At 33.9% G+C, this 59,001-nt stretch overlaps 5 protein-coding genes across 9 annotated transcripts; 3 read left to right on the top strand and 2 right to left on the bottom strand.

Moving 5' to 3' along the window:
* Nucleotides 1-13,693: 13,693 nt before the first annotated feature.
* LOC108337407 (transcription factor PIF4) lies at nt 13,694-18,510 on the bottom strand. Of its 2 annotated transcripts, none has more exons than XM_017573925.2 (9): nt 18,021-18,510; nt 17,621-17,768; nt 16,661-17,534; nt 16,246-16,335; nt 16,086-16,151; nt 15,687-15,752; nt 15,265-15,585; nt 14,923-15,061; nt 13,694-13,996 (listed from the first exon to the last, which is right to left on the bottom strand). In XM_017573925.2, the coding sequence occupies exons 2-9, from the start codon at nt 17,689-17,691 to the stop codon at nt 13,977-13,979; spliced, it is 1,647 nt and encodes a 548-aa protein (XP_017429414.1). In that variant the 5' UTR covers nt 17,692-17,768; nt 18,021-18,510; the 3' UTR covers nt 13,694-13,976. The 2 variants fall into 2 exon arrangements, with proteins under 2 accessions (XP_017429414.1, XP_017429416.1); XM_017573927.2 differs by having other exon boundaries at nt 18,171-18,510.
* A 9,400-nt stretch (nt 18,511-27,910) lies between these two features.
* Nucleotides 27,911-31,441, bottom strand: LOC108338619 (reticulon-like protein B8). Of its 2 annotated transcripts, none has more exons than XM_017575610.2 (6): nt 31,316-31,441; nt 30,101-30,285; nt 29,831-30,011; nt 29,586-29,727; nt 28,734-28,803; nt 27,911-28,232 (listed from the first exon to the last, which is right to left on the bottom strand). In XM_017575610.2, exons 2-6 carry the CDS (start codon nt 30,273-30,275, stop codon nt 28,063-28,065), a joined length of 738 nt encoding a protein of 245 aa, XP_017431099.1. In that variant the 5' UTR covers nt 30,276-30,285; nt 31,316-31,441; the 3' UTR covers nt 27,911-28,062. The 2 variants fall into 2 exon arrangements, with proteins under 2 accessions (XP_017431099.1, XP_017431100.1); XM_017575611.2 differs by having other exon boundaries at nt 30,101-30,280.
* Nucleotides 31,442-37,886: 6,445 nt separating this feature from the next.
* Nucleotides 37,887-39,695, top strand: LOC108337051 (oxygen-evolving enhancer protein 2, chloroplastic). The gene is made up of 4 exons (XM_017573489.2): nt 37,887-38,260; nt 38,643-38,875; nt 39,160-39,210; nt 39,293-39,695. The coding sequence occupies exons 1-4, from the start codon at nt 38,020-38,022 to the stop codon at nt 39,551-39,553; spliced, it is 786 nt and encodes a 261-aa protein (XP_017428978.1). The 5' UTR covers nt 37,887-38,019; the 3' UTR covers nt 39,554-39,695.
* A 1,704-nt stretch (nt 39,696-41,399) lies between these two features.
* Nucleotides 41,400-46,357, top strand: LOC108338463 (WD repeat-containing protein 26 homolog). Of its 2 annotated transcripts, none has more exons than XM_017575360.2 (5): nt 41,400-41,560; nt 42,207-43,089; nt 44,369-44,470; nt 44,713-45,342; nt 45,876-46,012. In XM_017575360.2, exons 2-5 carry the CDS (start codon nt 42,313-42,315, stop codon nt 45,900-45,902), a joined length of 1,536 nt encoding a protein of 511 aa, XP_017430849.1. In that variant the 5' UTR covers nt 41,400-41,560; nt 42,207-42,312; the 3' UTR covers nt 45,903-46,012. The 2 variants fall into 2 exon arrangements, with proteins under 2 accessions (XP_017430849.1, XP_017430848.1); XM_017575359.2 differs by having other exon boundaries at nt 41,402-41,560; nt 45,993-46,357.
* A 1,557-nt stretch (nt 46,358-47,914) lies between these two features.
* Nucleotides 47,915-57,518, top strand: LOC108338210 (DExH-box ATP-dependent RNA helicase DExH6). Of its 2 annotated transcripts, none has more exons than XM_017574963.2 (14): nt 47,915-48,203; nt 48,488-48,578; nt 48,727-49,039; nt 50,202-50,276; nt 50,520-50,564; nt 50,958-51,048; nt 51,142-51,200; nt 51,597-51,746; nt 53,238-53,290; nt 53,626-53,659; nt 53,784-53,873; nt 53,952-54,956; nt 55,678-56,757; nt 56,847-57,518. In XM_017574963.2, exons 1-14 carry the CDS (start codon nt 48,083-48,085, stop codon nt 57,096-57,098), a joined length of 3,459 nt encoding a protein of 1,152 aa, XP_017430452.1. In that variant the 5' UTR covers nt 47,915-48,082; the 3' UTR covers nt 57,099-57,518. The 2 variants fall into 2 exon arrangements, with proteins under 2 accessions (XP_017430452.1, XP_052736241.1); XM_052880281.1 differs by having other exon boundaries at nt 47,917-48,203; nt 50,517-50,564.
* Nucleotides 57,519-59,001: the final 1,483 nt, after the last annotated feature.

Below are 59,001 nucleotides of genomic sequence, written 5' to 3'. Positions count from 1 at the left end.
TACCATGACCAGTAAAACACAATGACAGAATTTAACGGTGCAGAAAATACTAAACAGTAAAATATAACAGATAAAATAAAAACACGTAATCGAAAAAGGAATTCACCGAAGATTCAACACTTGAAATAAAACGTTTGGTACAGATGAAAATGAAATAGCAAACTATAAAAACCTCTACTGAACCATACCCTTCAGAAATAAAATTCTACAACATTTGTGCACTGTGAAAATGAAAACCGAGAAGGCTACTGGAAGAGAAAGAGTCGTGAGCTTCTTCCAGGCCTCCAAGGCCGTGACCTTCCTTCTGCTGCTCTACCCCTTTTATTAGCCCAATAATTTTGTCTTACTCCCGTCAACAGTTTTCCCGTGTTGTTATCTCCCAACAAATTTCCTGAATTTCCTCTTGACGTTGTAAAACATGAATAAGGTTGGGCCCCCTTAGTCTTGTCTTCTTCTTCAATTCTATGGACATTCCAGAGAAGCACTCTTTGCTGACGGCTTCTTCTGCTGTTGGAGATTGAGTTTGTGGTGGGCTCCTTCTCTTTCATTTCCAGCAACCACCGTGAAACCTAAGTGCTGTTTCAAAACGTTCCAGCAGCTCTCCCAAACATTCTCTTCCATCATGAAGCTCCAAGGCTTGTTGGATATGCATCACTGCTGGACCACCGTGAGATGTTGGAGTTGCTTGTTGGTGGAGGGCGCGGATTGGTGCTGCTCCTGCATATTTTGCTTCTTCTTCCACCAAAGAAAGGTGTGGCATGGTGGACCAACTACTTCTTCTCCCAAATGAAGATCTTGCTGCAACGTTGATTTATGCACACGTCCCAGCTCTCCCTCTCGGTAGCTGCAGCTCAACCATTCTCCATTTTTATTTTCTCCAAGCCTCCATGTGCTATGCTGGATGCTGTGCAAATTAATTTTCCATGGGGTCGTGTGTAACCTACTGCAAGCCATTTAAAAGAAAGAACAAAACCATTCCACTCACGGTGATAGAATTCACTTTCAAAAGTGTATAAACACCTTTCTTCAAAACCGCATGACATCTTCCAAATAATAAGAGAGCATAGGGTCCTTGAGGTTGTTTTCTCATGTTGCAGCCAAGAAAGAATGTGATGAAAAGATGATGCTGGCCAAATTGGACGTGAGCTTCTCCATGTAGTGGCCCCTTTTTGACTTGCCAAATGCCTTCTTAGAGTGAAAACCGTGAAGTGGTGTCCCTTTTTTTAATCAAGCTTCATCTTTCAATTCAATAAAATATAACATGTAACATGAAGTGTGACTTTGGCCGTGTGATGTGCTCCATGTAGCCTTCCTTCAACAAGTGGCCCCTACCTTTTATTATGTTGTCTCCCACTAAAAGAAAGAAGACTCTCCATTTGTTTGTTAAATTTGTCACCAAGGCCACAAAATAAATTAGCATACCAACATGTATTTCTTCCAAAAGAAGGTGATGGCCGTGAGTTCTCAATAAGTGTGGCCACCTCCATTATTTCATTTCAATTCTACTATGTGCTTGGTGGCCGTGAAGTATTTGTTACCATGAAGCTCCTTTTCCAAATTAATAAATGTAACAACACTTCATTCTTTGTGCTTCTCTTCAACATATTGTCCCAAAATATTTCCAATATTTCCCTGCAATTATTAATGCAAATAATCAACTCAGATAATTCAAATTAATTAAAATAAGAATTTCTGATCGAATTAAACACAATTAGGAAAAATAGAAAAATACTGGACAATTAAGCACAATTCCCCGATTAATTCTAGTACAATAAACTAAGTGAAGTGAAGTAAATAATGATTCATCAAGCTCCCCCTGCAAAAGTAATCAGATAACCTGATGTTGACTTCCTTGAATCAACATCTCCAGCCATATCTGAGTCTGAATATCCGATTAGCTTTAGGTCTCAATTGCCAAAACACAAGCTTCTTTTGGCAGATCCTCTTAGATACCTTAGTATCCACTTAACAGCTTCCCAATGCTCTTTTCTTGGATTTGACAGGAATCTGCTCACAACTCCTACAGCATAGCCAATATCTGGTCTTGTACAAACCATTGCATACATAAGGCTACCCACGGCAGAAGAGTAGGGTACCTTGCTCATTTCTTCTTTTTCTTCTTCATTCTTTGGACATTGCGACTTGCTAAGTTTGAAATGTCCAGCAATTGGAACACGAGCAGATTTGGCATTGTGCATGTTGAATCTTTTGAGAATCTTCTCAGTGTAATCTTCTTGAGATACCCATAGCATTCTTCTAGAACGATCTCTAGAGATTTTCATTCCAAGTATCTTCTTTACTGCACCCAGGTCTTTCATGGCAAAAGACTTGCTCAATGCCTTCTTGAGAGCAGCTATTTTAATTTTATCCTTCCCTACAATCAACATATCATCAACATACAAAAGAAGTATGATGGACTCACCATTTTCATAATGCTTCACAAACACGCAATGGTCTGTGGAGGTCTTCTTGAAATTATGTTGGATCATGAAGGAATCGAATTTCTTGTACCATTGTCTTGGAGCTTGCTTCAGACCATAGAGACTTTTCTTCAGACGACACACCAAGTGTTCTTTGCCTGGTTCTTCAAAACCCTCTGGTTGCTTCATGTAAATTTCTTCCTCTAGATCTCCACGTAAGAATGCTGTTTTGACGTCCAGTTGTTGAATCTCCAGGTCTAGTGTTGCTGCCAGACCGAGAATTGCTCTAATGGATGTCATCTTCACCACTGGTGAGAATATTTCATCAAAGTCTATTCCTTTCTTCTGGTTGCACCCCTTCACGACAACTCGTGCTTTGTACCTTGGGCTTGGGTTGTTCTCTTCATTCTTGAGCTTGAACACCCATTTGTTCTGCAATGCTCTCCTTTCTTTTGGTAATTCTACCAAATCGTAAGTCTCATTTTCTTTTAAGGATTGCATCTCTTCTTCCATGGCTTGCAACCATTTGTCTTTGTCTTCCGTCTCCATTGCTTCTACAAAGCTTTGAGGTTCACCTTCATCAGTAAAATTAACATATTCATCTGAAAAATACCTTCTTGACGGTTGCTTCTGCCTTGTTGATCGCCTCAATTGGGTTTGTTGCGGAGCATCCTCAATTGGTTGATCTTCTTCCGTCAAATTAGGTTGATCAGCTTCTTCAGCCATTTCATCAAGTTGTAACTCTGGTTCAGCTTGATGAGTCTCTCCCCCTAGGTTGTTCATCACAATAGGGCTTTGATCACTTATCAACTTAAGTGTTGGTTTCTCCACTTTCTTGATGTCTTGGATTGTCTGATCTTCAAAGAACACCACATCTCTGCTTCGAACAATCTTTCTGTTTGCAGGATCCCATAATCTGAAACCAAATTCATCTCTTGGAGAACCAAGGTATATGCACTCTTTCGCCTTAGCATCGAGCTTTGCTCTTTCATCTTTCGGAATGTGAACTGATGCCTTACATTCGAAGACTTTCAAGTTGCGATATGAGGCCTTTTTACCGGACCATACTTCTTCTGGTATCTTACCGTTTAATGGTCTTGAAGGTGATAAGTTGATCAAATCAGCTACTGTCACCACTGCCTCCCCCCAGAATGACTTGGGAAGTTTTGCATGAGACAACATGCTCCTGACCTTCTCGGCAATCATTCTGTTGAATCTTTCAGCTACACCATTCATTTGAGGTGTCTTGGGAGGTACTTTCTCATGTCTGATCCCATGAGTCTTGCAATAGTGCTCGAATGGACCTCTATACTCTCCACCATTATCGCTTCTCAGACATTTCAACTTTCTACCAGTTTCACGTTCAACTGAGGCGTGAAACTCCTTGAAGATTCGTAGAACTTCATCTTTTCTCTTCAATGGATAGACCCACAATTTTCTGGAGTGGTCATCAATGAAGGTAACAAAATATTGAGCACCACCAAGGGACTTTTCAGATGTTGAACAAACATCTGAGTGTACAAGATCCAAAATATGCTCTTTTCTTCTTCCACTTTCAGATCTACGGAAGGACACTCTATGTTGTTTACCTGCTAGGCAGTCTTCACATACTTCAAGTGGTTGTCCTTTTATACTCTGGAGATGATCTTTTGCGAGGATCTCTAATCCCTTCTCGCTCATGTGGCCCAGTCTTTTGTGCCACAACTCCTTACTTTCTTCTTGAGCAACATTCGTCTCTCCTTTGTATATTTTTCCTTGCATGCAGTACAAGGAGCCTTCCTTCTTACCTCGAGCAACAATCATGCTTCCTTGACAGAGTTTCCATCTTCCATCGCTGAATTGGTTGTTCATTCCAGCATCATCTAGCTTACCGACTGAGATAAGGTTTAGACGTATCTCTGGTACATGTCTTACCTCCTTCAGCACAAGTTTGTTTCCATTTTGTGTCGTCAAAGTCACTTCTCCTATGCCCACAATTTTGCTAGTGACATGATTACCCATCTTCACTGTTCCAAAGTCTCCTTTTTGATAGGATGAGAAGAATCCCTCATGAGGAGTAACATGGAAAGATGCTCCGGTATCTACTATCCAAGTGCAGTCATCAAAAGCAATATTTAGATAGTTTACCTCAGTGATAAGGAACACATTCTCATCATTTGATAACACCGTTGTTGTAGTCTTTTCCTCCAACTTCTTTTTGGGATCTACCACATCAGGGTGTACAGTTCTATTCTTCTGATCTCTCTTCAGGAATCTACATTCTGGCTTCTTGTGACCATCTTTTCCACAATAAAAGCATGTCAGACCTTTGGAACGAGACTTGAATCTTCCTCGTGACTTTTCACGTTTTACTTTGCTTCTGTTTTCACTCCTTCCTCTATTCTCAACAACATTGGCTTTTGAGTGACTACTCGATCCCCTTTCTTTCCTTCTGGATTCTTCATTCAGTAAACTGTCTGTGATGTTATCCAGACTGAGCTTTCCATCTGGTGCTGAGTTACTCAGAGTGACCACCAACGTGTCCCAACTCTCCGGTAGAGAACTAAGGAGTAAAAGAGCTTGTAACTCGTCATCAATCTTCATATCCGCCTTCATTAGTTGGTTCACAATACCTTTGAAGGTGTTGAGATGCTCGATCATATTCTGGTTGTCAGTGTACTCCAACTTTACGAGTCGTCTGACAAGGTGAGCTTTATTTCTGGGAGTCTTCTTTTGAATCAAAGATTCAAGCTTTGTCCATAACTCATATGCATCGGTATAAGTCGATACATGCTCAAACAAGCTTTTGTCGATGTATTTCCCAATCATAGCCATTGTTTTACGATTCAGAATCTCCCAATCTTTTTCAGCCTTCCCTTCCGGAATTTCCGGATTTGTGATCGGCTCATACAAATCCTTGCAATATAGATGATCTTCCATCATCGGCTTCCAGTAGGAGTAATTATCCGCAGTTAAGTTGAACATGTCTCCTTCCATCTTGAGTTTCACAGGACCGTGACTTTTCGAACCGGTAGCTCTGATACCACTGTTGGGAAACAGCGGTATTTGTTCCCTCCTCTGTGAACCCCAAAATGGGCACTATGCGGAAGCGTAAAAAATGAAAGCATAAGAAAAGAGAAAATTAACACTGGAAATTTTAACGTGGAAAATCCTCTCGGAAAAAACCACGGGACCAAGTCCAGAAAAATATCTCCACTATGAAAGTAGGATTACAGTGTTTCTCTCACTCTCTGAGGATATCTCAATAAATCTCACCCTCTCGGATGGTATACAAAACTCTTACTTTCACACTCACAGTATCTTCTATTGTACTGTGTCTACACCTCTCGGTATTTCTCTCACACACAAAAAACTCTATTTCTCTCCTTCACCGTGGCTCTCTTTTCTTCACGGTGGTATTCTCCTTCTCTGTGTTGGTGTGTGGCTTCACTTCTTGCTTCTCAATTTATGGAAGAAGAAAGTGAAAGAGTCCAAGGAACATAGTTGGTGAGCTGCACTCATGTTCCGTGAAACAAGGAGAAATGAGAGACATTTTCTCCAACTTTCGGTGCACTATTATTTGTTCAGCAAGTGGTGGGTCCATTTTATTTGTTTATTCAACAGATTAAACCTAATTTAATTTAATGATCATCATGTCATTGTCACACTAACTACTTGTTGAATTCTGTTTAAGTTTTATTCACTTCTAAATGACGGACGGGATTGAGTCGTTTCTGTCAATCTCCTCGTTTCAATTCTATAAATTTGTCTATTTTTTCTCGTATTTTTCTAATGGAATACCTGCGAGGCCGAACGGTCGAAACGAATACATGGGAGGCCAAATGGCCAAATGCATGTGAGGCCGAACGACCGAATCGAATGCATGACAGGCTGAATGGCCAAATTAATGGGAGGCCGAATGGACGAATGTATGCGGGGCCAAATGGCTGAACACCTATGAGGCCGAACGGTTGAACCTGAGGCCGAACGATCAAATATCTTATTAGTATGGCCGAACGACAAATGCCTCTGGAGGTCGAGTCCCTGAGGCTAGAATTGGCCGACAAGTTGAAGCCTTTGGAGGCCGAATTGTGGGCTGAATACTGGCGAAGCTTGAAAATTTGGTTCCAAACTTGGCTAGGTGCCTGCAAGGCCAGATTATGGAATTACCTAAGACCAAGGTTGGGTAATGACCGAACGTACTAGGTCATTCACGAGCTTGGGCCTAATGACCGAACGTACTAGGCCGAGAGGTCGAGCGAGTAAGGCCCTTATAGGCCGAATGCGTGGGGCCTCTGGTCACCGAATGATTAAAGAGGAGAGGCTGCGAAGCCGAATCGCCTTGCCCGAACGGCTGAGGCCTTAAGGTGTACACGCCGAGGCCGAACGGCTTAGGCCTTAGGAGGCCCAGTTGAGATCGAACGTCCGGAGACCGAAGGATGGATGTCGAACGGTTGATGCCACATTTGGTGAAGTACCATCAAGGGGCACGATGTCGAATAGCCGGCTCTGAGGCCGAACGACCGAGATTTCGGGGGCCGAATGACCGAGAACTGAGGCGGTACGCCCAGTGGTTGAGGCCAACTGGCAAAACGATCGATGTCGAATGCTGGAAGCTGAGGCCGAATGGCCAGCCTGCTGGCCCCACGGCCAAGCAGATGAATCCGAATGGAAACCCATAAAAGCTGAGGCCTAACAGTCGGACGAGCTAGGCGGGGGAGCCGAATTGTTGGGGAAACGAGGCCGCGAAACCGAATGGTCTCGACCGAACGGTTGAGGATACGCGGCCGAACGATGGAGACTGAGTTGTTGTGTTGATGAAGCCGAGTGCAAAGGGTTGAACGATGGAAGTTGACGTTCTTTTAAGGTGCCCCTCATTGCTCATTGGTTCCCTGTGTTTACAATGGGGAATACCCACTCGGCCCCACGGTGGGCGCCAAATGTTTCGGTCGGATCTGGTCTGACCCTGTTAAAACACTCAAGAGTTTGTCGAAGACCGGGCGGACGTTGCTGGCACTAGAAGGAGGGCGGACGATTACCTCCGGTTTAGGGCTGGACACGCTGGGAAGGGCCGGACGGGCTCTCTCGTCTTCGAATCTTGCTTGTAGTATTCGTTATCTCCTAGTTCTCCAAGTCGGGCGGTCGGGTACCTGTCAAAGGCACTCTGACGCTTAAGTCAGTAACATGACCAAGTGGTCTGTAATGCATGTGTATATTGCATTGTAAGCAATCTGTCCAAAAATCATACCTGGAACCTTTATTTATACTGATCGTAATGGGCTTTTACCTTTTGTGGGCCTGATAACGGCCCAATCATACCTTAATATTCATTAAGGGCTTTAATGTGTCATTAGTACTTAACCGTGTAGTCGACCTAGTGAGGGTCGGTTGGGACGTCCGGTTAGAAGGGTGGTCGGCCAGGGATGTCAACCTGGGTGGGCGACCACTCGGTTCTGCTGATCGGTCACATTGGACGCTCGGTCTTTGATGGCCGACCTGTGGAGACGTTCGATTTATGAACGGGCGACCTTGGAGGAACGCTCGGTCTGTGTAAGCTCGGACAACGTTAGCTTGAACGCCCGGTCATGATTGTGACCTGGGTGGGCGACATTGAGTTAACCGCTCGCTCGGTCTATGTGTCGGGAGGACCGGACGGTACAATATAATTATAATTTTTTTCATTTGATTTGTTTATTCATAAATAAAAAATAGTTCAATTTTTTTAATATGCATTATCTTAAACATATTTTTTTAGAGTTTCACTATTTGACCGATTCACTTATTTTTATTTCTATTATGTGAATATTAATTATTATAGTTAACATCATTGTTTTTATTTATAATGATAATTATATGTTTCATGATTAAGAATATTTAAGATTTTTTTTCTAATGACTCTTTTTAATATTTCAGTGGGATTAACGTGACATTGAATAAAAAAACAGTAGAACTAAGAGAATGTCGTTTGTCTTATTAAACAAGCTTTGTTGCTTTTGGCCGCGACTTTAAAGTGACTAAGTGCACTTTTCAAACACATTGGTAAGATCTTGAAGTACTTGGCTATATGTATCACCCATACTAGGAAGTTTTAATTTATTAGGGTTAACTTCTTGTGAATATTATTATCCACACCCTATAAAAATCTGAAACATGTCTTTAACTACGTGAATTCTAGCTATACAATACAAAAGTTCAACGTCTCATGCTCGTTTTTCATCTTCATCAACCGGAAATAAAGATCATTAATATGATTAAACCTAATTTAATTTAATGATCATCATGTCATTGTCACACTAATTACTTGTTGAATTCTGTTTAAGTTTTATTCACTTCTAAATGACGGACGGGATTGAGTCGTTTCTGTCAATCTCCTCGTTTCAATTCTATAAATTTGTCTATTTTTTCTCGTATTTTTCTAATGGAAGTTTTTCATTTGAAATTTATTTTCACTCCTCGCTTGTCCTCTTTCTTCCAGCATCATCATGTTATAAATCATCTTCTTCCGTTATGACCCTGTCAAGGATTGAGGTTCGTGTTTCCATGCATCATTCTTCTAAATCCAGTTATTGCTAATCAAGATCAAGTATTTCACAATCCTGGACCCATATGCTTCTCAGTTCTTGCTAATCGTTTAACCGACAGTTCAAAACAGAGCAAAAATAAGTCCAATAATAGGTTTCCAACATCACAACAAAACAAATTGTCCATACATCATACGTATTCAGATCACAAATTTCACATGCAAGTAATGATGTTACAAAAAACTGTTGGAAACAGCGGTACTTGTTCCCTCCTCTGTGAATCCCAAAATGGGCACTGTGCGGAAGCGTAAAATAAAAGTGTAAGAAAAGAGAAAATTAACACTGGAAATTTTAACGTGGAAAATCCTCTCGGAAAAAAACCACGGGACCTAGTCCAGAAAATTATCTCCACTATGAAAGTAGGATTACAGTGTTTCTCTCACTCTCTGAGGATCTCTCAATAAATCTCACCCTCTCGGATGGTATACAAGACTCTCACTTTTCACTCACACTCACAATATCTAGTGCACTATGTCTTCACCAGCGGTATCTCTCTCTTTCTTTCTTTCCTCACCGTGGCTCTCCTTTTCTTCACGGTGTATTTCCCTTCTTCGCTGCTTCCATTCTGCTACTTCTTCATTCACTTTTATAAGTGAATTTTTCACATAAAATAGAAAGAGGACAAGATGCTAGAAACATGCAAGCTGAAAACATGGAAACATGTTTTCTGTGAAGTGGGAAAACATTGACCCTTAATTTAGGGTGTGGGTCCCATTATTTGTTTTATTCCAACAAAAACAAAGAACAACATGCAAACAGTTTAAAATGTAGCTTCCCTTACCTTGTTTAAGTTGAACAGATTTTATCCTTTTGAAGACGCTCTAAGATTCAAAGATCCTAAAAATGTCCCTACAAACACAAAAGGAGTTAGGATTGACCCAATTATTATGTTAGGTTCACATTCAAGAAGAAAAGTTTTAGACAGTTTTAGACTCATACGTAAATGAAGAAGAATACTTATAGAGAATCAACTCTTATGCACAATGAAGAATAAACGGAAAAAAAAAGAAAAATGGGAGGAGGATCAAAGGATTTTTGTATCACTTACTTGGGTTAAAAAAAATGGGATTTTCTATTTCAATTAGGAAAAAAATGGACTTTGCATTGTTTAGAAAAAATAAACATATTTTATTCCATTATATTAGCATATTTCATAGGTTTTACGACACATATATCAATTATTTGTGTTGGTTTCGTAAAATTGTTTGATATTAAAATTAAAATTATTGTTATTTTCGTATTCACACATTTACGTAAATTGGTTTGATTTGGTTAAACTTATAAAATCTATTAAAATTTGTATGAATTATAAGAAATTAAAAAGAAGTATGGATCAGAAAAATTAAAGTCTCGCTTAATTTTGAATTCCATTATATATATATATACTATCTTTTTGTTTTATTTCATAAAGATATTTTAAGTTTACAAATTTATTGTATATGTGAAATAACAGGAGAATGCAAATTTTTTTTAAAGCATCTTCATGAAAGAAAAAAATTATCGACGTGAAACTTATAAACAATCCTTGTTACTTGTCAAAATAAATAGAACTAAAATAATTTTCTTAATTGAAGTAAAAAAAATCTTAAATACTCGAATTCTTTGAAATAAATATAACATTTTGACAACTAAAGGAATTTAAAACTATCAATAGAGTTATTTAGTATATTCTTAACTTTGTAAATATATTTACCTCCAATAAGATGGTTACATTAGGATATATATCTACCAAAAACTAAATATCATTGGCCTTAAGCTATAAGTCCACAGTTAAGAACTTTTTGTTTTTCAACAATCATGTTTAATGTTTTTTTTTAAATAAGTTAGGCTTCCAAATAGAAGAAACATTAAAACAAAAAGATAAATATACTTAAAGAGAACAATTATAATAAGAAAGATAAATTTGAATAGGATATTTTAAAGAATGATATTGGTAAGGAAAAAAGTAGTATGATAGTCTTTTAAAAATTTTAGGCCAAATTTAAAATTATTTAATTTTAAACTATTGAATTATTTTATAAATTTCTAAAATTTCATTTTTTTTCTCAATCAAAACAACATACTTTTTCATAAAATGTTTCAATTTTTTTAAAATAAATTATTATTCCACTAAACTTAAAAGAGACAAAAAAAAAAGAAAGTAAACTGGGAAATGAAAAAAATAAGTAAATGAATAAATAAGATATAGGTACACATTCCAAGCTCTTTCACCCTTTTTTTTAGTTAGAAGATAATGACAAAACTACACAAATAACTGTCATAGAATTTTCTACTAATTAATGACCCTAAGAAATTTATAGAAGTCATGGGATGGTTATTTTAAATAATGTATTTCAATTTTTCTAGAGACAATTTTTTATTAATTTTATTGACCAAAATGAACATTAATTGTTCTAATACTGGTTTGACCTATATTTAAAAACTCATCCTTCATCACTATTGCTCCAACAAAGCAAAACTATATAAACAAAGAGAAAGAAAGTCATTGATTAGAGTCTTTAATTATATTTAATCCTTTACATAGCTATTAATTAATTACAGTTAGATAATTTAGCTATGTCATATGACAATATGAATATTCCATTGTTTGACTTCAAAGTTCATCTTGTGGGTACAATTATTATAAACACCACAATGAAAATAACCTTTGTCACCAAATAAATAATGGGAAAAAAAGTAGTTTTAGTGAGTTGAAATCAATCTTTTCCCAACATGAAACTTGAAAAAAGAAAAGACCCCAAAAAGAAGAAAATAGTGCACAAAACGCCAAGTTGAATGAATGAATGAATGGATAAATTAATGATTCACCTATCTTTTGTGTTCTAGTTACTACACTTCCTCTCATGTGGGTCTCATTTTTGCCTTCTATCTTTGTCATTTTCAATGTATGTGTTTCACACATTCACAATCAATTTGATTGATTAAAAAAATATCATGATTTTTATTGATGATATTATCTTAAAGTTTGATACTGTTTGAGAAAAAAAAATAGTACATTTTGGTAGAGAAAGTTGATGGTGATGGATGTGAGAATGGAATGAATGAAAGGAAGAATATGATAAAGACATATCAAAGTGGACTTTGATGTCATTCTACATAAGTACAAACACACTGTGACAAAAATGAAAAATAATTGGAATTTAACAATCATATATTAATAATGTAAAATAATTTTATACTACTATCTACTTATAGTTTATTGCTACTAATGCTATATCGCTTTTTAAAATAATTGTAAAATTACTAAATTTATAAAAATATATAGTAATCTATTGTTAAATTACTTCTATTTTTCAAAATTGAAGAACATATTATTATTATACAGAATTCAGTGGAGTTTCCTGTTTCAAAAGAAACTTATACTTTAACTTTGGATGGATTAAGGAATGTCATGTCATGAACTCAAAGATTCCTAAGTTGGGATTGTAAAAATAATAATAATGATGTATTTGTAAGAAACTATAGACCTTTTCCGTTAATAAATTTTAAATGTAAAAAAATAATAATGAAAATTATTTTCGTTATTTGTGGTTTTAATTATTAGTATATGAGTATCAAATAATTCTTCCTTTCAAAAGATTTTAAAATTCTGTCTTTTTATAATGTTTTTTAATGTTTCTTACTTAAATATTTTTTACTAATTCTTTTTTAAGTTTTTAGTCTGTATATAATGAGTACTGTTTTCTCCATCACTAAAACTGAAGAAGTGAAGAGTTTAGTTTTAAAATTTCAAAATCTATAATCTTTATTTTATACATTAATTATTTACAAATCTTTTTTAAAATAGTTATAAGCCAATTTGATGTGACTAATTAAATTGTTCAGTTATTTAACAGGGTTGAATAAATTATAAATTTGTTTATATTTAAGAAAGAATGAGGTATTAATGAGAAAATAATCCGCCACTAACTGTTTAATTAATATATAGTATGTATGATATGTTGAATTTAAATAATATTAATTGTCGGATTAGATTAATTTTTATAAAGAAAGATTATATTGTATCATACATTAATTATTTGTCCTCGCTTTTATAATTTGTTTAAGAGTATACACTTATTATAATTTTCATAAAGATGAATATTCTTTTTGTAAAGAAATATCTTTAAGTTTTTTTCAAGTATTTTTTTTTTGGAGATTTATATTCATTTCCAGAAACTATTTCATATCCATAATAGTAAGTCATTATTATTTTTTAGATATTTTCATATGCAATTTTTAGATATTTTCATATACATTCTATAACAACAATCATGCTTTTGGTTAAAATTGAATATATAATCTTACCTATAAATAATTTTGGTTTTGGTTATTCTGCTAAAGTTAGTAATAGTTGAAAATTTGATGAATGCTACACCCTTTTCGCAAGAGAAAAAAATATTAACAAGTTATGAGTATTATTAGTAAACAATACACTAACAAAATTAACTACCTACTATTAAATTATATTTAATAAAAGTATGAAATGCTTATATGAAACTAATTTAATTGGTATCTCAGTGATTCAAATGAAATAGTTATATAATGCATTGCTGTTTAAAACTTTAAAAAACTATTGTAATTAATAAAATTATGTTTTAATAATGATTAGCAAACTTTCTAATATATTTAATGTTGATTAAAAAAACTAAATATTTAATGAAATGAAAGTAACAATATTATAGCATTAATATATGGTAAAATAATAATTGTTATTGTAAGTTGAGATAGAAGTATTAGCACACCAATTTAGATAATTTACTTTAATCTCAATCTACAAACAATAGAAAATTACAGAAGCTGATGAATCCTAACCCTAGGAGCTAATTTCATGCCTAGCTAGCTCACAATAAACTGATATAATTTATCAGAATTTAAACATAATTAATTAGTTAATTAATTAACTTTAAATTCTTGCATCATTTCAAACTACATAAAATGGAACACATTTTTATACTTCTAGGATTCATGTACTCCAATAGCTAATTTCCTTAATCTGGTCATTTTTAGGTATTGTTCAGTGAAAGGTGGAAGAACCTGGAAAGTGATAAAAAAAAGGAAGTAATGAGGAATGGAAAAGGAAAACAACACAGAAACGAATATGTTTAAATTATATTTTCCAAAAAATGTTTATATAAAAGTAAAACAAATTTAAAAAGTATTCTTATGTTAAAATTAACTTTGCACTTTTTATAATTTTTATTTAATTTTACAAAAGCTAAGCAGTGTAATTAGTTTTAGTTTATACGAAATATGTTAGAATGTATTTTACTCAATTAACTATAATATATCCGGTGGTAGTTTTACATTTTTAATCTTAGTTTTCGTGAATTTTAAAAGTATTTGTCATTGTACATCAATAGTGACATGTCATGTATTTGATTAAGTCAAGAAAATGACTACTATGAGAGGTCATGTAACATGACATTATATTTGATATACATAAAGATATTTAACATTATTATAACTTATGAAAAACAATTTTTTTCTTTATATTAAAAAAGGTTTTAGAAATCATGAAGAATAATTTTTTTTTTAAATACTAAAATTAAATTTAATTTTATATGCGTTTGGTCCATTAATTTTAAAATAAAATAAAAAAATCTAAAGTGAAGCATAAGCCCTTATTTATTTTATTTAAATGAAAGGAAAACCTTCAAGATAAAACATAAAGTAGAGAAAAAAAAACTTACATAAAAATTAGTTATTTTTTATTTTTAATAATAACTTTTCATATGACACTAATAAATGTGTTTTCAAATGTCATCATTTTTTTAAGATGTGAAATGATTAATACAATGATTTATCATGAAATTTTGATAAAAAAAAAGTTTTAATCACATTATTTTATTTATTTATATAAAATTAAATTACTTAATTTTGTAAGAATTCATAAAATAGAATTTATTAAATCTTGATTGAAGAAAGATCCAAAAAAGTTAGGTGTAAGTAGTGTGCCTTACCAGTTTTGCCACTAATAGCATCATCAACATTAGCTACATTAGCTGTTCCACTCATGGGTCCGCTGCTATTATTGCTTCCTGCAATCATTGTTTCACTGTGTTGCATTGCTTGGGAACCATATCTCAACGCGTTCATTGGCTGCAAGAAAACACCATCAACATGCTAACATAAAAAATTAACTACAACCAATGTAAAACCGTGAGAACATGTGCAGAAACAGTCTTATAAACTGCTGCGAATTTATGCAGTTTTGACAAAACTTCACGTAATATATGCATGTATTAAAAAACCAGATGACAGGTTTTACAAAGAACAAAGTAAAAAATGGAATTTTGATTGACCTGAGAGGCACTATTCATGAGATGGTAGCCCATGTAACGTGCATATTGTTCTGAAAGGCATTGGTTTTGCATCTGATTTTGGTAATTGAAGGCACCCAGAACTGGATTTTGGCACAGTAAATTGTGGTTTGGCATATGAGGCTGAGGCTGAGGCTGAGGCTGAGGCTGAGTGACAGACATGGCTTGACCCACTTTTGGTAATTGCATTGGGTTGTGAATGGAAGGCAAAGAAGGTCCACCAATTCCCATTCCCATCTGTGACATATAGTGCTGAATTCCTGGAAACATAACTGGTGTCATGCCAGCCCCCATGCACATTACCTGTCACCAACAACAACTTTTCTTACACATTAATACTCTCTACACTACACCAGTAGTAGTAGTACCAGAATATTATCATCATGTATATTTATATATTGTACCTGAAGCTGAAACTGAAGTGATTTTAAGTATTCGATTGCCTCTTCTAACATTGATGCTTTGTCTGTCTGCACGTACAACCGTTACTTTTTCACCATCCATGATTGAATCTAATGAAAAGTAGAATTATTCGAAACAAACAAAGTGTGTGGTGTGTGGTGTGTACTGTACTGTGCTAGTGAAGTACCTATTTTAACCTGACTAAACAGTTGCAAGTCACTATTAATATGTATATATTAATTGAATTTATTGTTGTTTTATTAAATTTTGTTTGTGCTGACTATCTGTTCAAGTGTCGGGTTGCACATTGATGGTCATCTATCATTTCTCGAGGAGATGCATGCATCTCTACCAAAAAAAGTTAAAATAGTGACAAGTCAACAAGCATTATGATAACGAACCTTGTTACTGTTTGGTATCAGTTGCTGCAATGCTCTCATCTTGTCGTTAATCCTATCTCTTCTTCTCTGTATAAAGAAACAAAAGCTGGTAATAAGAGTTAAGTTCACACAACTCAAGTTTTAAATTCGAAAATTACAAGAAAAATATTCATGCTCTCACCCTTTCGGATAGATTATGCACTTCAGCTGCACGGCTTCTTCTGGAACGCTGAGATAACTTGTTTCCATCTGCTGATTTAAGTTCTGTGGCCTATTGCACACGGAGACACAACACAGCTCAACTATCAACTACGATAAAGTTTTGTTCCTTTCTAAGTAATAAAGTCAGTTATATGAATAGTTCAATTATGGACTAAGTGGGTGTTTTACATGCTAATTAGTGATTTAATATTTACGTCAAAACGTAGTAAAAGCAACCAATAGTGTCTTCTGATATATGCATGTGTGTGTGGATGATGATCAAACACACAGTAAATCTTCAGATACCATATCAGTTAAAAAGAAAAAAATTTAAGGAAGAAAGCAAGCATGCATTATGAAGGAAAATATGGAAAGAGAAAGAGGAAGAGTATGACCTCACTTTGCTCCTCTAGTGCTTCTTGTTCAGTCCCTTTTCTCTTTTGGTCATGTTCTCTTGTTGATTGAGAACAAGTTCTTCCTATACCAGTACTACCTGAGCCACCGGAAGATGAAGCCACAGTTGGTTCAATTATCTCTGATTTTCCTCTCTCACTTCTAGGAAATCGTCTATGGATACAATCTATAGCTTCAGGCTCAGCCGATAAAGTAGCATTATTAGTGGTGGCCCAAACGCCACTGCTTGAAACCCGGTTTACATCTTGGTCCTGAGGGATGTGATTGCTGCCACAGTGACTTGAACCAACCGTGATCACTGAGTGCTCTCTAGCTTCACTTTGTGAAAGGTTAACTGCAGTTTTTTGAGATGGTGAAGAGACATTACGGGGTGCTGAAAAGTGAGGAAAATTTAGCACCTTCCGTGATGCACCAAAGTCATTGATTTTCTGAGATGAATCAGGAACATGAAATCCTGGAGCAGACATGAGATTCTCTTGGAGTCCCTGAGCACAGGAGGATTTCATGATAGATGGTAGGGGTTGTGAAGGTGAAGGAGGATGATGGGGGGCACCAGGGGAGAAAATATTAGCAAACTTTTCCTCTTCCAATTCTCTGATTGGCTTGTAATAAGATTCAACTTCACAAGGTGGCGGTAGCTCAGATAAAAGGTTTGAACAAAACTCTTGTTCTAAAGGGTCATCAAGAGGGTATTGGATCCATGGAGCTGCCTCTTCTTGATCCAAGTTGTTTAATTGAGTAGTTTTCTGCAGCTGTCTCAAGTTAGATGAATTCCCAGGTAGCTTCCTATTTGTTTGGCTGTGCATAACTACTTGCCCATTTTGCCATAGGAGTTCTACAAGTTCATGGTCCAGCCTGTATAAATTGACCAAATAGAGAATAGCAATCAAGGAAAAGTTAACAGGGACAGTATCATGGTTTGACAGAGATAGGTAACACACCCTGTGGGCTTTCTCTGGTTGGTGAGACATGTATCACTCTCAAAATCCCAACCTGGGATAGTGTTCTTCATGGTTCCTACCACTTGAACAAGAGAGAGGGAACTTTTGGCTTCGAACAAACTTTACAAGCAAAGTAAAATAAGATAATCTGCATAGTTCAGCCAATTCAGTAATCAAATCTCAAAGTGAAAGACGATAAAATAATACTAAAAAGAAAGAAAAGCCAAAGTTTGGAACTTGACATGCCAAGAGGAGAAAAACCACAGAAAGAACCAAAGCGAATGTCCAAAGACAGACCCGGAATGGAAAAATTACTTTCCCATTACGGTTGAAAGTATACGCACAAAAGAACAGAAAAAGAACAAAATAATCAAATACAGTCAAGAACTAGAAAAAATACCAAACATTGATTCACCAAAATGGGAAAAACTTGTGACTGTCAGTTAGAAAGCTAGTAGATTATGTAAGCGCATACACGTAAACAAAGAGACGCAAATTACAAAAACTAAGAAGTACTGATTGCAATATGAAGAAAAGGGAAGAACCCCACCCGAGTTAAGGTAAAAAGACTTGTTTTTTTTTTGTCTTTTGGTTAAGGCAAAAGCTGGTTTTTGTAACTGGTTGAATATATAGAAGCTATAAGTTGATGCTAGTTGGAAAGTGATGAAACTCCGTGTTGTGCTTAAGGAGTTTGGCGAGAGAGGTTGTAGCACAGTTTTTATCAAGAAGAGGGACAGTGACATGTCGAAGTACAAAGAGAGAAAGCAAATATCCCATGAGAAAAATGGTACTTAATGCTTGCCATGAGCGAGAAAAACATGGATGCACATCTGTCATGGAGTGAATGAAAACGGGACCAGTTCAAAAGGAGGTGTGCAAGTTAAGGTTTTTGGTGTTGAATATGTGAAACTCGAACAAGGAAATCCAATTCTCCATGCACACGGTGGATGCTATCTGAGAGATGATTGTGGTGGTGACACGTGGCAGGGACAAGGTGTATATAATTGGAGACTGATAAGGCTCTGCATTGTCCCAAAAAGAAAGGAAAAAGATGTGGCACTCGTTTCATTCTCATCTTGACAGCTACTCATCAAAGCCATCACCTCTCTTCATTTTTTTCACTTCTTTTGTTTCAAATTTGGTCCATGAATAATACTTCCCAACTCATAAATTTTCATCACTTCAAACGAGTGAAAGGATAGAATCTGAGTCTCTCACTTGATCTTGGCCGACAAGGAAAAGTCAAAGAGTTCTTAAATTATTATTCTCACGGGAAAGGCCGGATAATTCTTCGAGTCCAACTGGTCAGGTTCCGAGCAGTTTTTACCTCAATTGATTAATTTTTAAGTGGTTTTTATCTTAACTGACTGATCTTCAAGTGAAGTGTTGTTTGAAAAAGTTGTTTGGATTGTAAAAGGTATTTCAATGCTAAAGTTACTAAATGACAAAACGAAAAAGCATTAGCCGCTACGACGCATGTGTTGTAAATATATATGAAAGTAATGCTTTGGACTATTATTTATAATAGTTGTTATGAGTGTTTACTTTTTTGTTACCCTAATCTCGACAAATCATACCTTAACGAGTAATAGTTGGTTGATTTGTAATTATCATTCGTGTGAATTTAACTTTTATTTTGTAATCGATTAGTCATGTCATTCGATCAAGGTGGTTGGCCAAAGGTTGTTGATCATGGGTGCTCTATCAAGATTTTGACCAAAAGATGGTCGATCAAAGGTGGTAAGACCAAAGTAGTTGGTCAAAGGATGATAGCTTAGAATGATTAATCAAGAGTGGTCGGTCCAGAATAGTCGACCTAGAATGGTCAACCAATGTTGATCTGCCTAGATAGATTGACTAAGGTGGTCGATCCAAAGTGGTCGGCCAATGATCGATTCACATACACTACACATTTAAAATATTAGTTTATCTAAACAAATATTATTTCGTGTACAAGAATTATATAAGAGAATAATTTATTAAAAGTATGCAATCTTTAAAATTTTTGAATCCAAGATTAAGTATTTATGGAAAATGATTTGGTGTCATATAAATGCAAAAAATATTGTAACCCACAAAATAAATCTATGTAAAATTCATAATCATAACCAACCACTACAAAAAAAATTATTAGTGGTTTATTGTTATAGTTTCGCCTTAATCTCAATTTGCATCGTTCTACCTCTTTCTCTAAAGCTTTACGACTCCAGAACCTTCTCTTTCTGAATCGTAGGGCTTTAGGGTTTTTGTCACTCATTATTGTCACCACTGTTGCCTCCTCTCAAATCGGTTGTAATTTTGTTGTCCTCCTTTAATGTTCCTTTGCTCGTGTCTATTAACATAGGTAGTTTAAAGTTGAGAAAGGAAGAAAATCACCAATTCAAGATTGGTGTGAGTTGAAAGCATGCATGAGAAGAAACTTTGTTCCCCTTCATTTAAGATAAACCAAGAGCTAATGTGTGAGATAAGAGAATGCATTAAGAAAGGAAAAACATTCATTAAAAAGAAGGGTGAGTTCTCGTTTAGAGAAGATGAGTTTAAAGCAAAACTTGAAAGGCTCATGAATGCAAAGAGAAAAGGAGAGATTAAAAGAAGGATGGATGAACAATTAAGAAAGTTAGAAAATAAAGAAAAAGAGAAAGAAGCTAAGAGAGAGAAATATAAAAGAAAAGAAAAGAAGACAAGAAAAGAGAGAAAGTTCAAAGAGGAGAAAGATAAAAAAGAGAGAAAGGACAAGAAAAGAAAAGAATACGAAGAGAAGGGAGAGAAGAGAGATAAAGAAGATATTGAAAGAAAAGAAAAGGAGAAAAAAGAAAACATGTTCAAGAAGGCAAGGCTTCTGCAGTCATCTTTCGTTATCCCCAGTTTAGTTGAAACAAAGATAATAAAGAGAATTTTTCATTCCTTAAATTCTTTTTTATTCATTAATTGTCCTTTCTTTATTCCAAACTTTTCTCTTGAAAATATTTTAACTCAACCTCCATCCTCCATTGTTTTAAACCCCTCAACAAATATTTCCAAGTCACATCATCTTTAGTTAGTGTTACCTCCTAGGTTACAATTAATTCAAGATGGATTCCAAAGCTTTTATGAAATGACCCTTCTAATTTTTCTCAAAGATATAATACAAAATACAAAGAGGATCTCTTTTAATGTTTTCTTTATATATATATATATATATATATATATATCTTGTCCGTGGAACAAAAATTAATTGAGACTATGTTTGATGCTTATTTTAGAAAGATATTTGATCCAGGAGGTAAAAAACATTTGAAGTTGTAGGTCCTAATACACCTTTTTGATATGAGGACAAATCCTTTCACAAGGTAGGGAATGATGACAATCACCCTAAGGGCTTACAACACGGGTTCATAGCTAGGCCCAACTTTAGTTTTCTTGTTATTTTAAATATATAAATAATGTGGGGGAATGAATTGTATAGTCTTTTCTTTTACATTTTGGGCCTTGTATTTTTAGACCATGCTTCATGTTGGGCAAGTTATACTACCAACCGAGTTCTCATGTTGTCCGTCGAGCTCTCATGCTACCTTTGAGCTCTCATGCTATCAGTCGAGCTCCCATGCTACCTACCGAATTGCTTATACTGTTAGTCGAACTTCCACGTTGACTGTCGAGTTATCATATTATATATTCGAGCTTTCACGCTGATTGACGAGTTGTCATATTGTCAGTCAAGCTTCTGTGATACTTACCGAGCCGTATGCTAAGATGTCGAACTTCTATGTATACTATGATGCTGATCTATGTTGTTGATCTTCTATGATTGTCGAGCTACCAGGCTGTATGCATGATGTCGGTCCATCATTTCAGAACACCTCGTATTGAATACATTAAGCACATGGTGTAAAAGCATGAAATGTATGAGATTATACATGTCTCCTGATCCCGTATTTGGAGTGTGAAAATAGAAGTATGTGAGGAAATTCATTTTATCAAGATCTTGGAGTTCTTGGTTCTTACAAATGGAGACCTCCATTACTTGTAAAAAATACTCTTAAAGGTTAATAAAATGCTTTTGAGATCATCCTAAAAATTAATCTTTGAGAGTCACCTAACTAGAGCTATATGAGAGCTTCCTCTAGCTCCCTTCCTCTAAAATTGGCCTAACCTTTGTAAAGATTGTTTATCATAGACTACTCCAAACACCAACACCGAACCATCTCATTCTCTTCTTCCGTTGATCCGTGTTCAGCCGTGTATTCATGGAGCACATGGAATCATCTGTCTTCACCTGAGATCTCTGGAAACTTATTCAAGAAATTTCTTCATATTTAGAAGCATGTGGGATCGTCTCCTCGAGCCCTATTTTGTGCTTTCTTAGTAAAATTTGAGCCATTTTAGATTTAACATCATGATTTGTAAATTCCAATTCCAATCCCATTAAATTTCAATTCCAATTCCAATCTCATAAAGAAAAATATTTTTTGTAAACAATTTATCTCTGGTTGACTGATCTAAAAGGCTGATTCGGGTAAATGTGTAAGTAAATGGTGCCTAGCAAGAAGCCATAATGAGTGTTCCTTCAATCTTACCATTTTAAAGGGATGTTTCATCCTCAATATGGATCCTCTATTAAGGTAATGGTAGTAAAAAGGTTGCAGGTCTGATGTCTTCCTCGTCTCTGTAACTTTGAGTTGTCACAACCATATTCATAGGGGGCAGATTGATGTCATTTGTCTTGTGCTTGGTATAAACTCCTAACAGTAGTTTTGTTTTACAAGTGCCTAATTTTCATGTTTATTGTACTGATTATAGAAGCTGCAAAGAAGGAAGAACTCCAAGGTCACTTCATCATAAATTGTAATGATGGTAATGTTCCTCCCATTTTTCCTCCCAAACTTAGTGGCATTGCGTATGGAAAATCCAGTGATGATGCTTCAAATGCTAATGATAATAATAGATAATTTGGTTTCAAAATAATTATAAAATAAATAGATAATTTAGTTTCCTCATGAGTATTTTGTTGACAATTTCATCTTTAAATAAAGATAAATAAATAAAAAAAGTTATTAAGTTTGGGATGTTGAGAGAGATGTAATAAAGTTTGAAACCTAAATTGAAATTGGTATGGGAAGATGGGGATGGTCCCAAGTGATAAAAATACATCATAACCAACTTCTTCACCTAACCACAAATCGAAATTTGATAGAAATTTCTCATTACCTACCCACTTGTGTTTTCAAATCACATACCAATTTAATGCCCACATTCAATGTTTTTCTCCATACTTGCAAATCACTCCCTTCATCCTTCAAACTTATAACCAATCAATTTTTAGATAAATGTTCATTTACACTCTTTTTTTCTTAAAAAATAGTAAAGATAATTGTTACATAAATATATAAATATGATTAAATAGATTGAACTGTGTACAATCACTGACCAGCTTCAGTCAAATCTCAAAGCTTTGTTTTTTGTTAAGCGATTAATTGAGCTGAAATTGCTGTAGACATTTTGGCCCAAACTCAAATTGGGCAGAACCATTGGGCTGGTTATTCATTGAGTATATATATTCTAACTTCTTTATGAGTTGAGAAAAGTTTAGCCAAAAATATACATAAAAAGAACATTATCAGTGCATATTTTATGCTTTCTAAACACTGTTTTGCAGTTAGTACAAGTGCAACTTGGTTACTTTGTTGTTTTGGTGGGCTACTTTGCTTCTGCTATATATAATTGTTTCAGTCTTTTCTGAAACGTAAGATTTATATATACGCCAAACAAATCTTCAATGTCTCTTTGACTTTTTCTCATATTAGGAGATTTTTAAGCAACAAAAAGCTTTTGGTGTGTGTGCTAAGAAGTAAAAGCAGAAAACAATGAAAAAAAAATCATATTTTTTACACAATTAAAAAGGCATAAAAGATGAGGATATACTGTCATAAAAGGTGCTTGGCTTCTCCTTTGTGGTTGAAAATGTCCCTCATTGGAGATAAGGAAGCTAAAGCTAACATTTTTAATTTCTTATTCACTTAAAAAGCTTGATTTATGTTTCCTGAGTATGATTCTGTCAACCATAGTACTAAAAAAGAGAACTTGAAGGTACACACAGAAAATTCATGTATATGTATATATAGAGAGAGATTATAATTAAGTTCATTAAAAGAAACAAATGCTTGCTTTCTTTCAACATTATGAGTATGTGTGTTTACTCAATCATGTTCATATATAAAGTGAAAGACATGAAAAAGTTAGATGTAATTAAAATTGAGTAAGAGAAAGAGACAGAGAGGGAGGAATTGAAGACAAATAAAAAATATATTATATCAGTTGCAAGCATAAACACTAACTAGTAATTCCAACACAAATTTTCAGCAACAAATATAACTCAGCAAGACTACAGAAGCTTACACTGACTAAAACTATATCTGCATTATTCCTCAGTTCTTCCCACTCATCTACTGATATATATATATTGCCAAATTTTTATGCAGCTGGAGCCACATCAATGACACCATTATCGTCGTCATCATCACCCTCATTTGAGATGTAAAAGTTGTGGAGGTCATGAGTTGCAGGCCAGTCATTGCTCAAGGCCAGACCATATTCATTAGAAACAAAGAACATCATTGTTGCTCAATGAAATAAAGACTACCTCGGTTGTGACCTAGGTTGTTGACTCCATGAGCTCACCAGTCTTCACATATTTATACAGTAGAAAATTGCATTTTAAAATTTTTAAAAATAAAATAAAATAAGCAAAAGTAATATATGAGGTGGCTTTTAACATATTCCAAAATGGATAGTGCTACACTTACAGCACATTTTCAAAACACCCCTTATGATATACTTTATTTTTTCTTATCTTTTTCCTATCACTTATTCATTTTATGCCAGAAACAGTCAATGAACATTTCTGTGTTCTTACTTTTCTGATCTCCCTTTTTATCACATTATACAGTTTAATATATTATATTTAGGGCTCTTGTTCTTTATTGTATCATTTAAAACTAATTATTTTGTTTTATTCTTAAATGGTGAGAGTTGTTTTGAAAAGAATGTGTGAGAATGTAGCATTTTTTTTTTCTCTGTCAGATTTTCTGATAGATAGGTTTGCTTTATTTGCTCTTTCTCTTGTACCAATGAGACACTTTTGGTTTTGTTTTGTTGTTGGAATGCAACGTTGTTAAAGAGATGAAGAGGAGCAATGGTGAGGTGGTGAAGCTTCTGACCATAGAAATTTCCATGGTGGACAGTGAGGGCCCAAGACACGAGCCAAGCTCATGGCATAATGCTGCAGAACACATTTAACATGTGGAGTTAAGAGCTGCACACACGCTTGAGCTTCATGGTCACATGCACTTGGATGACTTGGATATACTAAAAAATATTTCAGTAAAAGGTGAATGTAAATGCCAAAGGGTTAAAAACCTTTACCACATTAGTTTAAAAAAAAAAATTGGACTTTTCACATACATACATGTGTGCTGCATTATTTTTCCATGTCACTTTTCAAATGTTTTGTGGCTGAATAAAACCATTATAGACAGGTTCGGTAATAATTAAGTATGCTTGAAATAAGTTATTTTTTTGAAACATAATTATTCATCTGAAAATGGATCTAATTTATTTATTAAATTAATTATTTTAAAAAAATAATAAGCTGATTATATAATACATAAGAAAATATAAATCTACTTATTCTATCAAATGAGTATTTTTGTTAAACGAATACAAATAAATTGGTTCCATATTTGAAAGGGTTAAAATTTATATATATTTATATTTATACTTTTTTAAATCATTTTTTTATTCTTATATTTTGAAATTGATGATTTATTTCTTAAATTTCTGAAAACACAACATTTTATTCCTTTATATTTAAATTTAATGCTTAGTAACTATTTTTATCAGTACAAAGTTAATATAAAGACTAAATTCATGTATTTAGTATGTGATTTTAGTTCTTCTTTGTACTTAAATTTAATGTTTTGTTATTATTATTATTATATATATATATTTCAAGTTAAAAATAATAATTAACCAATTTTTAAAGTAATATTGAAGTTAGAAGTTGTGGTTTGTAAGATTTTGTTTGAACTAAGAAATTCTTTGACTGTGTAATGTCAAATTCTTTGTATTTAGTAAATATTTTATATCTATACAAAATATATATTCTGAGTATATAATGTGCTAGTTTATTACGAGTATTTAATGCTTGAAGCAACACTAGTAAACATCTTATAAAATAATCATATTATTCATCAAAATTTAAAACAAACAAATTATAAATATCTTAAATAAACCATGTTATATACATGTATTTATTAAAACTAGTAAATATTATAATCATAACAATATTAAAAGTAATTAAATTTGAAATGAACTATTCCTTATAAAAAAAATTCAATCCAAAGATTGTTTAAATGGAAATTATTTTAATAAGAAGTTATTAAATGTAATAGTTTATATAAATTCCAATTTGATCTACACAATAGGATGTTAAGAATGGAAAAGAAATATTAAATTTGCATTTTGTTTATATTTGGATTCTTTTAAAAAGTTTATAAATGATTAATTTTTAATAGATTTTATTGACACTTCATTCTTCTTCACTTTTATTGTTATTGTTACTATAAATGATTAATTTTTAATAGATTTTATTTTATTCAAAATATAAATATTTTTTTATAAATAAAAAAATTAATTTAGAAGTTGGAAACAAAAAAAATGAATAGAATTAAGAACTCTTATTCTATAAATCCTGGTAGAAAAATAATTCTTCTTATTTTTATTCGATATATTTTTATTATTCTTATTCAATATACTTTTAGATTATCTTTTATATGAGTTTTGCATGTTTTCCTCATCTTGTTGATCTAATAAAATATTTTCACTTTATTTTCTTTTATCTGATGTTTTTTTTATATTTTGTTTTATACTGAAAGTTATCCTATACCACCACACACACTGCTCCTTATATCTTTATAAAAAAAATTTAATTTCAAAAATACAATTTTTATTGTTGTCCTTTATCTTTTTTAACTTCTTTTTTTAAATCCTAATTTTTTTACATTCTTATTCACTTAGCCACACACTACACCCCAACCCCCACCCCACACCCTTTATCTTTTTTTAACTTTTTCTTAAAATCCTAATTTTGTATTCTCTTATTCACTCAGACGCACACTACACCCCCACCTCCACACTTTTACTTTCTTTCTTATTATCCTCTTCTTCTTTCTCCAATTTCCCATTTTCGTTAAGGTTCTCTGTGAACATATGTTGTCTGGGTGTTAGGTGTTGTGCGTGTGTTAGGTCCTGCTATATGTTTTTGTTATGTGTTAAATGAAGAAGAAGAGAAACGCGAAAGGCGACAACGGATATAGGGTATCTGTAAAACACTTAAATGGATGTTGATATCCGTCAACGGATTTCGAGATCCATTTAAGTGTTCTACGAATACCTCATATCCATTTAAGAGTATTGAAATTTATATTCACATGAGAACCTTTTGCTTGACACCACCACTGGACCATCTTCGACCACCACAATAGCATAGTTAGAGGGAAGAAGAAGCAAGAGAAATCTGATTTTCATGGGAGTGCTTGGGTGCAGGGGTACATTGATACAGTGGATGGATATTAGTGAAGGTAAATACGTTTTAACCACCACGTATTAAATATTTTAGAATAGCAAAAGAGGAATGGGGAAGTATAGGGAGCATTGTTTGGTGGTGAAGAGAATAACACTCTTTTAAAGTGGGTTAGAATCAAACCGCTTGTAAGTGTCTTGTCCAATAGTTCTAAAGGAATTTCTCTTTACACCTCCACAATTTTAGCCACATTCCTTAATTTCAGCCTGCACTTCATTGGTGGTAAAATGGCTAGTTTGTATTTGTAGTGGGGGGTTTTTTTCTGTAAATGTAATTCCTCTTAAGAATGTGAAAGCCTACAAATCTTTTCACCACTCTTTCAATAGGATAGAATATTATCTAAACTTATCTTATTGAAACAAACATTTCAAATTATATAATTCAAAATGACTTTTTTATTTATATTTCAAAATATACAATTCAAAATACAAATTTATATTTCAAAATATATCATTATAATATACATCTATATTTTGGATTATGCATTCCAAAATACATATTTTCATCATGTTCAATTCAAAATGAAAATTTATTATAAATTGGAATCGAAATTGAAAATCCTAAATCATAAGATAAATTTGAAATTTTATAATTTACGGGGATACAGATTGAAAATTATGAGGTGCAGGTTGAAAATTATGAGGTGCGGGAAGAAACGGCCTAGCCTAAAATGAAGTCTTAATCTCAGGTCAAATATTAAGCACACAAAATTTAAAGACACCCCACATAGAACTGTTCCCTAGTTAACATTATTCAGTCTTTTCCAATTCCATCACAAGTGAGAAAGGATATTCAAAATCAAACCATTTACATAAGGAAAAACCTATTCATACTTCTTTCCTTTCACCTTTCCCTTAGGGATTTTGCTAAGCAAACCAGAATCCAGCTTCTGATAGTGATTTTGCATCTGATCAAAGACCTTGTACACAAAGTTATCAACTTGATCCTCATACCTTTCATAGAAAACTGGGAGCGTATGTGCAGCAACAAAACCTTAGACATAACACAGCATAATTAGCAACAAAACCTAAGAAATTGAACAATTTATACAAGTTATTTGTCAAAAAATATAATTTTTAACATATCATGCGTTTGAACTTCAAGCATCCGACAAAACAACAGACATCCGCATAGACTTAAATTACATTTGCTTTCAAATAAGATTGGGTAACTGAAGCAGCATATTATTTGAAAACACCTAACAGGATAACATTTGCGTGTGTGGATTCTTTTTACACGTCCAAATTCCCTTTATAATTTTGTACTCAATTTTGAAAACTTATTTATTAGATACTAAAAATACAAGTAACATATTGGAGACTTAAACTTATTTAAGCCTACTTCAATTATTCATCCTTTCTAGAGCAGTTATTTATTGGATTAGTTGGAATTTGAATTTTTTTTTTCAAACATTGTCCAACTATTAAATTCAGGCAGATGCTCAATCAAAATATTCTAATCTATATCAGTAGAGGGAAAGAAAGCAGATCTCACCAATATACATGACAGTCAAAAAATTGCACCAGCTCCCAATCACAGCACCAGCCCATAAGCTTAATACAGCCTGAGGATGTAATAACCATTATTACAAATTCCACAAAAAAAGCATAGGTTTTGCTTTGCACCAAAATATAAAAATAAATATAATTTATCATATATAAATAGTTAAAAACAAGTTATAAAATAGTGGATGGCAAAGTAAAAAGTGCATCATAACTGTGTATTTAAGGATACTAAATATCACCATCCATATTGATTATTTTGTCATACAATACTACTCCAAATATTGTAAAACAGTCTATATTGATCCATGAAGGCTACTAAATACAACCATTCTTGTTTCCCAATTCAATTATATCATACTAACTCCTTATGCTCTTTGCACAGTAACTTGCAAATCTTTAGCAACAACAAAGTAATAAAAATCAAGCACAACCACACAATTGACGAATTATTGTCATAACAAACAGCTTAAGACCAAAACACTCTTTAGAAGATACTATCACGTACAGCTAAGTTGATTCGACAAGCTGCCACTAAAGGAAACTTATCCCTGTCAGCATAATATCAATATAATATAGAACCCATCATATTGGCAGAAATTTGAGTGGAAAAAGAAACAGTTGACAATTTTGATGACAAATATCAATAACATGTCACAGGAAGAAGATGTTGCAGCAAATAAAAATAAATGAAATTGATCAATTGATTGAATAACTAGTGTTATAGAAAATACCGATGCATATAAAGTGAAAAACGATTTAACCTGGAAACTATGTTCTAACTTCTAATCATAAACCTGAGTTGTGAATAACAATTACAAAACAAAGGTAAGAGTATACTTACAATTAGAAATTGTTTTAGGTTTCCTCCACATGAAACATCTTGGAGAAACCTCAATCCACGGTTAACCTCCGCACCAACTGCAGTTGCAATATTCACGAAGAAATCATCTGGGAGAACAAAACGGGGAACTTTAGTCGGCTTCCTGTCACCCCACACAGAAAAAACAAGTTTAAGATGTAAAGTAGCATAATATATTTACAATAAGTCAGAGATCAAAAGAAGGGAAGAAAAGATGCTAGGATAACCTGCTAAACAAGCCAGAAGCGTTTGTCCAAAGAAACTGTCCAAGCATGCCGAGAGCCAGAACAAAGAATAGAAGAGTTAGGAAATTGTAATTAAGCCATTCAAATAGCACCCATATAGCTGTTGCTGCAGATAAAACGCTAGCAGAAATCTTCTTGTTCCTCCATAACAACACATCAGCAGCTACATCATTCAATGGAAAATCCAAGAAGAAATTTAAAAGTCAAGGTAACATGATAGATTTTACATCAAATTAACCACAACTACCGTACATTTTCCACCCCCTAAAATATGGTGCACAGGTTTCTGGCGTCCAAAGAGTCTATTGAATTGGGAGCTCACTGAGCTTGACTTGTCTTCTTCAAAAAATGATCCAGATTTTTGCTTCTCAGCAATTGTTTCCACAAGGGTGTTTAAAAGGTTTTCAGCTGTGATTTTCTCAGACATTGTTCCTGCACTTTTATACCATTAAAAAGGAAAATCAGAAAATGTAGTAGCTATCATGTCAAAAACTACAGCATCAATCAGGTAATCACCGTTTATAAGAAACCAACACACATGAAACGAATATATGATACAGTTCTCTTTTTCCCGAATCATGAACTAAAGAGAAGAACATACTGCCAACACCAAGTCACATGTTCAAAAAAACAAAAAATGTTATCTCATCTACAATGAAATAAGTCTTACTGGTCTAAGGCCACAAAAGAAACATCTATTACAAGTAATTAACTTAGCCTGTCCGTAATTAAGCCTCATCAGCATTAAGTCATTCTCGGCGTATGTTGTTGTAATTGTTGCAAATTTGGCTTTAACATGATAGTGTCTTCAGTGAGCTATAAACTTTCTCAACCCTTTTAATTATTTTCTACGCTCACTTCCATAAGTGTTACACATTAAATCGTTCCCAGGCTGAACAGGGGGTTTATTTGTTTCTTGAAATGAAAAGGACCAAATGCAAAAGTGAAATGGAGAGCACAGCGAGTGAATGCAGCACAAATTTGTTCTTCTGCCAAGACTGAGTAATCTTGACACAAAAAGTAGGCTAACATATCCATTCACTACAATGCTATGTTTGGCGGAGGGGAAAAACTACCTGAGACAGAAATATTTTAATTCTTAATTAAAGAGAAAAGAAAAGGGAAAAAAATTATTATTTTTTCACTAAAATTCAACTTTTGTTTAAAAAAATATAAACTGGGAAAGCAGAAAAGAAAAAGAAGTAGCAAGTTTTTTCATCTACCAGAAGCACTAAAAAGACGCACATTTTGACACACAACAACGCAAACCATGAACGTCCAACGAAATTCAAACTTTAAGCATACATGCAAATCCCTAACCAGATAAGTGTTGGGTGAATTGAGCAACACAATAGAAAACAAAAACACAAGAAAACAGAAAAAGGCAGCAGCATCAAGCAAGAAGCATGAATTAGTAAATTGCATCATCCAAAACAGAAAAAAGAAAAAATGGTTTCGCGCACAAACCAGAGAGAAATGCAGTGTAGAAGAAACCAAGTGGCGAACACAGACTGTGAGAAGAGAGAGAAAAAGAGAGAGAAACAGATGCTTAATGAGTGAGTTGCAGAAAGAAAAGGGACAAAGCTATGCAAAAGTTAGTAACATATATAAAGAATATTTGAAATAGTTTAATTTCGTTAATTAATTAATAATAACAAAAATAATGAATGTTAGTGAGAGTGAAGATGATAGATGTAATTAATAAATCATTGAGTGTCAAGTGGCAGGAATAAAGATAAGATATTTATTAAATACTTTATGTTAATTAATAAATAATAGTATTTTTAATTTATTGAAGAATAAATTATATTTGTATTCGTAAAGATAAAAGTGTACTGGTATGGTATTTTAATAGTAATAAATAAGCAGTGATAATTGAGGAAGCAGAGGTGCAGTGAAAATGAAAACAAAAAACACGTGAAAATCCACGTCATTTTCCATTTTGGATTATTGTAATCCGAGCATGGCGTAAACAACAATGCAGTAGTTGCCATCTCTGACACTAACTTCGTATGTATTACAGTAATCTCTAAAATACGTTTTGTTTATAAACAAAAAATAAAATACTGTGTTAATTATAGGTTAAAATAAAATTATTAAATATAATAAGAGTAGTTAACGATAAATTTATACTTTAAATATGCATTTTTCATTGCTTATGACTATAGTAGAGATTTTTTAGTTTTTTCAGTTAACTCCTTCGTGTAGTTAATAAAAGTAATTAATATAGTGTTTCTTAAAAAATAATGAAAGAATTAAAATAAAAAATAAAGTAAATTATCAATTCTGTATAACCAATGTTATTATATTTTATTTTTAATATAGTAAAATAATTTTATATTTTTAATTTTATTAAATTTATTTAAATGTTTACATTTTATTAATAATTTACAAAGATCAAATATATATTCATTCAAAATATATCAACATGTATTATATAAAACTTAATATTTACTTGAATATTAAATTTTTATTAAAATTTTAAAAGAGTATTGTTTTAAAGGAAAAATAGTCTTATTATTTCTTTTAATATTTTTTTGTTGGTAAGACATAAATTGATAATAACACTAACCAATCATACTTATACAATTGTATATGTAAGTTCTTTCTGTAATAATTGTTTACTCTCTCTTGATTTATCAATACAACCTACTTTGAAATTGTCGCAACCGGAATCGCGACGGGACGACGATAAAAAAAACGAGTTTCGAAAAGAGAGATTTGGAGTCGCCACCATAGTTTATTCTGGAAAACTATGGAAAAACCATAAAATAATAAGACACGGTCCACGAAAACCAGATTCTGGGTTTGAGAGTCGGTTACGCGTAGGGAAGGTATTAGCACCCTACAGCGCCTGCCCGAAGGCAGTACCTTTAACTAAATGCGCGAATGTGATGTGGCTTTCAAAATGTTTAACTATCCCCTAAAATAAAATTCTAAATAAACAAAATATATTTTTTAGTTTTTTTTGGGTCCGACAAGGATTGACCTTGCTCCTACGTATTCTCATTCAAAATGAAAAATCAGGGTTACGTAGTTCTTTTGAAGATGCTTGAGAGATTTGTTTGAAAGATTTGTTTGAGAAATTGATTGAAAGATTCGTTTGAGAAATTGATGGAAAATACGTTTTGAAATGATTTTGGGATTTTTGGGAAGTGAACCTGACAAGGACTAGCCTTGCTCCTACGTATCTCCAATCTTGATGGAGAATCAAGGATCACGTAGTTCTGGCTAGGAAGATTGTTTGTTGTTTAAAATTGCTGATGTTTTTGGGTTTTTTCAAGATTTTATACCCTTTTTTTTTGTATTTTACTTAAGGAAAAGAAAAGGTTTTTAGCACAAGGACGATGCGCGCGATCACACATGCGCCTAAACCTTTAAAACATATTTTTGTAATTTTAATTAAGAAAGAGAAAAGGTTTTCAGCACAAGGACGATGCGTGCGATCACACATGTGCCAAAACCTTTAAAACATATTTTTTGTAATTTTAATTAAGAAAGGGAAAAGGTTTTTAGCACAAGGACGATGCGTGCGATCACACATGTGCCTAAACCTTTAAAACGTATTTTTTGTAATTTTAATTAAGAAAGAGAAAAGATTTTCAGCACAAGGACGATGTGTGCGATCACACATGTGCCTAAACCTTTAAAACATATTTTTTGTAAATTCCTTTATTTAAATTGTAAATATTGCATTATTAAATATATATTTTAGGATAAGTAAATATCTAGAATAAGTAGATAGAACAAAATAAAATAATAAATAAAAATAAAAATAAAAGAAATAAATAAAACAAATGAAATAAGATAGACAAAAATAAATGAAATAGAATAAAATAAAATAAGAAAAAACAAACAAATAAAAATAACGAGCGTTGGGGGATCATAAACGGACGTTGAGAATGAGAGAAATAACGAGCGTTCGTTGCGGGGATTAACGAACGTTCGTTGAAAATGAGGAGGCATAACGAGCGTTGGGGGATCAACGGACGCTCGTTGAGAATGAGGAGAAAGATCGAGCGTTCGTTTGGTGGATTAACGAACATTCGTTGAGAATGAGGTGGAACGAGCGTTGGGTGGATTTGGTGAACGGACGCTGGAAAGGAGGCTTAATGACTAGCGCTCGTTGGGGACGAGCGTTCGATGAGGATTTGACGAACGGACGCTGGGAAAGGGGCTGAATGACGAGGGCTCGTTGGGGACGAGCGCTCGTTGGGCGATGACGAACGGATGCTGGGAAATGGGCCGAATGACGAGCGCTCGTTGGGGACGAGCGTTCGTTGGGGAATTGGCGAACGGACGCTGGGAAACGGGCTAAATGACGAGCGTTCGAAAAAGGCGGACCAACGAGCGTTCGTTAAAGGCGGACCAACGAGCGTTCGTTAAAGGCTGAATAACGAGCGTTCTAACAAGGGAAATAACGAGCGCTCGGAAAAGGTTGAATAACGAGCGTTCGTTAAAGGCTGAATAACGAGCGTTCGAACAAGGGAAATAACGAGCGCTCGGAAAAGGCTGAATAACAAGTGTTCGTTAAAGGCTGAATAACGAGCGTTCGAACAAGCGGAATAACGCGCGTTCGTTAAAGTCTAAATAACGAGCGTTCTAACAAGGGGAATAACGAGCGTTCGTTAAAGGCTGAATAACGAGCGTTCGTTAAAGGCTGAATAACGAGCGTTCGAACAAGGGAAAAAACGAGCGCTCGGAAAAGGCTGAATAACAAGTGTTCGTTAAAGGCTGAATAACGAGCGTTCGAACAAGCAGAATAACGCGCGTTCGTTAAAGGCTAAATAACGAGCGTTGTAACAAGGGGAATAACGAGCGTTCGGAAAAGGCTAAATAACGAGCGTTCTAACAAGGGGAATAACGAGCGTTCGGAAAAGGCTGAATAACGAGCGTTTATCTCTGGGCTGGGCCTAGCACTGGCCCGGGGTGGCTTTTCTAACCTAGAATTCCCTAGGGGTTCAGCACCTTCCCTCATTCCTCACCTTACTCAGATCAAACACTTCCCAGAGACCTGAGGTTCCCCGCTGTCCATTTCGGCCAGAGCAGCCACCACGCCTCACCTCCAGCAAAAAAACCGACCACCGCGAGTAGCGGCCCAAGGCGTCGCAAGCGCCTTTGCTCACCGCCGAGACCCTCGCCGGCCGCCGCTCCAACTCTTCCTCTCTCGTTTTCAGTCGCTACCTCCTTAATTTGTATAACGGGCTATGTGCGTGTGTGCTGTTTGGTGAGGAAGAAGATGAAGGCGTGGAGATGGTGAGAAGGAAACAGTTAGAGGCTCGACTTTATGCGTGTGTTTGGAGAGGTGGTATTTGCTGCTTGAGGATTCTATTTTGCTGAGGATTGGAGATGATCAGAAACGTTGAAGTGTTCCATGAACAAGGGAAGAAAAAGAAAAAAAGAATGGGTTTTGTGTTTGTTTCTGTTTCTGAGTTTGACTGCAGGTGAGGGGGAGTGACACGCCGAGGGAGTTCTCGGTGGTTGAGAGGGCGGTTCCAGTGGGGAATGGAATGGTCAAGGGAGGGTGAAGATTGATGTTCTATTGCCTCTGTTACATGATTTTTCTGTTATGTGTTTTGTGTTTACTGTTTCAATTTCAGTATTGATGATTGGAGATGAACAGAGGCTTGGGGGACATAGCTTATGGAACCTACCTCATTTTGAGCTTGCTTGGAATAGAAAAATAAGCCCATAGAAGTGGACATGGGGAGGGTGGTGCGACAATGAACATATACAGTGGAATGTATTCAAACAACAGTCATACGTAAACAGCAACTCCAACAAAGATATGTATAAGGGCAAACAAACAACTCTCTAAACAACATTACTTACCTCTCGAAGATCCGCTTGCTACGGTCAATCTCGTGCTTCCAATGAGTACTCTTCTCCTTTGAGTGGCTGATTTTCGTCTCTCTTTGCAGGTGCAAAAATGGTGAAGAATTCCTCGGCAAAATCCCAAGAGAAGGCCCAGAGCTGTGTCAAAAACCCTTTGCTTTTTTCTCCCAAAACCAGAATCATCCCCCCCTGCTCTCTCTCTGTCTTTTTGTGCCGAAATCCCTGCCAATTCCGTCTGCCCAAATCGAATGTACTAGCCCCGTACACTCCAAATTGTCTCTGCCAACACCCTGCGCACTCTGCAGAAACGGTTTATGCCCCCTCTTCCCAGCACACACACGTACACTGTTCCCTCCAAACCAAACATTCTTTTCTCTTTTTTTTTTCTAACATTTGACAAATGAATTAAAATAAAAGAACATAAAGATAAAAATAGAATAAAATAAAACAGCCTAGAATAAAAAAAAAACTCTAAATGAAAAATTAGAATAACCAAAAAAAATAAAATAAAATAGAACACAACATGATAAAATAGAATAAAATACAATAACTCAAAATAAATTTTGAATAAAGATAAAATAAAATAAATTAATTCCATTATTATTTATTTATTCATCCTGACGAAATTAGGTGTTGACAGGAATAACTTTTGATGTGGCATGAAGATTGTGCTAAAATTATTGTTAACATTTATCTGGTTTGACTAAGTGGATTTTATAGAAAGAAAATGTGAAATTAGTTATCTATAATTTGAAATTAGTCGTATACAGTTTATTTTATAGAAAAACTCTCATAATTTCTTTAAAAATTTTAATTTGCACATTAATTAATTTTAACTTTTAAAAACATCCTTGTATATTTAGTTTTCTAAAAAAAATTATGAAGAAGCTTGACCAAACAATACTTTTATTATTTTATTGAAATAAATATTTAATATTTTATATGGTATACGAGGATTTGGTATATGAAAATGTACTGAATTTTTCAATGAGATAATTTATGGGAAAGACAAAATACTAATATTAATGACTTCATTTTCCCATAAAAAATTATGTAACTTTTAACTCCAGATTTTTATTTAATTTTATAAGGTGTTCAACCTTCTTATATTAAAATTCTTGTCTACTTAGAGCTATGTTAAAAAGAGAATTCACTTGAAAAATAATAGCAACGAGACTTAAGATCATCACTATAAGATATTTATATCATTTTTAAAAAAAAACTTTAGACATCTTTAAAATCACAAAGTGTTCAACTTTTAGACATTTACTTAATATAAAACTTAGACTTACATTTATATATTCAATAAAATATTTTTTAAAATATTATTTTGTTTTCAAAATGATAAACATTTAAAATGATAGTTTCACTTAAGAATACTTAAAGAGGTTATTTAAATTATAACTTAAACTATTTTTTTTTAATTTCAAGTTAATATTTGAACAATAAATTCAGCCATTTTTGTTTAAAAGTTAAAAATTCAAAATTTAAATCATGTTTTCAAATAAGATATTTTTGTTAAAGGTTGAAATCAAAAAAATATATTTATGCAAAGAAAGTAATGTAGATAAAGAGTGAAAGAGTGATATAAGTTAAACGATTAATTATTTTCAACACAAGTAAACCAAACTAAAAAAGATATTATTGGTTATACACATTTTATATCATAATGTGATAGGTGTATTAAGATAATTTACTACAACGATGCATTAATAATAATTCACATTTAAATTTTAACACGATGATACATTATTTTTTTATGTATCATATTATTTATCCTTTGAATCTAGGATCTCTAATATTAAGTAATAATTCTTGTATATTAAAAACTTTTTTAATATACCATCATACTAAAAATAAAATAAAATAAAAAACTCAATAAAATTTCTGAATTATTAAGTCTTCTATTAGACAGAAAAGAAATGGAGTAATACTAAATATCTTTAATTTGACTTCATGTATGAATAATAAAAAATTTAATTTAAATTGATATTAATTAAATTTAAATAATAAGAACAATAATATTTGAAGAAAAGTATAAATATCTAAAATGATTATATGCACCGAAATTTTAACAAAAGCATGAAAATATAGTACATGAAATGCAAGTGATGAGTATATCTGCAGACATAAATGAGAATGACGTGGCACCAATCAGAGCCTCTATTACCTTATCCCACATCGAAAATCTAATCCATTAGTCCCAATCACCCTCTTCGAAATCCAATATCCAAAACCACCGCACTCCAAAGTTCAAACTCAACGATCTCCACAAGTTCCTACCACCATAGTCTCAGAAAGAGTGAGTTAGTGAGTGAGAGAAAGATCAGAGATCAATGGCTTCTACCCAATGTTTCTTGCACCACCATGCCCTTACCACTCCAGCCAGATCCCCATCACAACGTACCATGGTTAGCACCAAGCCTAACCACCTTGTGTGCAAGGCCCAGAAACAGACAGCACCCCAAGAGGATGATGTCACTCCTATCTCTCGCCGTTTAGCTCTCACTGTGCTCATTGGTGCTGCTGCTGTTGGCTCCAAAGTCCAACCTGCAGATGCAGCTTATGGTGAAGCTGGTATATCACTTTCTCTTTTTTCTCACCATGCATCCATGATGCCACTAAAATGGACACACACTTAGTTAGACAGTTCTTTAAGTGTTTCTTTAGGCTAGTTTCTACTAGAATTCATCCTTCATGTCCATAGTTTCTCTTGTTGTGATAGATTTAAATTTCACTTTTTAAAGATCAATATGGATTACTGATATAAAACTCCGATTCTGATTGAAGAATACTAAGATTAGACTCTTGATTAAATTATGCATTTGGCAATAAAATCTCTAATACCATATCAAGGGATCACTTTGTCTCATGAGTTGAAGAAGTTAGGTTGAATTTGATCCCTCTAGTAATCGGGATTCCATGATTTATTTGAACAATTTGGTTGTTTTTCTTGCAGCCAATGTGTTTGGAAAGCCAAAGGAAAACACAGATTTCTTGCCATACAATGGAAATGGATTCAAACTATCGATTCCCTCAAAGTGGAACCCAAGCAAAGAGGTTGAGTACACAGGCCAGGTTCTTAGATACGAGGATAACTTTGATACAACCAGCAATGTCGTTGTCACAGTGACTCCAACCGATAAGAAGTCCATCACTGACTATGGTTCACCCGAAGAATTCCTCTCAAAGGTATATCTGTTTTTTAAACTAGCTCTTTTCTTACAATGAGGAACACTTATAGCCCCATTAATGCACTTTTATGTATCATGTTCTAACTAAATCAACGAATCAGTGACCAAATTTAGTGATAAAAAGTTGTTTCTCCCTTGCTAATTCTAACGTTTGTAGTTTTTTCTTAAATAGAATAAAAGGGTAGTCTATGGATTATAACTTTTGTAGTGTATATATTCAAAGATAGAAATGGTAGTGTATGACTGTGGCTGACATTGAAAGTTGGTTTTTCCTTACTGCAGGTGGATTATTTACTAGGAAAGCAGGCCTTCTTTGGTGAAACTCAAGCTGAGGTAAGTGAGTGACGATGAAAAAGAAATGCAGTGAATAATAGCATAGGATGTCCTAACTGAGTTTGAACATGAACTGTTGCAGGGTGGTTTTGATCCAAATGCTGTGGCCACAGCTAACATCTTAGAGACTGCTACACCTGTGGTTGATGGGAAGCAGTACTATGTATTGACTGTGTTGACAAGGACGGCTGATGGAGATGAAGGTGGGAAGCACCAACTGATCAGAGCAACCGTAAAGGATGGAAAACTGTACATTTGCAAGGCTCAAGCTGGAGATAAGAGGTGGTTTAAGGGAGCAAGAAAATTTGTGGAGAGCACAGCAAGTTCTTTCAGTGTTGCTTAAAAAACTCCAATAGCAGGTTATATATGTGCTATGTGTAAATCAACCTTAAGTGCATCTTATCTATGTTTTTGAGCTCTCTAACCTCCCTTTTGTCCACTATAGTTTCATAATTTAAGGGACTTGGTTGGATTTAGTATCTCAATACTTTGTATTCTTGCCCTTGTAAAGACACTCACCATCCCCTTTTCCTCCTTTTATTGGCCTTAATCATAAAAAAAATTATATTAAATATACAACACCGATAAAATATGGATAAAAAATTAATATTACTCTAGACTCAAAATCTCAAAAATCTAAAAATAATTGGATTAATGAAATTTTAATTTTATATAATATTCTATTTTCTCAATATTAATAATAAATATTATCAGATTACATTTATTTAAAGCAATAATAGTTTATTAAGAATTAAAATCTCTAACAATAATTATAATAACTATTTCAGGAAAGTTTAATAAAGTTATTGTCCATGTAAATTTGAATATTGTTTCATAAAGAAAAAATAGATATTCTTTTTGTAATGCATGAATCAGGTTTAAACTAATGATTTTCTACAAATTGTTCAAACCCACCCGTGAATGGATAATTGTTAATATATAAACATATATCTTAAAAATGTTGAAATCAAAACTTAATTGAAACATGAGTTTAATATTGATTCTCCACGCACTCACTGTTTCTTAGTTCCTGTATGTCGGTAGGTGCATGTATTATCTATCCTTAGAACATCTATTTTGAAAAAAAACAATCAGTGAATGAAAATTAACCAAACTCAATGATCTAGTTATCCATTTTATTATATTTGGAGTGAGTGGAAATGTCTGACACGAACATGACTCAATAATTTAAAATGTTCACGATTCTCATCCTTCCTATCCAATGTGCATACATACATCTACCACCATTAGGATATTAAAAAATAAGTATGACTACATATATTTATTATTGTAATAGATACTTTAATAACGTAATATTATATTATTTGTAAAAAAAAAATTAATTTATATTTTATTAAATTTAATTAAAATAAAATAAAATTTATATTTTATTAAAAATAATTAAAATAAAAATTAATTTATATTTTATTAAGTTAAATTTTATTAAAATTAAATTTTAATTTATATTATAATATATTTTTTATAATTTTATTTTAAAAATTTATAAAATGTTACTTTTAAATATTTATATGTATTTATGAATATTTGTAAATATTTTTTAAATGATCATTCGAGAAATAATAATAATTTTTTTGTCTGCAAATAAATATTATTTGTATTGAGTGTGATCAGTTGTCATCTTTAACCATCACCAAAATTGTCTTAATTAATGTGGATTATTTATTAATATTTTTATGAAAGTTACCAATTTTTATTTTGATTTAAACAATGATAAAATGATAATATTAAAAAAATAATGTAACATTAATATAACATAAATGTTTGAAAACCATTGAAGTTTCGTGTGAAAACATGAAAGTAATGGCGTGATGGTTTAAGAAACAAGGAAGGCATATACCAAACCAAAGAAAGTGTTTGTTTGTACTAAAAGGTGCTCATTGTCATTTCACAACTTCACAGGAAAAGCTATAAGAAAGAAAATGCTAGAAAGATAAAAAATAAATAGATAGCAAGTAAAATTTTATTTAATAATTTATTCATATGAAATTTAAACGTAATTAATTATTTTTAATAAAGTTTTTATTTCAATTCAAGATTCAAACTGTTTAAAAATAGTTGCACCTTGATAATTTACGCTGTATTAAAGAATTTATAAATTAGAAATAAAAAAATCCATGGTTACAATTAAAGAAATATTATATTACACGTATATATATGTTATCATTCTTTGCAGGCATAAGGAGAAAGAAGGTTTGGGATTTTCAGCGTGTGTGGTTTTGGTAACTGAAGAGTGTGGTGAAGCAGCAGCAGCAGAAGAAGAAGGAATCGGCGGTTTTCAACTCACGATCGCGTCTCAGACTTTGATTCCGATCGTTGCTTTGCTTGTTCGGTAAGTCGGTGGATCATCACCGTCGTAATCTTCTTCTCATGTTATTGGATCTGCGAGTTCTGATGCAGATTCTTCTACCTTATCCTGTTTCTATTACTCTTTCGATTTGCTCGACGTGTCTCTGTTTATTTAACAGGGAAATGCATATTATAATTTGTTTATTTATTATATATTATTTATTTATTTTCAATTTTCGAGTTCGGTTTCGCTGTCGAGATGATATTTTTGAGTTTGTTAGACATCGCGGGGTCTTATTGATTTGGTAGATAAAATAAAATTGGTTGAAACATTGTGCTTTCGAGTAACTAAGCTCGGATTTTTGCATTATTCTTTTTATTGTTGTTGATGATGTTTGAATTTGAGGAATCTGTTTGCTGTTTTAGCTTGTTTTCTATGGACTCGGTTCTGTTGCACTTATGGTTGTTGTTTTTGTTTCTATGCAGACATTTTTTTTATATTGTTGTTTCAAATTGTTTGTTGTTTCTGTTTTATATTCAGACGTTTTTTTTAGTTTACTCGTGTTAATTTCTATATGGACATTTTCGAAATTTGTGTTAGTTTGCTGAATTTGTTTATGGTTTAGCTTCTGTTATTTCAGGACTTGCTTTTATTACACTTACTGTTGTCATTGCTGTTTTCCATGCAGACATTTTTCTTCCTAGTGGTTTTTCAGTGGCATTTTGTAGCTGTATGGTCGTATGTGTTGTTTTCTCGCGCTGCTGAAATTATATATGGGCTGAGGGGCACTTTTCATGGGAGGTGTGGAAGATGAAGAACCAGCTTTGAAGCGAATGAAGTTATCCTCTAAAGGATTAGTTGCCTTGTCTAACGGTTCTTCTTCTAAAGAGCCTGTTGGAGGCTTGTCCAGGGACTTCATGGCTCGGCCCCTACCGTCTAAAGGGGACGAACAAGTTGTTGGTTCAAAAGGGGTTATAAAGAAAGAGGAATTTGTCAGGATAATTGCAAAGGCTTTATATTCTCTTGGTTACGGGAAGAGTGGGGCACATCTAGAGGAGGAGTCTGGAATACCTTTACACTCTCCTGGGGTGAATCTATTTATGCAGCAAATACTTGATGGGAATTTGGATGACAGTGTAGCCACATTACGTAAAATTGCTCCCGCAGATGAAAGCGTGGTCAGGTCAGCCTCATTTTTAATATTGGAGCAGAAATTCTTTGAGCTTCTAAATCGTGAAAAGGTCATGGAAGCATTGAAGACCCTGAGGACGGAGATCACTCCACTTTGCATTAATAGCTGTAGAATTCGAGAACTTTCTTCCTACATAGTTTCACCTTCTCCTAGACTAGATATTGCAAGGGTGAGGTCTCGGTCAAAGCTTCTAGAGGAATTGCAGAAACTGCTTCCCCCTACAGTAATGATACCTGAAAAGAGGTTGGAGCATCTAGTTGAACAAGCCCTCATCTTACAACGAGAGGCATGCCCATTTCATAATTCATTGGATAAGGAGATGTCATTATATTCAGATCATCATTGTGGAAAAGATCAGATTCCGTCCAGTACATTACAGGTTAGAAAATTATATGTTTAGTAGATATTTTGACTTGTTAATTAGTAGTGATAGATAGCAGAAGTAGCTTCCTCTATGTTGTTTGCCTGTTCCTAATTAGATCTCTGTTTGTTAGTCTTTCTTTTGTCTGTATTATTTCATGATTATAAATAAATGTTCGCTACATCTGTGAAAATTTGTATGCTAATTGGTGGCATCTTGTAAACGGATATGACTATTGTTGAGGTCCTGTGAATTTTCTTTTTTATTTTCTCAGTGCGTAAAAGTAAAAGAAAGGTTGAGTAGAAAGTGATAAGGACTTGGGTATTTTCGGGTGTTCGGGTCCCATATTGTGTTGTGGGATACTCAGTGGAGTACTTAAGTGTTTGATTCTAGTCCTAACAAATTAACTTTTAAGGGAAGATACCTAAGTGCTTATTAGATCAGTTTAATAAACCAATTAAGTACATGTTGGTGATGTCCAATTATCATAGCTTTTGGAAAGACTTACTTATTCTCGTTTGTCGTTTGAGTTGAGAAAATAATTTCCTGGATAAAATTTTGCATCTGTTTTTCCTACAAGCATCTTTTTCGGTCAAAACAAGGTCATATGTTGTTAATGCCTTGGCTTGATAGTTTGCTTTTGCCCTTGACCTGTCAATAGTCCTGCTTCCTATTCTGAGAGTGCCAACTTGCTTCTAATTAGAAGACATTAACCTTAAAGTAGAATGTCTTTTTGGTGTAACATCCATCCCCATTTTTACATATGCATTCCCTTTATCTTTCATATAGAAGTCCATGGTTAGTGCTTCTAATAATATTGGAAAATCTAAATTTAAATATCCTGACAACTGATGCACAGCTTGTAGGAACTTAGTGACCAGATTTACATAATAAGAGGTACCTGGGCAAGGTACCATTTCTGTGGGTGTGTGATGCATTTCTCTCTATATATGCAATTACACTATTTACAATTGCAATTTCTACTTAAAAGGCCTTTATCACTTTTTACTCATTAAAATACTCTTCATTTCTTCTAAATGAGATGCATGTATAATCTAATTTATTTCAAAAAACAATCCCCAATTTTTTTACATAGGTTTGATATTTATAATCTAATTTCTTTAAAAGGCCAATCCCCAAAACCAGGGAGGAGAAATGAGACAAGGTACAGAATTTGTCTTCTGGTTTTATCCCTTTGCCATCTATTTAGAATTATCATCTTCTCTTAACTTTGTATATGGCATGGATAGTATCTACATTCTAATGTTATTTTCTTTTCTTGCTAATGTTGCAACAGATATTAGATGCACATGATGATGAAGTCTGGTTTGTACAATTTTCACATAATGGGAAATATTTAGCTTCGGCATCAAATGATCGAACTGCAATAATTTGGGAGGTAATATTTCATAATTTACATTTTCTCTTTTCTACTCTTAAGTCCATTTATTTGCTGCTAAATTTGTCTTCAATGCTTGTTTTTGATATAGTTATCATACTGCACATTCAAATCCCTGTTATAATGGTTTCCATCATATATCAGAAACCCCCTATTGATTAATACACAAATTGCATTCTAACACATAAAATACGGCTTAATGCTATGAAATCAGATGTCACTTCTTAAATTTTTTTAAATAGGTTGGCATAAATGGTGGACTGACTGTAAAGCATAGATTGACTGGTCACCAGAAACCTGTTTCTTCAGTTTCATGGAGTCCTAATGACCATGAGCTTCTCACATGTGGAGTGGAGGAGGCTATTAGGCGTTGGGATGTCTCCACTGGCAAATGCATCCAACTTTATGAAAAAGCTGGTACTGGCCTAGTTTCTTGTACGTGGTTCCCTTGTGGGAAATATATACTTTGTGGTTTCAGTGACAAGAGCATTTGCATGTGGGAATTGGATGGGAAAGAAGTGGAGTCTTGGAAAGGACAAAAGACCCTTAAGATATCTGATTTGGAAATCATGGATAACGGGAAAGAGATTCTAAGTATCTGTAAACCCAATTCTGTACTGTTGTTCAATAGAGAAACAAAGGATGAGAGATTTATTGAAGAGTATCAACCAATAACGGCTTTTTCCTTATCGAAGGATAACAAATTCTTGTTGGTTAATCTTTTGAATCAAGAAATACATCTATGGAACATTGAAGGCGATCCTAGGCTTGTTGGCAAGTACAAAGGCCATAGGCGTACCCGATTTATTATCAGATCTTGCTTCGGTGGCCTTAAGCAAGCTTTTATTGCTAGTGGAAGTGAGGATTCACAGGTATGAATACTTAATCATTTATCAAAACGGAAAAGTATTTGTAAAGTAGACTTTTTCCCATTTGCAAATTGAAAGGCTTTGGTGCTTGTAAATTTCTTATATAGTCAAAGAATAATTGTTTTTAATTTTTAATTCTGTGTTTTATTATAATAATTTGGTGCATGTCTAGTGTAACTTAAATTCTAGGAAATAATCACATAATTTTCAGAAGTGCTCTAAAAAAAGTGAAAAATAAATCTGCCTGGAAAGGCTCATTAAAATATTGGCACAAGAGACCCATGGAATGGTGCTTGTTGTTCGACCGATATACTGGACATCTTTATAATATTAGTTGAATGAATTCAACTACTATTATTGTAATGGTAAAGTACTGCTGTCTTGGTCTTCCTCTTTGTATCGTTCTTGGCCTTGAGTTTGTCATTATAGCACCAAAGAAAATCTATATTTACTAGTTTTTAGTTGTGGTGTTTAGTAGATTTTCCATGAGATGCTAACCTTCTTTCTTTTTTGAATGTGAAACAATTTTTATGCAGAATGTAGGATCCCTGCAATGTTATTAACACTATTTTCCCAGCCTCTTATGACAGTGAGTTGTATTGGATAAATTTGGACAAGTATTAAATTGAAGTTGGGTGGGTGTATGTTTGTAGGTTTACATATGGCACAGAAGCTCAGGGGAACTAATAGAAGCATTGCCTGGTCATTCAGGATCTGTAAATTGTGTGAGCTGGAACCCAGCAAATCCCCACATGTTAGCCTCGGCTAGCGATGACCGGACAATTCGGATATGGGGCCTAAATTCTATGCACAACAACTACCAAAATGTTCCCAGCAATGGCGTCCACCATTACTGCAATGGGGGATCTTAGATCACCAACTCATTCCAATTGATTTCTCTCTTTCTTTTCTCTCATCATTGCAATTCTGTAAATACCATTTCTGTTACCCCAAGTGGACCATTCAGGTCAAACATGCACGTTACTTCTCGTATATCTCATATTTCATTAACGCTTTCCATCTTTTTCTTCTTCTTCCAAGCAATTAAGGGAAATGGGAAGGGGGAGTTCTCAGGGTGTACGGAAGAACCCTCAAACAAATATTCCCTACTTAATTAAATTCATAAATCGTGACTAGTTTTTAGTTTTACAACATTTACCAAATTCCCTTCTCTGGCCAAGAATCCGTGTTATTCTTTTTCTCCTTTTTCTTTTACGAGGTGATATTAGTTTGCTTGACTTGTCATATTTCCTTCACTTTCGTGTCAGACAATCCTTCTGGCGATCTGTCCTATTGTTTTTCATGGGAAACAAACAACGCACAAGTCGTGAATTTTACGCAAAAAGCATTTGGTTTTTAAAATTGCAATGTAAAACTTTTTTTGCATTAACCATCATCACCCACATTCTTAAACACAAACTATGGACAAGAGAATCCCTAAACATGACAAATAATGTAGATGTCTATGATATGGTTTTGGGAATAAAATGAAGATGTTTTGGCACATAAGAACCATTTCAATACTATAAATGATACTTGCAATAATAGTATATCTTTATTTTTCTTATAGTTGCTCATATAAGTCTGACTTGTTGCGTTGTTGATTTTTAGTAAGTACACTGCGAGCGCACCGTTCTTGTTGATAAGTCTTTTTTTTTTTTTTTAATTTGAAAATTACATGTCAAAGAAAGTAATATTAGACTTTGGTATGTTTCAATAGTAATATAAAACTGACAAGAAATTTTTATCTTTATATAAAACAATTAGAAGGAATTTGATTTTTTTAAGGCTTTTAGGTTTGGGTCATTCTAAATGAAAAATAAATATTATAAGATATTTATTTTCATTTGCAAATCCATATAAACGAATTTCAATCAATTGAAACCTAAGGCCCTGTTCTTTTGAGTGGATTTGAGAGGATGGATTTGAGGGGATTTGAGAGGATTTGAAGATAATTTTTTTTGTCGTTTATTTGAGTAAATTTGAAGGTAAATAAAAGTGAATTTGAAAATAATTTTTTTTAATTTGTCATGTCCATACAATTCTATACTAATTTTCACAAATTTTATTTCCAAATTCACTCTCATTTACTTCCAAATTCACTCAAATAAACGATAAAAAAAAAATTCTTTAAATCCTCTCAAATCCCCTCAAATACATCCTCTCAAATCCACTCAAAAAAACAGGGCTTAAGGGATAAAGGGACATTGTTAAGAAATCATTGTTAATCTCAAATTACCTATTCTTAATATCATAGGTTAAGTATAGTCGTTCTGTCAATTTAAAACATTTTACTCGATTATTTCCAATTTAGAATAAAATAGTTGCAAAAGGAACAAATATACAAAAAAGAAAAATATATTTAACTAAACGGAACAACAGAGAAGGAAACAATAGACGTAAGAGGTAATCTTCTGAATGCTAAGACTTTGAATCTAGGTCACCGTGCACATTATTTTAATTGAAAATTAAATATTAATGTAGCGAAATATTACAATTTATTTAAAAAGACTAATATCCTTAACATAGACTATTCCATTTATAAGACCTAAAAATGAATTCATAAACATTATTTATTGTATACACATAGGTTTAGATCGAACCCTGGCATGCAAGACATTATTTAAGCTGTAACAATTTAAATTTTTAGAAAATCAGCGACAGAAACTGAGACAGAAAACGCATATACAATAGGAGCTGCGCTTGCGACAACTTCGTCACTTGGATTCTTTCATTGGAAACGATGACCAACAACAGAGAGAAGAAAGGAGAGGCACTTCACCGCCAAAGCCCCAAAGTTGATGAAGTCACCAGGATTCGCATTTCCCAGATTCTGGAACAGTTCCGAGCTTCCAAAGATGAAGGTTACCCTCCAACATTCAATGTTCTTCCTTTATTTATTTTCTGCGACTGTTTCACACTTTGATGACGAGGAATGTGACACCACCGTTGTCGTTGTTCATTCCTCTTTCCCGAATGTTGCCTCTGAGTGATTGGGTGTTTTGTTTCGATTGGATATTTGCACGTTTTTGTTGTTGTGAAGTTTGAGTTGGGTAGTTCGCGACCCACTTGAAATCTGTGTTGGAGGGATGATGACTGCATGGGTGTATCCACTGATGAAATCTGGTTTTGTTTTGTTTTTCTGCAGTGTACAAGTTTGATGCTGGTTTGTCCAACCAAGAGCGTGCTTTGGTGCATCAAATGTCCCAGAAAATGGGGTTTAGATCTAAAAGTTCTGGGTGAGTGTTACATGTTCAATTGCTCTTTTAAATCTGTAAGAATTACGGTCACAATTGTTGAATGGAATAGTTGGTAATGGAATTCTTTTGATTGGGTGTTTGCTGTTTGCATATTGTGTTGTTGATATTGGACCTGTGTTTTGCGTAGACTTGGGAAGGACCGGAGAGTGTCCGTTCAAAAAATTAAAAAAAAGTCTGACACAGATAATGGGTTTGCAAATATTCCTCGTTTCACATTTTCTGAAGAGGCGAAGTGGGTGCTGGGTGATTTATTTGCTCATTATCCTCCTGGTGATGGAGACTTGTGGGAGATGGTTGGAGAAAATAGTGACAGTACTGCTGATAAAACAAAACAGAAGCAGGATGATATTTTCAGCAGGCCCTCGATGAGCAAAACTGAAATTGCTAGGAGATTGGAAGCTCTTTCTTCTAGAATTAACAAAGTCTCTAACTTGAAACAGGTTAATTTTCTCTCCCTCTCCTTTCAGCTTGAGAAATCTACATGTATGACTTTTGTTGGAAAACCTATATGAATTTTATTGTTTAGAGTTGACTTTGAGCTATCAGAACTGAATATTATTTCGATAGTAATAAAATGGTGCAACAGCTAGCAGTGAGTGGGTTTACATATTCTTTGGATTTGTACTTAGGAACTAATTTAGTTTGACATAATTGGATTGTAAGGTGAGAACTACCCAAGCCTTACAAGCATTACTCATGTGATGTCTGTAGCCAATGTCAGATTTAAACCCACCAAGAGTCAACATTTTGGTAGCTCTACGCTATGATGCTTTGTTCAGTCATTTTGTGTCAGCTCCATTGTTGGGAGTCCTTTCTGATAATGAAAAAAGAAGTGAGGCAATGCAGGTGGCCTAACAATGGATTTATGACAGTCTTTGACATCATCTTAAAATTTGGGTTTAGGATCTAACTGAACACCTGTAAATTTCGGTGAGGATTTGTCTTAATTAGAGGTATCACGTGTTAATCTTATTTCACGACATTTTCCCTCAAGCTGATGAATAGATACATATCATTCACAATTTGCTAGTAAGATCTTGAAATGGCTCTGTTGGATGACTATTGGTTAATAGATCAACCAATAGAAACCCTAAAGGGACTTATTTATTAAGTTTCGGTCCTTCTCTACTTGTTATGTCCTGTCATGACGAGTAATGTTGTGTGCCATACTAATGCTGATTTAGTGTCACAAAATGGCTTGATTGGAGTTTCATTTTTTTCCTGAGTTCTAAAGGTACAATTTTCATCCATAATAGTTCACAATAAAAATTTAATGTAATAATAATATTGAGAAAATTTTAATATTTACATGTACTTAAATAGGTTGAACTATTCCCACAAAAGACTTTTGAATGACATAAAGTCTGAACTTTTGAACAATAGTCTTTTATGAAAGCCTTGGCCTCAACTTGCCTGATGTCGCAATAGGTACTTGACCTATTTTCTCCCCTTTTTTGAGAAAAAGGGTGGAAGAAAATCATTTGTTAATCTTACAACACAACATAATGATGTTTTTCTATTATTCCTCTCGCACTGTATGTATTGCATTTGAAAAGGAATAGTCTTGTTATCAATTATTTTGTTTGGTTTCCGTTCTTGCAGATCATTGAAGATAGATCTAAGCTTCCAATTGCATCTTTCAAGGATGTAATAACATCAACTGTTGAATCTCACCAGGTTAATTTAAAAAATTTCTTTGTAAATTTGCCTTTGGATATGCATCTACTTGTAGCTTGGGTGCTGATTGCACTATAATTGAGATTTATGGTTCACATTGACATGTTGAATATATCAAATAACATAGTTGAGTTAGATTTTAGTTTTTTTACTGCATTTCTACACATCAGTTAAATTTAGTTTGCATCTTAGATTTTTGCATGTGTTTTGATCTTAATATTCCTTCCATGTGTTTCAAAGCAGGTAGTTCTCATATCTGGTGAAACTGGTTGTGGAAAGACTACGCAGGTTACCAACTCTTTGCCTTGTCTTTATTATGGTACAGCTACATTTACATGTAATTTGTTGCGACTGTTTCTAGATAATAATCTTTTGGTCATGTATTGATGTTTTTATGATTGGTGCTTTTAATGTGTATGTTGTGAATTGTGATACGAATTTGCATCAATATTTCCATTTTTGCATTAATGCAGTTGCTTTTTTATCCTCAATTTTAACTAATTGTCTCAAGCTTTGATAATTGTGGACACACTGATAATTACTTGATGCTTTGTGATTTTGGGTTTCACCCATCTGTAATTCCATGATCGTACATGGACCAAGGTCTTTTAACAATCTGTGCTTTGTATTTATCTTTCTCTTTTTTTGTTGTCCTGTTTTAACTTTCTGAACATTATTCAGGTTCCACAATTTATTTTGGATCATATGTGGGGTAAGGGAGAGGTATGTAAAATAGTTTGTACTCAGCCTCGGCGGATCTCTGCAACTTCAGGTGAGCAACACTTCTGGACTTCGGACCTAATTTTTAATCTTTATTTTCAAGTCTCGATTGAAATCTGTTTCCTTCTGCTGTTTCTATGTATAGTTTCTGAGAGAATCTCCACTGAGAGAGGAGAGACTATTGGAGAAAATGTGGGATATAAGGTAATTTTATTGATATATCTTTGGTGTAGTAATGGTACTGTGATACTTTATTTGGATTTATTTTGTATGGAAATATTTATGTGAATGTTGACCTCTGTTATCATAATCAAACCAGTTTTTGCCATTTGTGTATTACACTCATGATGCACCTTGTTTTATCTGTACTAAGTAGGAAAATCTACAGGATGTCATCAGTAGGGAAGTATGAGTTTTCTTGTTACTGTCTCAATCAACAGATATCTTTTCTGTTTTCCAATATCCCTGTCTTTCTTACATAGAATTATACCTTTTAAGGCTACTGGTTGCCTTGCTTCTTAGCGAACATTACTAGCTTTTTTAATGGTTTACATCTCATGAACATAGAATTCTATCTTACATTTTCAACCAAAAATCCAGATACGGTTAGAAAGCAGAGGGGGAAGGCAATCATCAATTGTGCTATGTACCACTGGAGTGCTACTAAGGGTGTTGGTTTCCAAAGGTTACCATTCGTCTAAGATAGGGCACATGAAGGATGACGTTTCTGGAATCACTCACATAATTATGGTACTTCCTGTAAATTACTTTATATCTTCAGCAAGAGCATAAACATGTGGTACTTAGTGTTTGGTAAATACTTCACGCTTTTATTCTTCCATATCACTTTTTCATTTATTGAACTATTTGCATGGTCAAAAAAATTTTGTTATTAGGCATGACATGTAAGTTCTTAGATAAATGGTTTAATTGAAAATTTGAACTGACTGGGAAAATCTGTTAGAATATGAAACATTGTTTTTGAAATTGTTGTAAAATTAGCTGTTTGGTTGGAGAAATGTGTTTTGTTTTGAATTTCGGTTTTCACTTTTAATGAGAAAAATGTCACATTGCTTTCACTTAGTTTTCTGCTTTCATAACTTTGTATTTGAACCGTGAAAACAGAAAATAATAAAAAGTGGTTTTCACTGTTTCTGTACAAAGTTTTGATGGAAAAACTAAAACTATTTGTTCTTATAAGTGTTACAAATTTTTTTTTTTAAAACCAAAAGTCTGTTTTGCCAAGCTTCGTAGTGCTTTTATAGTAAATTGGCTTGAACTTTGAAGAATTTCCCTTTTGTTTGAGTGAAGTGACTATCCCACTACTCATCAATGATATTGTGACCATGATTGCCATTATATGGCTGGCAGTAAATGGTGAAAGCAATGTTATTAGACTTAACTGGCCAGCAATTTGGTTAATACTCAGTCATTGGGTCACTGGTACAATCACATGAACTAATATATATTTAAAATTTTTAAAAAGCATTTATAATCTATAATTTCTTATTTTGAAAGATGGAAAAATAATTCATACTATACTATTCTTTTAAAAATCACAAAAATAAAAAAACGCATGAACACACTGGTTCACTTAGAAACCCTCAGGGTCATTGGTTAATTTGGGCTGGTTGGTCAACTCACCTGTTAGCCTGAAAAGCCATCCGAGTCATGCCAGGCCACATTGATTTTATAACATCTCCAATCCAACAATTAATATATTTCGGTTATATCACCACTTCCTAGTCGGATTTTGAACGACCTGCCCAAACACATTTTTATTGTAACATTGGGTGAAAGTATTAAAAAACTTGATATTGTTTAATTACTTTTAGAACTAGAAAAGTTATCACTGGTTTAATGATTGCATATTGCTAGAAGTTTAATATGAAAAATTACAAAGCAGTTACTAAATAGTGACTGTAACTACATGAACTAGATCAGACTTTAAAATAAATGGTTTTCAGACGGTCTCTTCAGCAATGGGTATCCACAAATTGCCGTTATAGATATTATACTCTGAGGGAAAATGAACTTTGAAACTTTCATGTTATTCTCTTAAAGACTTTGAGAGGCGTCCGAAGTAAATTCAAATGTCTCCATATATTATATCTTCTAAATCCTGGCATGTGATTCATGTTCTGCACATACTTTCCTTGGAAAGTATGCCTTGGCATACATAAAGCATATCCTGTGCATACTATCCTTGCAAAGAACTAAGTGACATTCATTTTTGTTCAGGATGAAATTCATGAAAGGGATCGATACTCTGACTTCATGTTGGCAATCATCAGGTATACCATTAAGAAGAACCTACTGGCCTCTACTCTATTGTGACATAGTTAATACAAATGTATAAATGCATGTTGCATAAGTGAGGGGGGAAATTGGGATGTTTAGGTTAAGCTTGTTTTAGATATTCTGCACCTAATAGCATTAGGTTTTTTGGGTAGAGTTGAGTTGGTCCGTAATGAGCAAAAATGCCTTTTTCTAAAAGGTATGTGGCAATAACTTCCCTGTTAGTTAATCTTCCCTCTCAGAGAAGAAAGATAACGAAGAAGATTACTTGCCTAAGGAGTCTGTCTTGTTTTTGAACTGATATCTCTGATTTTTGTTAACCTAAATGCAGAGACATGCTCCCTTCATATCCTCAACTACGTCTGGTCAGTTCAAATTTATTACATCTTATCATATTTTATCTCTATTATCCACCTCCGGTCAAGTGCTTATTTAGTTAATAATTATGTTATTTTCCATTTTTAACCTTCTGGTGCTCTAATATTACAGATATTAATGAGTGCCACCATTGATGCTGCGAGATTTTCTCAATACTTTGGGGGCTGCCCAATCATCAGTGTTCCGGGATTCACTTATCCGGTAGTTATATTGTAGCTGTAATTAGCTAATACTCTGTCACATGTTACTTACTACAATGTCTACCCAACCTTTCTTCAGGTCAAAACTTTCTATTTGGAGGATGTACTTTCTATTGTAAAATCTAAGAAAGATAATCATCTTGATAGTACCACATGTAGTACTTCAATAAACACCAGGGAGCTAAGTGAAGAAGAGAAGCTTTCTATGGATGAAGCTATTAATTTGGCTTGGTCTAATGATGAATGGGACATGCTGTTAGAGTTGGTTTCTTCTGAAGGAACCCCAGAACTCTTTAATTACCAACATTCTTTAACTGGCATTACTCCACTAATTGTGTTTGCTGGGAAGGGTAGAGTGGGTGATATGTGCATGCTCTTATCTTGTGGAGCAGATTGCCATTTAAAGGCCCAGGATGGAATGACCGCACTGGAGATTGCTGAAAGGCAAAACCAACCAGAAGCAGTTGAAATATTGAAGAAGCACTTACACAATGATTTTTCCAACTCCACAGAAGAGAATAAGCTACTTGATAAATACCTGTCAACGGTCAACCCAGAACTTGTTGATGTTGTTTTGATAGAACAATTGATAAGAAAAATATGCATTGATTCAACAGATGGAGGGATCCTTGTTTTTCTTCCAGGCTGGGATGAAATAAATAGAACACGTGAGAAATTGTTTGCATCATCTTTTTTCAAGAATTCCTCAAGGTTTATGCTCATATCTCTACATTCAATGGTTCCAAGCGTGGAACAAAAAAAGGTTTTTAGGCACCCACCTCATGGGTGCCGCAAAATTGTACTATCAACAAATATTGCTGAAACAGCTATCACCATTGATGATATAGTGTATGTCATAGACACTGGACGAATGAAGGAAAAAAGTTATGATCCTTATAACAATGTGTCAACTCTTCAGTCATCTTGGATTTCAAAAGCAAGTGCTAAGCAGCGAGAGGGACGTGCTGGCCGCTGTCAACCCGGAATATGCTATCATCTATACTCAAGGACTCGAGCAGCTTCCTTACCAGATTTTCAGATTCCAGAAATTAGAAGAATACCTATTGAGGAGCTTTGTCTGCAGGTATTCCATCTTTCCTGATTGGTGACTCCAAATCTTGGTGCTTGTTGCTGAATGATAAAATGGTAAAATGTTCTCTGGTGTCCCCCATAGAGTGTAAACATGAAAATTTAGCAAATGGAAAAAATTAGTCAATTCGTAATGCTAAATTCAAACTCATGTTTTTTTTTTAATGAATTAATCAGTGCAAAATGTGGTTAATTAGTGGTTTGTGCGAAGGAAACAACTATCTTCTAAGGTTTTTGGAAGAGAAAATAGTGAAGGGTCTCGTTGCATTGCTTGATGAAATTGGTGTCTATGATATTCTGTGTCTGAGGTTAAGGTTGAAAAGATGTCTCTAGTTTCGAAAGCGTGTTATGGTTGAAAAGATGCCTCTAATTTTGAAAGCGTTTTGATGCTGCGTAGTATATGTGATTTGGTTGTTACTTGTTAGATTAGATAAAGCAGCTACACTCATTTACTGAAGGTCAAGTAGTACACCAACTCATTATTTCTGGTTTGAGAATCAGAAAGTACACAAACATATTTATATAGGTTTGTGTTACCAGTTTCATCTTGTACAAATTTAAATTACTTTTGAAAGTACACAAACACCCTCCGAAGGGTATTTTTTTTTTCTTGTGTTGTACTAGCAAGGTATCAATGGCATGAAAATGTACTGGACAAAAAAGTTGCCCTCACGTTAGATTTGGTTCTTTCTCTCTATCTCTCTCTATTGTGACAGGTGAAGTTGCTAGATCCAAATTGCAAAGTAGAAGAATTTCTGGGCAAGACGCTAGATCCTCCAGTTTTTGAGTCCATACGCAACGCTATTATAATTCTTCAAGAGATTGGGGCATTTTCAAGTGATGAAAAACTCACCAAACTAGGGGAGAAGCTTGGTTCTCTTCCTGTTCACCCATCAATCTGCAGGATGCTTTTTTTTGCTATATTGATGAACTGCCTTGAGCCAGCTTTAACTCTTGCTTGTGCATCCGAGTATAGAGATCCGTTTACACTTCCAATGTTACCTGAAGAGAAAAAGAGAGCCACAGCTGCCAAATCTGAGCTTGCTTCTTTATATGGGGGTTGCGGTGATCAGTTTGCTGTATTGGCTGCATTCGAATGCTGGAATAACTCAAAGAAAATGGGTCTAGAAGCACGGTTTTGTTCTCAGTATTTTGTGTCATCAGGTGCCATGCACATGTTATCTGGCATGCGCAGGCAACTTCAAGCGGAACTAATTCGAAATGGGTTTATCCATGAAGATGCTTCAAGTTACAGTGTGAATGCATATGACCCTGGTGTACTCCATGCTGTTTTGGTAGCAGGACTATATCCAATGGTCGGGAGATTTATTCCAAATAAAATTGGGAAAAGATTTATAGTTGAAACAGCAGGTGGTGATAAAGTTCGGTTGCACAATCATTCTACAAATTTCAAGTTGTCATTCATGAAAAATTTAGATCACACTTTAATTGTGTATGATGAGATTACTCGTAGTGACGTGGGTATGAACATAAGGAACTGCACAGTTGTTGGACAACTTCCACTTTTGCTGCTTGCGACAGAGATTGCTGTTGCTCCAACCGATGAAAATGACGACGAGGATGATGCAGAAGGGAGTGAAGATGAAGTTGGAAGTGAAGATGGGATGGAACTTGATGCTAAATCTAGTGGAGGCCGTGAGGATAAGTTGATGTCTTCTCCTGATAACAGGGTTAAAGTAATCATGGACCGTTGGCTTTATTTTCGTTCAACAGCAATCGATGTTGCTCAGCTATACTGCTTGAGAGAGAGACTATCAGCAGCAATTTTATACAAAGTAAATAACCAAATCGTTTTTCTCTTCTGTGATTTATCTGTCATTTCTATTAAAATAACATTCTTGACAAATTAATTTACATTCTTTAGGTGACATATCCAAGGAATGATCTTCCTCCAATCATGGCGGCTTCTATGGATGCTATAGCTTGTATTTTGTCTTGTGATGGGTGCATTGGTATGCCATCAATTTCAGAAGGTGTGGACTCATTAACCACTATGGTAAATGCAACAACTTTAGGCAGGTCAGGATCTAGGCGATTTGGCAAGAGACCAAAAGGATCACTTGCAGAGCTTATTAATTATGATGGTCGCCAAAACTCTGGGCCTTCTAAAGCCTAGTTGATTGAAAGTTCAGTGTTGGCAGAAGCTTATATCGAATACAGAAATCCTAACTGTGAAAATTGAAACTATGTTTAGCTTATATTGAGGACAAATCCTGAAGATGAATGCGATGAAGTGTCATAAGAAAAATCTTGGTTGGCGGATGTGTTTGTGATGGGTTCCTGACTCAGTTGAAGTTTGGGTGGTTCTCTAGTTCCCTCGCTTTGTTGTATAACCAGTCAAATTTTGTAAATACCAGCCATCCTCAACACTAGTCAAATCCTAGTGCGAACCTTTAGCATGAGTAGAATTTAGAATAGCTAATGAAATTATTTATTACAAAATCAAATGAGGAATGAAATTTGTGTGCTGTATGCTTTGCAATTGGCAATTCTAGCCCAAATATATAAAGCATTTTATGCATCTTTTCTGGTAAAACTGCTCTGCTGCTCATACTAAAATCTAAAATTATAATATATACTTTCCACAGTGGGAGTCAGGAATCAGCCTCTTCAGTTATCTGTTCCACTTTTCTGCACAACGAAGAGAGTGATACAAACAGAAACTGCATCATGTTGTTACATCCTCTCAATTTCACTGCCAGATTATATGCATTGCAATTTGACTACAAATCTCGTACATAAATAATCTTGTTTAAAAATTTTTGATCACTCACGTGCGTCAGCATCACGGCATGCAAATTATTTGCTAATAGAGTGTTTTAGAAACGGAAATGTGAGTGAATTTGATAACGTTCATGAAGCTATTCTCCGGAGATCGCGTTCGGATTTTGCAGGGATGTCGGGAGGAGGGCTACTCCGACTTCTCGACGCGCTCCAGGCCGTCACGTGTCTTCAACAATAGTGTTTTCGCTTGTTGGTAAATCTCCGATAACGTTCCTCCGTTTCATTCCGTGGCTGTCGTTGTAGAAAGAAAGCGGGATGCCAAAATTTGTACACGTTAAAGGATAAAAACCGCAGCAACCTGGAAATAAACCGGGTACGGGTCGGATAGTTCAATTGATTGTTGGAATTATTTTGAATTAGTTAATTTACTACTGGTTAATTTCGATTCAAAATTTAAGCTAAACTAAACTAATTATCATCATTTTATTTATTGGATTTATTTTTCACTCAATCCAATAATTTTTTTTTTCAATTTTACTTAATATTTGTATTTATTCTAAATTTTTATAATCCTAACACCATATCTTTCAAGATATATTATGATTTTTTTTATTATAGTTGAAGTTAATAATATTGTTTTGACATCAAATTGATTGAGATCATATTATTAACATTAATCATCAAGAAGTATTATTTTCTTTATAATTTGGAACTCCTTTGTCATTTTATGAAGATTAAAAGAGAAAAATATATTATAAGAAATATTAGGTACAATATAATAAATTATTAAAATATAGAAAATAATTTTACCAAACATTAATATAAAATTAAATATTATATTAATAATTAAAATAAGGGTTAATTATTTTCTTTTTCAATTAAACCACAGTTTTCTTTTTAAATTAAACCACAGGACAATTTCCCTCTTATTATAATAAATTTTCTTTTTAATATAATTCACCATTACATAAAATTTCCCTCTTATTAATGTTTTTAAAGAAATGTTAATATGATTCACCATTATATAAAAAAATAATTAATATTATTGAGCAAGGAAGATTAGATTAATATATTTCTTATTAATGGGAAGCTTAATAAAATCAAAGTTTAATATGATGTCACATTTTAACCCTTAAAATAAAGTTTAAAAATATAATAGATTTTTACAATATGATAATTTGAAGCAAACCAATCTTATTAGAGGTAATTCATAACCTAATGATTAGAAATTTGTTGAAGAGTATTGAAGTTTATAATTTGAGTAGGTGTGAGAAATGCTTAACCAAGTCAACTAA

This window comes from Vigna angularis, chromosome 7 (assembly GCF_016808095.1).
Source record: "Vigna angularis cultivar LongXiaoDou No.4 chromosome 7, ASM1680809v1, whole genome shotgun sequence".
Taxonomy (NCBI): Eukaryota; Viridiplantae; Streptophyta; class Magnoliopsida; order Fabales; family Fabaceae; genus Vigna; species Vigna angularis.
Note: the sequence above shows the minus strand (reverse complement) of the source record. Positions and strands in the feature narration are given on the sequence as shown.

Bases quoted from the DNA above. Each gene is read 5' to 3' on its own strand.
- LOC108337407 (XM_017573925.2), bottom strand. From the start codon at position 17,691: ATGAAGAACACTATCCCAGGTTGGGATTTTGAGAGTGATACATGTCTC. The intron at 15,586-15,686 runs GTACAATATATA...TGTTGGTGACAG, and splicing joins CACTTCAGTTTCAGCTTCAG to GTAATGTGCATGGGGGCTGG. The intron at 15,062-15,264 runs GTCAATCAAAAT...GTTTTCTTGCAG, and splicing joins TCATGAATAGTGCCTCTCAG to CCAATGAACGCGTTGAGATA.
- LOC108338210 (XM_052880281.1), top strand. From the start codon at position 48,083: ATGACCAACAACAGAGAGAAGAAAGGAGAGGCACTTCACCGCCAAAGC. The intron at 53,660-53,783 runs GTCAGTTCAAAT...CTAATATTACAG, and splicing joins CATATCCTCAACTACGTCTG to ATATTAATGAGTGCCACCAT. The intron at 56,758-56,846 runs GTAAATAACCAA...TACATTCTTTAG, and splicing joins CAGCAGCAATTTTATACAAA to GTGACATATCCAAGGAATGA.
- LOC108338463 (XM_017575359.2), top strand. From the start codon at position 42,313: ATGGGAGGTGTGGAAGATGAAGAACCAGCTTTGAAGCGAATGAAGTTA. The intron at 44,471-44,712 runs GTAATATTTCAT...TTTTTTAAATAG, and splicing joins GAACTGCAATAATTTGGGAG to GTTGGCATAAATGGTGGACT. The intron at 45,343-45,992 runs GTATGAATACTT...GTATGTTTGTAG, and splicing joins GTGGAAGTGAGGATTCACAG to GTTTACATATGGCACAGAAG.
- LOC108338619 (XM_017575610.2), bottom strand. From the start codon at position 30,275: ATGTCTGAGAAAATCACAGCTGAAAACCTTTTAAACACCCTTGTGGAA. The intron at 30,012-30,100 runs GTACGGTAGTTG...TGAATGATGTAG, and splicing joins TATTTTAGGGGGTGGAAAAT to CTGCTGATGTGTTGTTATGG. The intron at 28,804-29,585 runs GTAAGTATACTC...TTACATCCTCAG, and splicing joins ACCTAAAACAATTTCTAATT to GCTGTATTAAGCTTATGGGC.
- LOC108337051 (XM_017573489.2), top strand. From the start codon at position 38,020: ATGGCTTCTACCCAATGTTTCTTGCACCACCATGCCCTTACCACTCCA. The intron at 38,876-39,159 runs GTATATCTGTTT...TCCTTACTGCAG, and splicing joins CCGAAGAATTCCTCTCAAAG to GTGGATTATTTACTAGGAAA. The intron at 39,211-39,292 runs GTAAGTGAGTGA...GAACTGTTGCAG, and splicing joins TTGGTGAAACTCAAGCTGAG to GGTGGTTTTGATCCAAATGC.